Here is a 72,089-nt window from a genome sequence, read left to right as displayed (position 1 = left end):
CCACAAAAGATGTATATGCTGGCTGCCTTGGAGGGGACAGGGAGGAGGCGGGACAAGTGCCGTACACACACAGGAGAATTTCCTGTTTATTGGCGGCCTTTGTAATAAGAAGTCCCGTCTCAGGTGCGGCCATTGCATGACTGTTCTGTCCATCAAAAGAGGCGGGACTTTCTATTAAATAGGCCACCGTGTAAACAGGAGATTCTCCTGTAGGTAATCTTTGGCGCTTGTGAGTTCCTTCCTGGCAATGGTGGGTGCTGCATTCCTGGCAATGGTGGGTCTGCAGATGGGCACTGACCCTTATTTTGCTTCACAGTTCTTTCAAATTAAAAAAAATCCTGAAACTTCGCTTTTGAAGGTGCGTGTTATACGCCAATAAATACAGTATATCCAAATAACACGCCCGAGTTCGTCTCTTTACTCACACACAGCCACAAAGGCAAGATAATTGTTGTTAGGCAGTGTATTAGTGCTCGAACTAACACACTTAGACCGAATTTTAATGGTTCAAAGGATGTCAGGCAAAATGGGCGGCCCTTGCGCATGTTCAGTTTATCAAATCTGGCCCTCTTTGAAAAAAGTTTGGACACCCCTGCCCTAGGGGTACCTTTTCCTTTTTTAAAGTTCAATCAGGGGTGTGCAACACCTTTATATACAGCCGGTATCGCTTTCCCTTTGCAAATGTTTGGTGGGTGTTATGCCTTCCGAAAGAAACAAAGGGTATAATTCCTGCCTTGGCATGTGTGCACCTCTGGCCGTTGCCTCTGCAGCTAAAGGGGGGAGTGGCTGGGGGCAGTAAAAACATGGCTCAACTATGGGGTTTTACAACCCCTCGACCACTAGTGTGAATGAGCCCTAACTGATAAAAATGCAGTACAAGCAGAGAGCACAGGGAGATTAGCACACAAGATTTCCGATACATGTATTTTCTTCAACTTACTAAACTCTTTCAATTTACAGTAATTTATTTAACAGACAAAAGAGACCAAATATGAGAGGTTCGTTGTGAGAGTTTACCTACTCTTTAATACAATTGCCCTGAACATTTTCTTCTACCTCCTGTTCCAATTTTTATCTAAGATCTCTTTCACATTGAGGCGTGGAGCCGCGGTGACGGTATAGCCGCGCTATTTGTAGCGCGGCTATACCGTGGTATTTACCGCAATATTCGGGCGCTAGCGGTGAGGTTTTAACCCCCGTTGCGGGCGGTATTACCGCGCTTTCCCATTGATTTCAATGGGAAGGCGCGGTATAGGAGCGGTGAACACACCGCTCCTATACCGCGGTAAAGATGCGGCTAGCAGGACTTTTGGAGCGCTCCTGCTAGCGCACCGCTTCAATGTGAAAGCCTTCGGGCTTTCACATTGAACACTACAGGGCAGGTTTTTTCATGCGGTATAGCAGCGTTATTTTTAGCGCTGTACCGCATGAAAACCGCCTCAATGTGAAAGGGGCCTAACACACAAACTACTGCACCAACCTAGACAACCTGCATTATTCTCTTTGTATATACAAATTCTCTTTTTCCTCGTCGGGAGTCTCAATTTCCTCGTCGTGTTTCTCGTCGGGCTGGTTTTCGACGAGAAACACGTTTGTGTGTATGCTAAGAAACCCGCGCATGCTCAGAATAAAGTATGAGACAGGAGCGCACCTTCGGTAAAAGTAGCGTTTGTAATGGAGATAGCACATTTGTCATGCTGTAACAGTCTGAAAAGTGCAAATTGTCTCTTACCAAACTTTTACTTAAAGTGGAGGTTCACCCTAAAACAATTATATAACATTACATCCAGCATACTAACGACATTTACATAAGGTTTAATTGCTATTGTCCCCCCGGCTTCCGGGTTATGATTCCCGCGGGAGTGGGCGTTCCTATTGAGAGCTTAGATGATTGACGATGAAGTGCCCCATGAGGAAGCGAGATTTCGCAAAACCGGTCGGGCGTAACGTGTGTCGCATGGGATCACCCCCCGTTGATTGCACTATTCCTACCTATTGGACGGGTTGTTTTGGTTTGCTTCCGGCCGGAGCTCCAAATTGACATGCCTTTTTTACACTGCATACATGTAAGTGTGTTTTTGTCTTCTTTTAAATAAATTTTATCTATGGTTTTTCACTATTGCGGCCCTTATGTGTTTTCCATGGTACTCGGTATCCAAGTTTTCCATCCACTGGTTTGAGACGGGGACAGACATCAGACTCAGCCCATCTACATTCCAACTACCACAGTGTTAACCTACACGCTTTCTGGGGTCCTCTTTTAATTAAGGGACCGCTGGACATCTGGTAAGGAGATACACTAATCTTATGGTGGAGGATCTTTTTCTATTGGATTGTCACCACAATTTATGATCAACACCTGTGGACTGTTTTTTTCTTCTTCTTTCACTGCACTGGTGAATAGGATCTACACTGTTTTTTCAAAGACTTTGTTTATTTATTTATTTATTTTTTCTGATTTCACGTTTTGCAACATTCATGGGCAATCAATTGTGTCATGATCTTTAGGATCTATTTGATTCTTAATTTAGCGCATCTTGTTTTTCTTTTTTAGATGATTGATGTCTGGTGAAAAACTTCCCATGGTGCATAAAGCGCGTCACCAGTTTTCCGTAAATAGCCGACCTGTGAGACGGCGCCTGCGCAGTCAGCTCTACATGGCGGGCGCAGGCGCCGTATAGCGCCGGCTCGCAGGTCGGCTATTTACGGAAAACTGGTGACGCACTTTATGCGCCATGGGAAGATTTTCTCCAGACGTCAATCATCTTAGCTCTCAATAGGAACGCCCAGTCCCGCGGGAATCAGAACCCGGAAGCCGGGGGGAAAATAGCAATTAAACGGTATGTACGGCGAAAAAAAAAAAAATACCAGCATACTGTACATGTCGTTAGTATGCTGGATGTAATGTTATATAATTGTTTTAGGGTGAACCTCCACTTTAACTTAACACGCAGTAACATGAGATTAGCAAAAGCAGCCCCAAGGGTTGTGCCAGTGGAATCGAACTTCCCCTGCCGTTGTACGTGTTGTACGTCACCGCGTTTGAGAACGAGGAGATTTGGTCTTGACAGTGTGTACGCAAAGAAAGCTTGTCAAGTTTCTCCACAAGCCTGACAAGGAACTCGTCGAGGAAAACGATGTTTCATTTTACGACGAGTTCCTCGGTCGTGTGTACGATGCCTCAGAGTTTATAATCCAAAGAAGAACAGGATGAACAATCATATTTTCCATCTCCTTCCCGACTAGCTGTAAATTGGCAAGCTACAAGTACACAGCTCGTCAAACAGCGATGAGGCAAAGCAAATGATTTTAAAAATCTTTATAAAAAAGAAAAAAGAAGAAAGAAAAGCACTAAAGGATAAGAACTGCTCTTGAAAAGGATAAACATAGGAACCACATGCAGTAAATACTGGTAATTCCCCTAGCAGATGTATACTGATACATCGGAAACATGACCATCATCACATCATTTACAATCATGTGAGTCACAGCTAGTGATTTTTACATCGCCCACAGCACCACCTGAAAGAAGATCCCCCCCCTGAGGTGAGGTCATGCTCAGGAAGTCCCCCCAGCTGTGATACCTCCAGACTGTATAGCACCTCATCTGTCTGGAGATGCACAGTCCTCGGTTACTGAAAACCTGCAGAAAATAATTACCGGTGAGCAGGTGACTACGTCCTGATGACGGAAGTACATATAGTAGTACATGTAGATATAATAAAATATATAAAATAAAACAATATTTTGTTTTAACATTTTTAATCAATTTAAACATACCGTACCTTAAATACTGAAGTCTTTGGTCTGGTCATGTGACATCACCGGTCCTCTTCCTCCTTCGGCAAATGGTTGGGTCTTAAATGTGGCAGGGAGTGGTGCAATGCCAGGACCTGGTGCCACTCTCTTCAGCATTATCATGTGAGTACATTAATGGTGGCTTGATTAATTGTCTCTCGAGGGAGGGTCCTTAAAGCGATTATAAAGCTTCAATTATCTATTTTTTTAAATAACAAACATGTCATACTTACCTCTGCTGTGCAGTTTGTTTTGCATGGTGGCCCCGAACACAGACTTCTGGGGTCCCTCGGCAGCTCTCGCGGCTCCTCCCTGCATCAGATAACTCTCTAGGAGAAGCGATCTCCCGAAAATTACCTTGCGGGCGCACTCCCGAATCCAGCATTCAGCGTCCATAGCCGCCGAATGTATGACTCTGCCCTGCATCATCGGATTTGATTGAAAACAGCGGGCGCCAATGGCTGTGCTGCTATCAATCTATCTAATCAGCCGGGCCCCCGTGGAGAGAGGGACAGTCCCTCCTCGTCAAGGGAAATTCAGGACTCAGGTAAGAAAAACTGACTGGTGACTGGCAGGTGTTTTTTCACCTTAATGCATAGGATGCATTAAATGGGTTGTAAAGGAAACATTTTTTTTTCCCTAAATATCTTCCTTTACCTTAGTGCAGTCCTCCTTCACTTACCTCATCCTTCCATTTTGCTTTTAAATGTCCTTATTTCTTCTGAGAAATCCTCACTTCCTGTTCTTCTGTCTGTAACTCAACACCATAATGCAAGGCTTTCTTCCTGGTGTGGAGAAAGCCACTTGAGGGGGGAGGGGGCGAGCAGGCAAGTCAGGACACTCTCTACTTTGCAGATAGAGAAAGAAGCTGTGTGTTAGTGGGCGTCCTGACACTCCTGCTCGCCCCCTCCCCCCTCAAGAGGCTTTCGCCACACCAGGGAGAAAGCCTCGCATTACGGTGTTGAGTTACAGACAGAAGAACAGGAAGTGAGGATTTCTCAGAAGAAATAAGGACATTTAAAAGCAAAATGGAAGGATGAGGTAAGTGAAGGAGGACTGCACTAAGGTAAAGGAAGCCATTTAGGGGAAAAAATGTTTTCCTTTAAGGCCCCTTTAAGGTGAAAAAACACGAGGGTTTACAACCTCTTTAAGGTAGAAATAAAGTTCCATATACTTATAATGCATCCGGAAAGTAATCAAAGAACTTCACTTTTTCCACATGTTGTTATGTTACAGCCTTATTCCAAAATGGATTAAATTCATTATTTTCCTCAAAATTCTACAAACAATACCCTATAATAACAACTAAAAAGAAGTTTGTTTTACAATTTTGCTAATTTATTCAAAATAAAACACGGAAATTTTTTAAATCCCATGTACAAAAATATCCCCAGTTTTTGCTCAATAGTTTGGTGAAGCTCCTTTGGCACCAATTACAGCCTGAAGTCTATTTGAGGATGACGCTACGAACTTGGCACACCTATTTTTGGGCAGTTTCTCCCATTCTTCTTTGCAGGACCTCTCAAGCTCCATCAGGTTGGATGTGGAGCGTCGGTGCACAGCCCTTATCAGATCTTTTCAGAGTTGTTCAATCGGGTTCAAGTCTGGGCTCTGGCTAAAATCCGCCGCTCCATAAGGAAGACTGGAGGGTCTGATCATGTACGCCTGAAAAACTGACCCGATGGTCAGCCTGTGTGAAAGGGTCCTAGGGGTAAATTTAGACATACGTCTAAATCGCCCATGCCTCTGAAGCCTGAGGCTACTGACTCACCACCTGTTCACCGACAAATGCATCACAACTGTGGGTGCATGTCCCTGAACTTACACTGTCTGCGCTTGGATACCGCGGGTCTAAAAAATCAGTAGCACCTTCTTCTTTTTTTAGAGGTCATATACTATCAGAAAATATATGGTTTGTGGGGGTCTTTATCAAAATCTGAAAGCTGTAAGGGAAAAATGAAAACCTTTTTGAGGAAATTGGATATTTACATTTTTGCTTACGTTTCAATTTCACAATTTTGCAAAAATGGCGCAATGTAAAATAAATGCTGCTCTTTTCCAAAAATCCCTCAATACTTCCAGAAGTGCTGATCTCCTGTTTGCCTGCAGTGCTCACTGGCTCACTGTGGTTCCTCCTGATGACCTCCAACACACCTTAACACACCTTTATACCCCCTTTCAACGCTCTCATATTTTGAAGAACAATTGTGCCGTCATGCAACACTGTATCCATATGACGAAATTAGTATCATTTTTTTTTTCACACAAATAGAGCTTTCGTTTGGTTGTATTTACTTACGAACAAGTTAGGTACTTTAGGTTTGTTCTTAAGTCGAAAATATTCGTAAGTCGGAAACCGCATGCGCAGAACGGCAATTACGTAATTTTTCGATGTTCCATCGAATGGCCGCGCATGCACAGAACGGGAGGTATGTAGTTTTCCGATGTTTTCCAATGTTCCCACGAATGTGCCCGCCGTCGAAAATGTCCACGCATGAGCAGAATGGCAGATACGTCCCGTTTGTAAGTAGGAGTTGTTCACCACTGGGTTTTAAATCTTTTGCTAAACAAAAAAAAAAAAAAAAAAGAAACCTAAACATATTTTGTTAAAAAATTTAACAAACAGGTAATTTTTCTCCTTCACTGATGAGCACTGATGAGGTGGCACTAAAATACTGCACAGATAGGCACTGATAAGACGGCACTGATCAGGAGGCACTGATGAGGCTGCAATGATAGGCGGCACAGAGGTGGCACTGATAGGCGGCACGTAAAGGTGGCACTGGTAGGCAGCACTGATAAGGCACCGATTGGCAGCACTGATTATCAGTACTGATGGGCATTGATAGATGACACTGGTGGGCACTGATCAGGAGGCACTGATGAGACTGCACTGATGGGTGGCACTAATAGGTGGCATGGAGAGGTGGCACACTGATAGACACCGGTAGGCAGCACTGATGGTCACTGATTAGCAGTACTGATGGGCATTGATAGATGACACTGGTGGGCACTGATCAGGAGGCACTGACAAGGTTGCACTAATAGGTGGCATGGAGAGTTGGCACACTGATAGACACTGGTAGGCAGCACTGATGGTCACTGATTAGCAGTACTGATGGGCATTGATAGATGACACTGGTGGGCACTGATCAGGAGGCACTGATGAGGTTGCACTGATGAGTGGCACTAATGGGTGGCATGGAGAGTTGGCACACTGATAGACACTGGTAGGCAGCACTGATGGTCACTGATTAGCAGTACTGATGGGCATTGATAGATGACACCAGTGGGCACTGATTAGCAGCAACGAAGGACACTGATTAGCAGCACTGGTGGGCACTAAGGGGGCTGATGTCCCTCTGATAGAGGCTGGTTAACGTCTTTCTTCTTTTCTTCACGCTGACAGCATGAGGGGAAAAAAAATCTGATAACCGGCTTCGGTTTACTTCCGTGATCACAAAGCACGCCGTCTTTTGGCTATAGTGCGGGCGTCAAGTGGTTAACATATGAAAAAAAAAAAACACTTCCTGCTCTATTTTGTAAAACTTAAAGGATAGGTTTATCATATTCAGAGTGTAACATGTTACTGTTTAGGCAGCGCCACACAAACCCCCCTCTCCCGATGTGACAGCCGGCCAGGGATCTTCTCCCCGCACCTGCTGTCACTATTTACGCTAATGAGCCCTCTAGAGTTAATTGATTCTTCCTTTCATTCAGTAACAGCCTACCTGTTTGAGATACGGGCATACAGCTACACTGACAGTCGGCAAGAGCCTGAGATTGCACCCGAAATCTGCTGATCGCGGGTGCAAGGCTCTGCAGGCTTCTAATTAAAAATAAAAACAAAAATGTCACTTTTATTAACCTGCAAAAAGATGTGCATTTTTTTTTTTTACAAAGGTGAACTTAACCTTTAATGCACTTCAAAGCAGTTGTATCTGTGCTTTGTTGTGTGTTATGGATCAGATGCACTGCAGCATGCTGTGCATGTGCTATGGTGTGCAATTAACAATAAATGTCAATGTAACCCAACACACACACACACCCAGCGTGTTGCAGTGCGTTACCATAACTAGCGTTATAAAGCATTGTATGGCGTGTTTAATAATACATGTTGTGATGTGATTGAGCCATAAAGCCTGCGAGATATGTTTGAGCAATAGGATGCAAATGACCACAAACTGCGTCCAGCTGTTGATGAACTGCAGCTGGCAGAACTAGAGATCCCAAAAAAAAAAGAGGAAAAAGAAAATTACATGATACTGTTTATTGTTGGTGTCTGCCCTGTAAAAGTATAATGTAAAATGATTTTTAAGCGAATACAAGAAATGGGTAAGTGAACGCACACCGCGCCAGCGGGCCTCCGCAGATGGCAGTCTTGATAAACAAAGTGTGACGATGTTCTCACCAGAAGGATTTTACACATCGATCCGTTTTTTTTTACAAACCCTGCTCTCCTCACCTCTAAAAATACCCAACGATGTTAGTGGTTCAGATGGCGACCATGTGCTCTGTAATAGCTGCACCTGAATACACACTGCCTGTCCATCTGTCTTCCTGCTGTCAGGGGGGAGATCATTGCTGTTTCTAAGCTGAGGAGGGGTACAAACCAGCAGGGTGCTTCTCACGAGAGAGGCCCTAGGGAGATCTGGTCAGGAGGAAGAGAGACAGACACGAGGGGGTCTGCTTCGCACTGCCCCAATACCCCTACTGCTTATGAGGATTACTAGATAGACATCCATAATCTCGGCTTATGAAGTCTGTTTTCAGAGTAATAAGAGACAGATAACACTAAAAGACAATATATTCTAGAGTATAAATGATATAAAATACACCATCTTAAAAAGAAAAGAAAAGAAAAAAAGAACTACATTGTGTACACATACATTCATGGGCCCGGATTCAGATACAAGATACGACGGCGTATCTACTGATACGCCGTCGTATCTCTGAGTGCGGGCCGTCGTATCTATGCGCCTGATTTAGAGAATCAGTTACGCATAGATTTCCCTAAGATCCGACTGGTGTAAGTGTCTTACACCGTCGTATCTTAGGCTGCATATTCACGGTGGCGCTTCCGTATAGATACGCGAGGAATATGCTAATTAGGTATTTACGCCGATTCAGAAACGTACGTCCCGCCGGTGCATTTTTTTACATCGTTTACGCTAGGCTTTTTTCAGCGTATAATTACCCCTTCTATATGAGGCGTAGCTAATGTTAAGTATGGACGTCGTTCCCGCGCGGAGTTTTGAAAATTTTACGTCGTTTGCGTAAGTCGTTCGCGAATAGGGCTGGACGTCATTTACGTTCACGTCGAATCCAATACGTCCTTGCGGCGTACTTTGGAGCAAAGCACTCTGGGATATTTTATGAACGGCGCATGCGCCGTTCAAAAAAAACGTCAAACACGCGGGGTCATCCTAAATTTAAATAAAACACGCCCCCAACATCCCCATTTAAATTAGGCGGGCTTACGCCGCAACACATACGTTACGCCGCCGTAACTAAGGGCGCAAGTTATTTCTGCATACGGAACTTGCGCCCAAAGTTACAGCGGCATAACGTATCAGAGATACGTTACGCCCACAGAAAGATGCGCGCATCTTTCTGAATCTAGCCCATGGAGTCTATGAAAGAATGACTTATGAATAAGCTGTTGCACTTAGTCATAAGACCTATAACTTATGACTGAGGTCAAAGGTGCGAAACACGTGAAGGCATTTGGTCACCGCTGTATGTGCTATTTGGGATAAAGCCTCCTGGTGCTCTATTTCTTTCATGGGGGTTCGTAAAACAAGGCAATTTAGCTGTGATTTTACCACCCCCAACCGTCCACCTGAACACGGACAATCAGCTACTCAGGGCTGTATGCATGCTGCTGCTGCAATATTCTGTGTAAAAATTTGCCAGCATTAGTCTATAGAGCCCTGCACAGCCGCCGTACAACTGTGTGCAAAGCATGCAATTGCAGTGAGGTGGTGTGGCATTTACAGGGTTAAATAAGATGGAGAGGAAGCAATTGGGGTTGATTTGCTAAAGTCAAATTGACTGTGCACTTTGCAATGTGCAATTGCACTCTGCAAATGCAATTACTCTAGAGCAGGAATATGCAACTATCAGACCTCCAGCTGTTGCAGAACTACAAGTCCCATGAGGCATAGCAAGACTCTGACAGCCACAAGCATGACACCCAGAGGCATGATGGGACTTGTAGTTTTGCAACAGCTGGGTTGCATATCCCTGCTCTAGAAGTTAGTAAATGAGGTAAAGCTTCACTCTGCAAAGAATACCCAATCACACGCAAGGAAAATTAAAAAAATTGCACATGATTGGATGACAGAAGTCAGCAGAGCTTCTGATCATTTTCTAAGCTCTGGAGCAACTGCTCTTGCAAAGTGCACAGTCTATTTGCCTTTAGTAAATCCACAGCCAATGTATGACTTTCTCACCAGTGTTGCTCCAGGGTAGATGGAGACGTCTTTGGACCGCAGCATTGTCAGTCTGGGGAGAAAGTAGTGTTAGATACACTAGCAGATTTTTAATAAACTTGACAAAAAAATTAAAGCCAAACTCCATTGTTTATGTGATTACAGCTACTATATATTTTTTCTTTTAGGATAAAGGTTTTACATAAATTAACAAAAAACTCATCATTGTAAGTACTCCTGTCAGTTAAATGGTTTGTCTCAACCCTCTAAATGCCACTTTTGCTGAATAGTTGGTCTGTTAACCACTTGCTGACCGCTGCACGCCGATATACATCGGCAGAATGTCAGAGGTAGGCAAATGGACGTACCCGTACATCCCCTTTAAGAAGCTGCACTCTCCGTAACCGTGCCCGCCGGTCCCGCAAACTCAATGTTCGCTGTGGCCTGCGAGCGTGTCACGGAGAGGCAGAACGGGGGGTGCCTGTGTAAACAAGGAATCTCCCTGTTTTTGGCAGACCCTCCAAGGAAGTTGGGTCCGTGTCGGCTTCGGTTGCTCGGACCACAGTACCTCAGTCCCCGTCTGGAGCCTAACGCCCCGGGGGATCAGGGTTTGGGTCCTTTTTCACAGGAGGACCACTTGACGTTGCACCCGTCTGCACGTTTTTGTGACCATTCTTTATGTGTGTGCATTAGATAACCCCCTCTGGAAAGCTCTCTCCCAAGGGGGTTACCTTGCAGCCCCACTCCTGAGTCATACACTCGGCATCCATAGACTCGGCCCCCGGCCCCGCGTCATTGGATTTGATTGACAGCAGCATTAGCCAATGTCTGTGCTGCTGGCGAGACATTTGGTCAGACATTTCTTGTAGTTGGCCACCAGGTTTGCACACATCTCATGAGGGATTTTGTCCCACTCCTCTTTACAGATCCTCTCCAAGTCATTAAGGTTTTGAGGCTGACGTTTGGTAACTCCAAATATCAGCTTCCTCCATTTTCTATGGGATTAAGGTTTGGAGACTGGTTAGGCCCCTACAGGACCTTAACGTGCTTCTTCTTGAGCCACTCCTTTGTTGCCTTGGTTGTGTGTTTTAGGTCATTGTCATGCTGGAATACCCATCCATTACCCATTTTCAATGCCTTGGCTGAGGGAGGAGGTTTCTCACGGTACATGGCCCTGCCCATTGTCCCTTTTGATGAGCTGAAGTTGTCCTGTCCCCTTGGTAGAAAAACAGCCCCAAAGCATAATTTTTCCACCTTCATGTTTGACGGTGGGGGATGGTGTTCTTGAGGTCATAGACAGCATTCCTCCTCGTCCAAACACAGTGAGTTGTGTTGATGCCAAAGAGCTTGATTTTGGTCTTATCTGACCACAACACTTTCCCCCAGTTCTCCTCTGAATCATTCAGATGTTCATTAGCAGACTTCAAACTGGCCTGTACATGCGATTTCTTGAGTAGGGGGACCTTGCGGGGGCTGCAGGATTTCAGTCCTTCACGGCATAGTGTGTTCTTGGTGACGATGGTCTCAGCTGCCATGAGATCATTGACGACATTCTCCTGTGTAGTTCTTGGATAATTCCTCACCGTTCTCATGATCATTGAAACTCCACGAGGTGAGATCTTCCATGAAGCCCCAGACCGAGGGAGACTGACAGTTATTTTGTGTTTCTTCCATTTGCAAATAATCGCACTAACTGTTGTCACTAGGGTTGCCACCTCATCCCTTTAAAAAGGAACACATATTAATTACACAGGTTCTGAGGCTAATTAAGGTGGTAATTAGACTCATTTGGTGCCTTACCTGCATTAAATTAACCTCAGAACCTGTGTAATTCATATGTGTTCCTTTTTAAAGGGATGAGGTGGCAACTCTAGTTGTCACCCTCTCACCAAGCTGCTTGGCGATGGTCTTGTAGCCCATTCCAGCCTTGTGTAGCTCATTCCAGCCTTGTCTCTGACATCCTTGGACAGCCCTTTAGTCTTGGCCATGGTGGAGAAATTGGAATCTGATTGATTGGTTCTGTGAACAGGTGTCTTTTATACAGGTAACAAGCTGAGATTACGAGCACTCCCTTTAAGAGAGTGCTCCTAATCTCAGCTCTTTACCTGTATAGAAGACACCTGGGAGACAGAAATCTTGCCGATTGATAGAGGCTCAAATACTTATTTCACTAATTAAAATGCAAATCAATTTATAACTTTTTTGAAATGCGCTTTTCTGGATATTTTTGCTGTTATTCCGTCTCTCACTGTTAAAATAAACCGACCAATACAATTATAGACTGATCGTTTCTTTGTCAGTGGGCAAACGTACAAAATCAGCAGGGGGATCAAATACTTTTTCCCCTCACTGTATGTCACTTCCTTTAATCCTGCATTTAAGGTAAAACCCCAGCCAAGAATGCTGTGCTAGCTATAGAGCCAGGAAGGCCTAAAATTCCTGCCAGCTTTTTGCCGCTGCTTGTGTGCCCATTGGGAGATTTCTTCTACTGTCTCCATAATGATTCAGGAAGTAACATGAAATCTTGCCAGTGGTAAAACTTGGCAGACATTTAAACCTTCCCCACTCAATTTTGCTTTTCTTTTTTTATGCATTAGCCCAAACATTTTTAACTATGCATTTTTTTTCTCTTCTTTCCACAATACCAGTCAGTTCCCATGTTATTTACTGCTCAGTATCTGGAGAATTGAGTACACTTCTGCCCAGGGGCGGACTGACCATTCAAGCACTCGGGCACTGCCCGAGGGACCCATGCCACTAGGGGGCGCCATCAGGGCTGCCAGGCTCAGTAAAACCAGGGACAGTATGTAAAAATCTGTGTTTTTTTACATCTGTCCCTGATATGTCTGATACCGACATGCTTTTGATGTGAAAATCTCGAGATTTTAGCTGCCCCTCCTCTGCACTGCCTCCTGGCGTGGTGGCCATCTGTATGCCCGGGGGCCCCATAATCCATACCTCCCAACATTTCAACTTCATAATGAGGGACAAATGACAAATGAGCATATCCCCCAAACGAAGTTGTTGAGCGGGGGGGGGGGTCAGTTGTTGAACGGGGGGGGGGGGGGTTTCGGCGGATCAAAGTTGTTGTTGAGCGGGGGGGGTCCACGGATCTAAGAGTTGTTGAGCGGGGGGGGTCCACGGATCAGATTTGTTGAGCAGGGGGGGTGACCGCGAATCACGGGAACGCGGGGGGGAGACTTCTCGAGACAATAGCACTGCTCGCGGGAACGCGGGATTTTCCACGAAGCGAGGGACATTCCCGCGCAATCCGGGACGGTTGGGAGGTATGCATAATCTTCTATTGCCCGGGGGCCAGATGAGTTGTCAGTCCGCCATCTTCTTCTGCGCCAGCTTCTGCAGCAACTCATTCTGCTTTAAAGGCAGGACTGAGCCGAGTTCCATACAAGGATACTACAACGTGAAAGTAACACTCTCCTGACATAATGCAGCACTTTGCAGAGAAAATAAGCTGAAAATAAAATGTTCAGAAAAGGGAAGAAGTTGTAAATATTGACCCCCACTAAGAACACACTTTGCCTGACACATGAAAGGCATATCCCCCATAATTGCCAGAACTCATAAATAACACACTGGCATTAAATGCTGAAGGCGGCAGCTGTTTCCATTCGTTACCAGCTCAGCCTACAGATCACTAGTATGCAGGCGGGCTCTGCAAGGGAGAACACAAAGGGGTTGATTTACTTAAAGTAGAACTAAAGGCAAAACTTATTTTTTCATGCTGGAAGGGTTATAAACCCCTGTAAGGTTTCATTTTGCTATCTTTCTCCCATTGGAGAGATTTACCTGTACTTTCTCTCCCTTCGTCAAAACAGGAAGTGAGAGGAAATCCCTGTAAATTAGGGAATCTCTTGAGGACCCCCAGTCACCAGAACTAATGTCCCCATTGGAAGACTTCACTTTTATTACTTTTCTGGGGACAAATTTGGGATTTTCTTTTACTGGTAATGGTAAATAGTAAACAAGACAAATAGAGGGGATGAATCTCCCTAAAAGGGGCACAGACACGAATAAAAACTGACAGGGGTTCTATGAAGAAGAATAAAAACTTCCTGTTCTTCTGTCTGTAACTCCACACAGTAATGCAAGGCTTTCTTCCTGGTGTGGAGAAAGCCTCTTGAGGGGGGAGGGGGCAAGCAGAAGAGTCAGGACGCCCACTAACACACAGCTCCTTTCTCTATCTGCAAAGTAGAGAGTGTCCTGACTCTCCTGCTCGCCCCCTTCCCCCTCAAGTGGCTTTCTCCACACCAGGGAGAAAGCCTTGCATTACTGTGTGGAGTTACAGACAGAAGAACAGGAAGTGAGGATTTCTCTGAAGAAATAAGGACATTTAAAAGCAAAATGGAAGGATGAGGTAAGTGTAGGAGGACTGCACTAAGGTAAAAAAAGCTATTTAGGGAAAAAATGTTTTACCTTTACAAACCCTTTAAGTAGCACCAGCAGAGAAACCAGCAAGATGTCTGCAAACAGTTTTATGTAACAAAATGGTAAAACTATGAATTGTGGGTTCTTTTGGTTGTTGTTGCACTAGGGGGGATACACTAGCACACTGCATTCATCAGATGAGTTAACCTCCCTGGCGGTAATCCCGAGTCTGGCTCGGGGTGGAAATCCAGTACCATTAGCGGTATCCCTGAGCCAGATTTGGGATTGCATTGCAGTATCCAGGCGGAGTTTACTTACCTTGTCCCCTGGATCCTGCGATGTCTCCCCGCTGTGTGATCGAGCTGTCTCCTTGCTCGATTCACACAGTGCCCGTGTGCCGCCGAGCTCCGTTCCCTGTGACGTTACGACGCACGGGGGCGGAGATCGGCACCAAATTCAAAAAATAAAAACAGTACACATACAGTATACTGTAATCTTACAGATCACAGTACTGTATAAAATAATTACACACCCCCTTTGTCCATAGTGGTCTGCCCAGTGACCTGCATGCACTGGGACTGTTCTTTCTGCCTGGAAACTGTAGATTGTCCATAGCAACCAAAAAGTGTCCCTTTATGTCAAAAGTGGTTTTAGAAAAGCTAGAAAACAGCGATAATAAATTAGAATCACTTGCAGAATTGAGCGACAGTGATTTGTGGGGAAATTCGTGATCAAACACTGAAAGTAATAATTTTTATTATTATTATTTGTTATAATTATTTATAGTTATTTATTATATTATAATTTATGATTTTGTGTTTCAAACTTTCTCATACCCGGGTTGTCTGTTTGGACAGATTTAAGTGAGTTATTCCTAAGAATTACAGGCCTACAATATAAAACGCCAAATTTCCATACAAAACAATTGTACCGCTTTTAGCACCAAAAATCTGAAATACCGCCAGGGAGGGTAATACAGACCCTTTGGGGGCGATTTACAAAAAACTGGTGCAGCTGTGCATAGAAACCAATCAGCTTCCAGGTTTTATTGTCAGAGCTTAGTAGAACAAGCTGAAGTTAGAATCTGATTGGTTACCATAGGCGTGCGCACAGGGTGTGCCAGGTGTGCCCAGGCACACCCTAATCACTCTGTGTAGCATAGATTCCCCCTACTGCCCTAGTAACCCTTCCACCCGCACTGCTTCTGGCTTCCCTCCTCTCCCGGGGGCTGATGCTGCAGGATGTTTTAGGATGAATGGGGGGAAGGGGCCAGTAAATATGTAATTTACTGGCCCCTTCCCTTTCTGAATGAACACAGTGTGTGTTTGAGCTTTGGGGTGCACACCCTAATGCAATAGGCTGCGCACACCTATGTTGGTTACTATGCACAGCTGCACCAGATTCTCTGTGCATCAGTTTTAGTAAATCTCTCCTCTTTGCATTCTTTAGGGGAATTGAGTGTTGTAGTAGGAAAAAGGCTGGGTCCAGCGAAGACTGATATTCCCTAAATATTTGAGCATGTGATTTCTAATCTTTAAGATTACAAGACATGCTGAGAATTTGAGTTATCATGATTAGCCCACAAAAATAGGGATTTTTTTTTCCAGTTTAGTCATTTTAGCATTTGCTTACAAGAAATTTCTGAGTCACTGCAGACAAATAAAATTATGTAAAGCCCAAAGAGCGATGTATGAAACCGTGTTCTGTCCTTTTGACCTGCAAACAGAAAATAAAAAAAATCATACATATGACTGTACTGGCAGAAAGTGTTGCTGTGCTAGTCAGGGACAAAGGACAAAGCCTGGAAAGTGTTTCTGCCATATGGCAGGGTAAGCCAGGCACTTACCCCATCTAGGTAGCGGATGGGGGCGGGCAGGCAGCGTGTCTTACGTGCAGCTCCAGCGTGTCCTAGCGTGATTCTCCTCCCTCCTCCTAGGCGTCCAATAGGATCATCTGTCCTTTCGGCCAATCGGAAAAACAAGTCTCACACCCGCTTCTGATTGGCTGGTTTGAGGATCAGAGTTTCAACAGCGAATATGCATTCGTTGGAGGATGGATACGCACAGGGTTTTTTAAGAAAAAAAATATCCCATAGTTTGTAGACATTATAACTTTTTCACAAACCAATCAATATACGCTTATTGGGATTTTATTTCTTTTTTTACCAAAATATGTAGCAGAATACATATTGGCCTAAATTGATGAAGAAATTTGATTTTTTTTACATTATTTTATTGGATATGTTTTATAGCAGAAAGTAAAAAATATTGTTTGCACCAAATAAAGACTGCAGAGGTGATCAAGACCACCAAAAGAAAGCTCTATTTGTGGGGGAAAAAAGGACATACGCTTTGTTTAAAGCAGGGATCCACCAGTGATTTATTTTATTTTTTTAAAAGGACACTTACCTGTCCTAGGCGTCCGCGATGTCCGCCCCCCGAGACCGATCCCTCGTTTGTGGCAGGTCCCGGCGTGAATCCTCAAAACAAGATACGACGGCATCTGGGTTAGATCCGACAGGCGTACGTCTTCGTACGCCTTCGGATCTAAGATGCAATTCTTCGGCGTCCGCTGGGTGGCGTTCTCTTCGTTTTCCGCTTCGAGTATGCAAATTAGCTATTTCCGACGATCCACGAACGTACGAGCGGCCGGCGCATTCCTTTGCGTCGTCTCTAGTCGGCTTTTTTCGGTGTATAGTTAAAGCTGCTATTCGTGGCGTACTCAATGTTAAGTATGGCTGTCGTTCCCGCGTATCATTTTAATTTTTTTTGCGTAAGTCGTTCGTGAATCGGGATGGACGTAATTTACGTCCAGGTCAAAACCAATGACGTCCTTGCGACGTCATTTAGCGCAATGCACGGCGGGAAATTTAGGGACGGCGCATGCGCAGTTCTTTCGGCGCGGGGACGCGCTTCATTTAAATGAAACACGCCCCCCCACTCGCCGATTTGAATTAGGCGCCATTACGCCGCGAGAGATACACTACGCCACCGTAACTTACGGCGCAAATTCTTTCTGGATTCGAAGCATCAAAAAGTAAGTTACAGTGGCGTAGCGTATCTCCCATACGCTGCGCCCATGCAATTCTACGTGGATCTGCCCCTAAAAGTTTATGAAATTGTATATATTTGCCTTTATAAACACATCACAAGAAAGTTTCTTATAGGATCCTCCAGCAGGATGTAGCCCTGACTGTAACCAGCCTGGAAAAAATAAGTCTTCCACTAATAAGCTTTCAGCACAAACACTCTGGGATTTCAGCTACAATTGCAAACAATAAAACAGCACAATTTAAATCAGCAAATTCTTGTCTATTAATTTAGATTGGATGGAATTTGGGTGGGTGGAGGGATATCTTTGCACATCCTTCAGAGGATGAAGTCCCATAGCTCAGTACAGCTGTTGTGTCTAATATGCTGGTGAATAACATGGGATGATTAATACCGCATTTCTGGACATGCGAGCAAATCCTCTGCTGTCTGGGTGCGCCTCCCCCCCCAATTTTGATGACCATACAGCCACTTCCGTATATCCTGACCCTGGCAGAGTGCACACTGTAGCTGAATGTATGGTTATATAAACCGACAAAATGAAATGCTCATTGAAGCCAAGCCAGATATTATCCTCCATAGAACGTTAGGCATCTGTAATCTGCAGCAGTCATTTGAATAGAAATGATGCAGAAACTGTATTGGGTTTAGGCGATAAGCAATTGTTAGATTGCAGTAACTCCTGACCAATCAGAATTTATTTTCTTATTGTTTTGTCTGCATTACATTGAAGATGTGAAATCTGATTGGTTGCCATGATTTATAGCTTCTGATGCCGCCTAATTTCCCAATGGAGGTCCTCATTAAATAAGATATTCAAGAGTTCTTCAAAAAGTTTCCATGCTTTTTTTTAACTCTATTAAAAATAAAAAAAGTATGGAAACTTTTTTAAGAACTCTTGAATGTCTCATTTAATGAGGACCTCCATTGAGAAATTAGGCGGCATCAGAAGCTATAACCCATGGTAACCAATCAGATTTCACATCTTCAATGTAATGCAGACAAAACAATAAGAAAATAAATTCTGATTGGTCAGGAGTTACTGCAATCTAACAATTGCTTATCGCCTAAACCCAATACAGTTTCTGCATCATTTCTATTCAAATGACTGCTGCAGATTACAGATGCCTAACGTTCTATGGAGGATAATATCTGGCTTGGCTTCAATGAGCATTTCATTTTGTCGGGTTATATAGTATACCGCACACTTTTTTGCCCTGAAAATCAGGGCAAAATCGTGGGTGCGCGGTATACGCCGATACCCGCTTTCCCTCGCCGAGTTTTGAATACTGCCCCGACATATACCGAGCGCAGTACACTCGGGTATAGTTGGGCAGTCTCGGCTCCTTCCGCGCTCACGTCCTGGACGTACAGGACGTCAGCGCCGAGTTGCCGAGCATTGCCGACAATACACGGGTGTACTGCGCTCTGTATATGTCGGCGCAGTATTCAAACTCGCCGCGCAGGAAACGAGCGGGGAGGACGCGAGGACGCTGCAGAAGGACGCCGGACCAGACGAAGAGGACACCCGAAGCCCCAGAAGGACGCCGGACCCGACGAAGAGGACACCCGAAGCCCCAGAAGGACGCCGGACCCGACGAAGAGGACACCCGAAGCCCCAGAAGGACGCCGGACCCGACGAAGAGGACACCTGAAGCCCCAGAAGGACGCCGGACCCGACGAAGAGGACACCCGAAGCCGCAGACGAACGCCGGACCCGACGAGGCCGCCGATGGACGCCGCGCAAGGCACCAAAACTGTAAGTACAAAAAAAACCTTTTTTCCTCAGGATTGGGGGCAACTTTAGGGGTGCGCGGTATACGCGGGAGCGCGTTATACCGCGATAAATACAGTAACCATACATGCAGCTACAGTGTGCACTCTGCCAGGGTCAGGATATACGGAAGTGGCTTTATGGTCATTAAAATGGGGGGGGGGGGAGGCGCACCCAGACAGCAGAGGATTTGCTCGCATGTCCAATCAGCGGGTGGGACATACTCGATGCCAGTCGCCAACCAGCGATTGTTCTCAGCAGCAGGGGTGGACTGACAACTCATGGGGCCCCCGGGCAATAGAAGATTATGGGGTCCCCGGGCTTACAGATGGCCACCAAGCCAGGAGGCAGTGCAGAGGCGGGGCAGATAAAATCTCTGGATTTTCACATCAAAAGCATGTCAGTTTCGGACATATCAGGGACAGATGTAAAAAAAACAGGTACATACTGTACCTGGTTCTACTGAACCTGGCAACCCTGATGGGTCCCCCTAGTGGCATGGGGCCCTCGGGCAGTGTCCGAGTGACTTAATGGTCAGTCCGCCCCTGCCCCGCAGTGACAGAACGGGGCTCTGCCTGTGTAAACAAGGTAGATTTCTGTTCTGTTGGGGGATGACACACAGATCCTGTCTTTCTGCTATGCAGGAAGAAGGATCTGTGTTTCCCCAGGCAGCCCATCCCCCATACAGTGAATCCCTGTACACACAGGCCAGAATCTCATCAGGAAAAAAACGTTGTTTTTCCTGACGAGATTCTTGGCAAGAATCTCTTGCCGCCCGAGTGTACAGACACTCCATTTAAAAGAACCGCGGAAACTGTCGAGAAACTCAACGAGCCAAAAAGAGAGCAAGTTCTCTTTTTCCTCGACGGGAATGGAGAGACTTGCCTTGTCGAGTTCCTTGACGGACTGGTTTCCGACGAGAAACTCGAGCGTGTGTATGCTAAGAAACCCGCGCTTGCTCAGAATAAAGTATGAGACGGGAGTAAAAGTAGCATTTGTAATGGAGATAACACATTTTTCAAGCTGTAACAGACTGAAAAGTGCAAATCGTCTCTTACCAAACTTTTATTTAACACGCAAACACATGAGATTAGCAAAAGCAGCCCCAAGAGTTTAGCCAGTGGAATCAAACTTTCCCAGCCGTTGTATGTGTTGTATGTCACCGCGTTTGAGAACGAGGAGATTTGGTCTTGACCGTGTGTACGCAAAGCAAGCTTGTCAAGTTCCTCGACAAGCCTAACAAGGAACTCGACGAGGAAAACGATGTGTTTCGCCCATCGAGTTCCTCGGTCAGGTGTACGAGGCCTGAGTCTCAGGAGTCATTAAAAGCCCTCTTAGTAGAGTTCTGCCAAAAAAAAAAAAAATAATAATACAAAAAGAGTAGCTGCTGACTTTTAATATTTAGACATTCACCTGTCCCACAGTTCAGTGGTGTGGGCATACGATGCCCCGCTCCTCTCCCCCTCCTCTGCACGGCTTAGGCATTCTTACTGGGGGCGCCCGGTTTTGGCTTCTCAGCCAGTAATGCACTGCGCCTGGGTGAGCCGCGATGCGTGCTGTGAATGGCCGGGCAATCTTTTGGGACCTGTGACGTGTCCCAGAAGATTGCAGGGAGGGAGAAGGGAGATGTGAACTTCCTTCCGGAACCGCTGAGCCCTGGGAGGAAGAGGGAGCTGAATACCTCTAAAAAGAGGGTATCCGCAACCCCCCCACCAAAATATTTTTTTTAGGTGGAACTTCTCTTTAAAGCGGAGGTTCACCCAAAAAATACATTTATAACATTACATTCAGCCGAGTTGTCCTAATGACAATCGGCTGTTTTTTTTCCGTACATACCGTATTTTCACTGCCACTTCCGGGTATGTCTTCTGCGGGACTGGGCGTTCCTATATGATTAACAGGCTTCCGACCGTCGCATGCGAACGTCAGTGCGCAGGCGCCGTATAGAGCCGCACCGACGTTCGGCTTCTTTCGGCAACTTGCGACGGTCGGAAGCCTGTCAATCAGATAGGAACGCCCAGTCCCGCAGAAGACATACCCGGAAGCGGTGGTGAAAAATACGGTATGTACGGAACAAAAAAAAAAACAAAAAAACAGCCGATTGTCATTAGGACAACTCGGCTGAATGTAATGTTAAAAATTTATTTTTGGGTGAACTCCCGCTTTAAGAACCACCAAAACCATCTTCTTTTTCGCTTTTTCGCATTTTGCCAAAATGGTAACATTTGCAGATTTTTTTTTACAATTTTGGGGGAAAAAAAACTCTTGATTTTGCTGACCCAGTCACCGCTGATTACAATGAGCTGCTTCTGAAAAGTATGGAAAAAAAATATTGATTTATTGTAGAAGACTTTGGCGTGCTGCTCAGACACAAATGTTTCCAGACACTGTGAGCTCAGATGCAAGACCCTTCCCTGTTTCCCCAACCCTGGGGGTTAAGTTGTTTGGATAGATAACAAGTGAACTGTGCTAAAGAATTCACACCTGCAGCTCCCACAAACAACCCTCTCGATGGGTGGGGAGCAATCTGTGCCACTGAAATACAACAGCCCACATCTCCAGGCGGAACTTGGGTGTGACCAGAGCCATAAAACTGTCATGGCGCTCAGCTTGTGGATGAAAGGAAGCTGTGCTGTTGGCTGGATCGTAAAACATATCTAAACATTTATTTATTTTGGATTCGGATAAATTATGTATTTTAATGAGTGAGTCTGTGAGTTTGCATACACAAAATGACTTAAAGATCCACTACACTATTAGAAAAAAGGTTAAAAAAAAAAACCTCGGAGCAATGTATGTCAATACCTGTAATGATAATTCTTTTTTTTTTATATTCTTTAATCACTTACCCCCCGGACCATATTGCTGCCCAAAGACCAGAGTACTTTTTGCGATTCGGGACTGCGTCGCTTTAACAGACAATTGCGCGGTCGTGCGACATGGCTCCCAAACAAAATTGGCGTCCTTTTTTTCCCACAAATAGAGCTTTCTTTTGGTGGTATTTGATCACCTCTGCGGTTTTTAGTTTTTGCGCTATAAACAAAAATAGAGAGCCAATTTTGAAAAAAATGAATATTTTTTACATTTTGCTATAATAAATATCCCCCAAAAATATATAAAAAAACATTTTTTTTCCTCAGTTTAGGCCGATACGTTTTCTTCTACATATTTTTCGTAAAAAAAATCGCAATAAGCGTTTATTGATTTGTTTGCGCAAAAGTTATAGCGTTTACAAAATAGGGGGTATTTTTATGTCATTTTTATTATATATTTTTTACTAGTAATGGCGGCGATCATCGATTTTTTTTTTCGGTATTGCAACATTATGGCGGACACTTCGGACACTTTTGACACATTTTTGGGACCATTGGCATTTTCATAGCGATCAGTGCTATAAAAATGCATTGGATTACTATAAAAATGCCACTGGCAGTGAAGGGGTTAACACTAGGGGGCGGGGAAGGGGTTAAGTATGCCTGGGTGTGTTCTTACTGTGGGGGGGGGGGGGTGGCCTCTAGTGGCGGCTGGGAGAGAGGACGTCATACTACGTGCTCTCGCCCAGCCGAGCCAACTTGCCGACGTATAACGGCGGTGGGCGGTCGGCTAGTGGTTAACATGGCTTTATTTATATTTTTCTCTATATTTTTATTCAGGGCAAGATGTTATTAACTGAAGTGACAGAGATTGGGACAACCTACGAGGTGTGTATATAAAGTTTGGTGAATGGTCCGATATCTCAACAGCAACATGGGCCAAGTGCTTGGGTATGGCTACACAGAGACACGTCGAGAAGCGCCACCTAGCGTGAAGTACACATGGCCTTCAGGTGTAAACCCACTGTGGGCAGTGGAACATAGGGCCTGATTCACCAAGCACTTGCGATGAAAACCCACGCCCGCGGCCTCCGGCGCAAGGCGGGCCAATTCAAATGGGCGTGTGCCATTGAAATTAGGCGCGCTCCCGCGCCGGACCTACTGCGCATGCTCCGTTTCCTAACTCCCGCCGTGCTTTGCGCGCCGTGACGTCATTTTTTTGAACGGCGACGCGCGTAGCGTACTTCCGTATTCCCGGACGGCTTACGCAAACGACGTTGATTTTTAAATTTCGACGCGGGAACGACGGCCATACTTTAGACAGCAATACACTTGCTGACTAAAGTTAAGGCACCAAAAAAAAAGTGTTACTATGCGACGGGAAAATATACTAGCGGCGACGTAGCGAACGCGAAAAACCGTCGTGGATCGGCCGTAACTCCTAATTTGCATACCCGACGCTGGTTTACGACGCGAACTTCCCCCAGCGGCGGCCGCGGTACTGCATCCTAAGATCCGACAGTGTAAAACAATTACACCTGTCGGATCTTCTGGCTATCTATGCGTAACTGATTCTATGAATCAGTCGCATAGATAGAAACAGAGATACGACGGCGTATCAGGAGAAACGCCGTCGTATCTCATTTGTGAATCTGGCCCTCAGTCAGTGTGAGATATAGGGTTTGCATCGCACACGGATCAAACTTGCACAGGACCCTTTTTTAACGCAGTTTAGATTCGCACCGCACTGATGTGAACTGCACTAATGGAAAACAATGTTATTTTAATGACTTGCGAATTTGGGAAATCACAACGACTCAAATTCGCAATAGAATTTGCAGCAGTGTGAACCGGGCCTAAAGCATAAATCTCTGCTTTTTACAGAGATACACACTGCAATAAAGCTACTGGTAATTGAATCAGCTGCTGATTATTAATAATATCAGTATAATTATGCTTAAGCGTTTTCATTAACTAAATGTTAAAAATTTCAACTATTTATGATTATTTTTTTTTCATAAAAAAAATAAATAAATTACAACTATTTTTAAGTACCGAACTGAAGAACATTTGAAATAACTTTTTCCTTACTCCCGAGCCACATTTGTTTTTAAATCGATTTTGAGCCCTGCTTAGGTAATCACATTCCACACACTACAGATACAAAGTTTCCACTGCAGACAGTGCAGGGGGGAAGCGGGGAGAACAGTAAAAAGCCATTATATGTCTTTGCTATGAGTTACAAAGTTAGAGGTGATCCTTCACTTTCCTGTAAGGTTTCCATTATCCTCTCCCTGTGCACATTTGGTCTGGGGGTGGGGGGGGGGGGGGCTCCCATTTCAGGGGACGTGTCTACATGTGCAGTGTTTTGGGATTATTTACAGGGTTATGGCAGACAAATGGAAAAGGTGAATTGCCCCCTTGTGATCTCCCCCACTAGACTTATTTCCGTTCTATATGGAAGACTAAATCTTAACCCTCCTCTAGCTGAATCGTGTGCGCTACCACAAACATGAAGCAAAAAATGTAAATATATCTATGTATTTATGATATAAAAATAAAGGGAAACAATAAAAATAAAAGGGAAACAATTAAGCAGGTGATTAAAATAAACCACAAGCAATAGCGTGTCAAGCTATGATTTTTGAAGAACAACAAATGTTATCAATAGAAAGTCAAGAGTTAAATGACAGAATTGTAACCAAGACAAGATATGAGGCAGACAAACAGTAAGAAGATCTCTTTAGTTAGAAAAGATCAAAAATAGAGAAGGGGTTATTTAAACACGAAGGCCCGGATTCAGATAGGAGTTATGACAGCGTATCTCCGTAATTCCGCGGGCTTACGCCGGACCACATACGCTACGCCGTCTTAACTTAGGGCGCAAGTTCTTTCTGAATACGGAACTTGCGCCCTAAGTTACGGCGGCGTAACGTATCTGAGATACAGTACGCCCGCCGATAGATACACAATTGTATCTGAATCCGGGCCGATATTATCTCGCAGCTATGGTTTGCAGTGTGATGTTTCTAGACCCCCCCCCCTTGTCTCCAGAAGGTGTTACCCCTTCATGATTGTTTGCTATTCAGCACTGCGCTACTTTAACCACTTGCTTACTGGGCACTTTTACCCCCTTCCTACCCAAGCCAAGTTTCAGCTGTCAGCGCTGTCACTCTTTGAATAACAATTGCGCGGTCATGCAACACTGTACCTATATGAAATGTTTATGATTTTTTTCACACCAATCGTTTTTTTTGTGGTATTTAATCACTACTGGGGTTTTTATTTTTTTGCTAAACAAATAGTTTGTTTTCATAGTTTGTTATAAACTATTTGCTAAACAAATATAAAAAAAAAGACCAACATTTTTGAAAGAAAAAACAAAAAAAAAACTGTTTTCATAGTTTGATATAAAATTTAGCAAACAGGTAATTTTTCTCCTTCATTGGTGTGCACTGATGAGGCTGCACTGATAGGGACTGATAAGGTTCCACTGATCAGGAAGCACTGATGAGGCTGCATTGATAGGTGGCACTGAAGGGCACTGATAGGCAGCACTGAACTGCACTGATAGGCAGCACTGAAAGGGCACTGATAGGCGGCATGGCATTGATGGGTACTAATAGGCAGCACTGAAGGGCACTGATATGCAACACTGAAGGGCACTGTTAGGCAGCACTGAAGGGCCCTGGTAGGTGGCACTGAAGGGCACTGGTAGGTGGCACTGATAAGTGTCACTAATAGGCAGCACTGAAGGGCACTGATAGGCTCTGGTAGGTTACAGTGATAGGCAGCACTGATAAGTAGCACTGATGATGAGGCACTGATAGGTGGCACTGGTGGGCATTGATAGGTGGCACTGCTTAGCAGTACTGATATGCACTAGTAGGTGGCACCAGTGGGCACTGATAGGTGGCACTGTTGGGCACTGCTTAGCAGCAGTGGATGCGGAGTGTGCAGGACCAATGTCCCGTTTACACGGAATCGGCCCATTGCTCCGATCTGTGATCAGGTGAGTCTCATGGAGATCAAGGCATGGATTTGCCTCGGTCTCACTGCAATCTCTCTCCCCTGGTCGGCAGCTGTTTTCCCAGACACCCGTAATAGCGGGAGCATCCGGGAACCACGGAAGGAGGTTGACCCTGTCAGGTCTCTAAATATACAGGTGCATCTCGAAAACATTGATTATCATCAAAAAGTTAATTTTCTTTTCAGTATTTCAATTCAAAAAGTGAAACTCACATTTTATATAGATTCATTACACAGAGTGATATGTTTCAAGAATTTCTTTCTTTTAATTTTGATGATTATTGCTTGAAGATAGTGAAAACCCAAAATTCAGTATCACGGAACATTAGAATATTACATAAGACCAATACAAAAAGGATTTTTAATACAGAAATGTTGGCTCACAGAAAAGTCTGTCCATGTACAGTGTAGTATACACTCAATACTTGGTCGGGGCTCCTTTTGCATGAATTACGGCATCAATGCGGCGTGGCATGGAGGTGATCAGCCTGTGGCACTGCTGAGGTCTTATGGAAGCCCAGGTTGCATTGATAATGGCCTTCAGCTTGTCTGCATTGTTCGGTCTGGTGTCACTCATCTTCCTCAGATTCTCTATGGGATTTGGGTCAGGTGAGTTTGCTGGCCAATCAAGCACAGTGATACCATGGATCATTAAACCAGGTATTGGTACTTTTGGCAGGGTGGGCAGGTGCCAAGTCCTGCTGGAAAATGAAATCAGCATCTCCATAAGCTGGTCAGCAGAGGGAAGGATGAAGTCCTCTAGAATCTCCTGATGGAGGGCTGGGCCGACTTTGGACTTTATACAACACATTGGGCCAACACCAGCAGATGACATGGCTCCCCAAATCATCACTGACTGTGGAAACTTCACACTGGACCTCATGCAACTTGGAATATGTCTCTCTCCACTTTTCCTCCAGACTCTTGATTTCCAAATGATATGCAAATGTACTTTCATCCAAAAAGAGAAACAGTCCAGTCCTTTTTCTCCTTAGCCCAGGTAAGACACTTCTGACGTTGTCTCCGGACTGGCTTAACACAAGGAATGTGAAAGTTGTAGAGCAAGGGTCTCAAACTGGTGGCCCTCCAGCTGTTGTAAAACTACAAGTCCCATCATGCCTCTGCCTGTGGGAGTCATGCTGGTAACTGTCATTCTTGCAATGCCTCATTGGACTTGTAGTTTTGCAACAGCTGGAGGGCCGCCAGTTTGAGACGCCTGTTGTAGAGTATGTCCTGGATACGTCTGTATGTGGTGGATCTTCAAGCACTGACACCAGCCATAGTCCACTCCTTGTAATTCTCCCCCAAATTCTTGAATGGCCTTTGCTTCACAATCCTCTCAAGGCTGCGGTTATCTCTGCTTGTCGCAGTACAACTAAAAATCGCAGATTACCCCCATTACTAATAAAAAAAATTATAATAATAAAAATGCCATAAATCTTTCCCATAGTTTGTAGACGTTATAACTTTTGCGCAAACAAAACAATAAACGCTTATTGTGATTTTTTTTACCAAAAATATGTAGAAGAATATATATTGGCTGAAAATTAGGGAGACATTTATTTTTTTAAAAGATTTTGGGGATATTTATTATAGCAACAAGTAAAAAATATATATTTTTTTTCAAAATTGCAGCTCTTTTTTTGTTTAAAGGGCAAAAAATAAAAACCGCAGAGGTGATCAAATACCACCAAAAGAAAGCTCTATTTGTGGGGAAAAAAGGACGTCAACTTTATTTGGGTACAGCATCGCACGACCGCGCAATTGGTCATTAAGCAGCCAAATCTTCCGGTCTGTAAGTGATTAACCAATATCTAGAGCGATTATACAAATTTTACCCATCCGTATTCCTCCAATTATTAGTCCAGTAAACACTTTATTCAACAATATCAAGCCCTGAGAAACGAGCACCCCTTGAATCCCCTAATATGTGGTGGAATTTTCGCAGAATGTAAATTGAATTGAATCTGGACTTTATTTGGACACCTTCCTTCTTGCCCAGTCCCAGTCCCTACTCCAGCAAACAATTGACTGTTGGCTACAACTCAATAATTCACCTCAAAGGAAAACCCTGGAATACAAAGTTTATAGGACTTTCCAGGTGGATACCCTCTCAAAAAACAATAGGGAAGCCAAATAGATACAAAAATTGCCTTTTTTTCCCCATCCATGCTTGCGGCCATAAGGCCCTACCTTTTTGAGGCTGGGTTCACACCTGTGCGAATTGGAGGTGGATTTATCAGCATCCAATTCGCATGACAGGAGAATGTGACCAGTTCACATATCTCCGGGGTGGCTGCTGTGCATCTTTGGCTCCATTTCAGGGCTGTATTCAGGCAAAATTCGGCCTTGATTGGTCCCTGAAATGGGGAACAGGGACGCCAATTATCGGCTTTACATAACGTGATATGGGGCAGAGATTGGCCCCTTACTCCAATCTGTGATCAGCCGAGTCTATTTGACTCCCTGATCACAGGGCATGCTTCCTTTGCCCCGCAGGGGGCGCACAGGCAGCTCATGCACGGGAGGATGTACATGGACGCCGTCCTGGCAATTTAGGCCTGCGCTGTAGTGGTTTTTCGGCTATAGCGTGGGCAGGAAGAGGTTAAAGTATATGCTCTCATATAGCCAACAGTGTTTGGATAACTTTAATATTCCAAGCATAAGAGCACATGGTATGCCTTGTTAAATTTGTAGGTTTAGTTCCGCTGTAAGACCTCACTGAGAACACCTACTGCTTTAAGAGTTCCTGCACTCCACGCCTTTCTTCTACTTCCAGCAATAAAAATCTTCGATGTAGGGTGGGGGCTTGAAAGTGACCTTTGAAGCCAAATTTCCTGACCTTTGAAGCAAAGCTTCCTGACCTTTGTCCTTCAAGAGAAAGAGACGGTGTCTCTGAAGTTACATCCAGTTCATGGACACCTATCCTTCCGATCCATACGCCACAGCCAGACTCCAACAGGATTATTATCCCACACCTTCCAACATTTTCAGATGGGAGTGAGGGATACCTACTAACAAGCGTAGGGACACACCCCCTGTCACACCCCCTTAAAGGAGAGTTAACCAAAAAAAGATTAATTAAATCCAGAAGTTTTTTTTTTTTTTTACCACTACTATTCCTTTATATTGGCTTTTATATGCAGCAATTTAGAAATCAGATGAAAGGTTTAGCGCTGGGAAACACTTTTTGAAAGATAAAAAGTGCATTTTATATACAACTATATGGATTAGACAAAAATGAGGGACAAATGAGGGGGAAAGAGGGACAGAGGGACATTGCTCCAAATCAGGGAAAGTCCCTCGAAATCAGGGACAGTTGGGAGCTATGATTCTCCAATAGTTTCCAACAGTAGCCCTGAGGAAGGGGGAGTCCTTGTTCTCCCAAACGCATCTTTTTTTTTATCATTGTTATTCTAAATATTTTTTTTTTAAACCTACATCTACTAGTGCTCCTTTACTGCCACCTTTCTCAATTACATGCGGAATCGACTACTAGGCTGTACCCCGAGGCAGCAGCCCAGGCCCCAATAGGGCCCACCACCTTCCTCTCAAGTTGGGCACTAATCTTTGGAAGTAAATCCTTCCCACCTGCCCACACTTCTTCACATCTATAAGCCACGACTGAGTGAGTCAGACCAGCGCAATCTCCACCCCCAAAGAGCAATACAAATCTGACAGAGGTTCTAACAGCACACCACTGTATCGAAACTGGAAGAAAAAAATTGGTCCTTTTATTACATTATATTCTGAAGCCTCGTACACACGACCGAGAAACTCGACGGGCAAAACACATCGTTTTCCTCGTCGAGTTCCTTGTTAGGCTGTCGTGGAACTCGACAAGCCAATTTTCTCCATTCCCGTCAAGGAAATAGAGAACTTGCTCTCTTTTTGGCTCGTCGAGTTTCTCAACAGTTTCCTCAACGAAAATGTACACTCGACCGGTTTCCTCTGCAAAAAAAATTCTCCCAGCAAGTTTCTTGCTGGATTTTGCAGAGAAACTCGGTCGTGTGTACGAGGCCTAAGGCTCACTCTAAGCTGCTGAAAGCTGTGTTCCAATTTGTTGCCAAGGGGAACTGCACAAGAAAGTCCCAAACGCCTGATCAGACAGTATTATTGAATGATTTCATCTCTTTTTTTTTTACGGACATCCACACACACCACATGGGTTTACGGATTACTGCTCAGACATCTGTACGGTCGCTAGGTAGCATACAAGCATGCAAGATTTCCTTCACATATTTGCGTAAAATAAAGGACGGCTTCATTAAAGGAGCTTCCTTGGCTGACGGATGCCAGGAAACGGGGAAATGGTTGGATCACAGCAGAGAAAGGGGAGCTAAGAAAATATTTCTACTAAACAGAAGCAGATGATAGAGGAAGTCTCCCAATAATATTTCATTTCTTCAGGAAGCTGCAGATAAGATAAACATAAGCTGCCTGAATACTTGGGCACTGCAATGTGTTCACTCTTCAGACCCTCATCAAGCTCTGTGCTTTTTTTTTTAATTTTAAGCAAAACACCTCTGGAGCGCCATAGAAGATAAATCTCCTAAAAAGAGGAATGCGGGATAATGATAAAGTTCTAGAGAGAAATCTGAGATGATCCATAAACAGTTTGGGGTAGATTCACGTAGAATGGCGTTTCTTTGTGCGGGCGTAACGTATCCTATTTACGTTAAGCCTCCGCAACTTTTACAGGCAAGTGCCGTATTCTTAAAAGAAAATTGCGGCGGCGTAGCGTAAATAGGCTGGCGTAAGCCCGCCTAATTCAAATTGTGAAGAGGTGGGCGTGTGTTATGTAAATCAACCCTGACTCGACGTGATTGACGTTTTTCACGAACGGCGCGCCGTCCGTGGAATTTCCCAGTGTGCATTGCTCCAAAGTACGCCGCAAGGACGTCATTGGTTTCGACGTGAACGTTAATGACGTCCAGCCCCATTCACGGACGACTTACGCAAACAACGTAACTTTTTCAAATTTAGTCGCGGGAACGACGGCCATACTTAACATTGGTATGCCGCATATACGCCTCATATAGCAGGGGTAACTTTACGCCGGGAAAAGCCTAACGTAAACGGCGTAACTGTACTGCGTCGGCCGGGCGTACGTTCGTGAATTCGCGTATCTAGCGGATTTACATATTCTAGGCGTAAATCAGCGTACACGCCCCTAGCGGCCAGCGTAAATATGCAGTTAAGATCCGACGGCGTAAGAGACTTACGCCGGTCGGATGTAATAGAAATCTATGCGTAACTGATTCTATGAATCAGACGCATAGATACGACCGGCCAGACTCAGAGATACGACGGCGTATCTGGAGAATCTGGCCCTTTATGTATTAAAACTCCATGCAATCATATATATATATATATATATATATATATATATATTTTTTTTTTTTTTCTAATGTTTCCTAAGCACAAGGGGGGTTTTGGATTGCCCTAGAGTGCTTCTTAAACTACAAAGCACTACATGGAACTTGGGTAGCGAGTTGATGTACTCAGGCTGAGATAATAACATGGGTCAGGTTAGAACAAGAGTTATCTCCGGTCCCACTGTCTTGTACTCCTTGGCTTCCGTCGTCCATCCTTCATTGCACATCCGACTATAAGAGCAACAGTCAAGGTGGTAGCGTCCACTTTCTCTTCCCCAGAGATCTCTCCACCCTTGATCCCTATCCTAACCGACCCAGAGTTTGTATTGGGTAACATGAACAAAAATGTTGATTGCCTCTTGGACTTAAATCTTGATTTCTAAATGTTTTACATCCTCTTGGAATCCTTGGCTGATGGCCATTCAACACTTACTAGACCCTCCTATTGATTTTTGGTCAGCTCTTTTATTTTTTGAGAACTACTATTGCTCAAACAGGGCCCCACCATATTTTTTTTTTTTTTAAAATACTTTTTATTGATTTTGCATAAAAAAAAAAAAAAAACAAAACCAAAAGTTACATATTACAGCCTCTGGGCATACCCCGGCTGAGGTAACAACCATTAAAACAATCCTATACATTTATCACATCTAAATAACTACTACAACCTAACTACTCGTGTCGTCAAGAATAAGAGGATAGGGAGAGGATAGTGTGTCATGTATTTCAGGTGACCACATCGGGAGGAGCTGCTGAGGTTGAGGATAGCGCATTTAGGAGAACCGTCAGATATCGGCAAAACTAGGGCCTCACTCCTACAAAACTGCTAGCTGAGATAGACTGTCAATGGGAACAACACCTAATTTGCTGCGATCGTGATGTCTGAATCAACCCATACGCTCCAAATTTTGTCAAACTTAGCTGGGCAGCATCTGGCGAGATAGGCCTCTTTGTACAGTGGCACCGCTTAGTTGATCAGCGATTTCTATGTATTCAAAGAAGGTACCTCCGTTTGTTTCCATTTAATGAGTAGAGCCTTCCTAGCATAAAACAAAAGAAGTCCTATTAGCGCTCTGGTTGCTCGGCGGTGGGCCAAGGAGCTCACCAGACCAAGCACACAGATCGATACATTCAGAGGAACATGAATCAAGATCAAGGTTTCAATGAAGGTCGTGACCTCCGCCCAGAAGAGCTGGATTCTGGGACAGGACCACAAGATATGGTTAAAGTCGGCATTTGCCATATCACACTTCCAACAGTTGGAGGAGGAATTCGGGGAAATTTTGGATAATCTTTGGGGTGACAAATAGACTCTATGAAGCAGTTTAAATTGTATCAACCAATCTCTAACAGAGATGAGCTGTAAGAAAGGATATTCCCAGACATCCTCCCAGTCCTCTGAATCCAAATCCACATTGCATATTACTTGCCAAATATGCTGCAGAAATTTCCATCCACTGAGTCTGGCTACATCCATTTTAACTGTGGGCAGCTGAAGCTGCTGCCTGTTCACTTCCTGGATTTACACAGACACACAGAGGCACACCTCCAGCTCTGCAACTCTCATTGCCCCTCTTATGACTCATCCCCCCTCCATTCCTGGCAAACACTCACAGAGTGAGAGAGAGAGAGAGCTGTGCATGATGTCATAAGCCTAGGCTTTTTACCAGACAAAAAACAGGAAGAGGGCAGTATAAGGTATTTACTGGCAGAAAAAAAAATGTTTTACTATCCAAAGTTAAAACAACAACAAGGGCAGAAGATTTAATAGATGGAAAGTTGAAAAAATGACTGAAGTTCTGCTTTAAAGCGGGAGTTCACCCATAAAAAAATTTTTACCCTTAGATTGATGCTCATTTTGTCTAGGGGAATCGGCTAGTTGTTTTAAAATCGAAGCAGTACTTACCGCTTTAGAGAGAGATCTTCTCCGTCGCTTCCGGGTATGGGACTTCGGGAGCGGGCGTTCCTATTTTGATTGACAGGCTTCCAACCGAAAGAAGCCGAACGTCGTTGCGGCTCTATACTGCGCCTGCGCACAGACGTTCGGCTATTTTCGTAAAATCGTGACGCGATGTATGCGACCGTCGGAAGCCTGTCGGAAGACTGTCAATCAAAATAGGAACGCCCAGTCCCGCAGCCCATACCCGGAAGCGTCGGAGAAGATCGCTCTCTAAAACGGTAAGTACTGCTTCGATTTAAAAAAAACTACCCGATTCCCCTAGACAAAATGAGCCTCAATCTAATGTTAAAAATTGTTATTTCCGGGTGAACCTCCACTTTAAGCAAATAATTGGGAAATATTGCCCCTAGTGGTTAGACTGTCATAAAAGGCTTGAAATTGGTTGTGAAATTAGACCTGTGTATCTTAAATACATTTTGAGTAAATATAAGGATATGTATGCAAGAATATTATTGCTGCAGTTTTGAAGATTCTGGTACAATTCATCACCTTATACCTCCCTAGAATTGTCATGTACTGCTTATGTAAAGAACTCTGCACTAAGATAAAAGTCAGGTCTGAGGCATCGGCTTCAGCAAAAAAGTAATTTGCTTCTAAAGGGATGCAGACCCTACATCTCTTCTAATCAGAACCCTGAAAGTGCATCAGCTACTTTTAATGAATTAGTCACTCCCATTCATAATCAGTCCTGCACAAGACAGTCTAACAAAGCTATTCCTTCGGGCTCGGCTCACAGTGGTGCGAAGTGGGAACCCTGCGAATCCACTGAGGGTTCCTGCATCGCACCTGACTCGCAGGCAGTTCACACTGCCCTATGCGAACTACTGGGAGTGTCAATACAAAGTTAATGGCACACCCAGATCGGTTCGCAGATCGCAGTGCGAACTGTCAATTCGGACAGGAATCGGATCGCATGAGTGTGAACAACCATGCGATCCGATTCTGTTGCAGACCCAAGAAAGGGTCTTAATGCGATGCAAATTCAACCATACAATCTGTGCAGCATTGCGGTGTGAATCACATGCGATGTCTGACATTGCACCGATGTGAACCCAGCCACAGAGCAGAAACAGGTAGGGATCTAAAACGTTTGTTCAAATCCTTGATCACCAGGATGTTTTTTTCTCTACAAAAATCGAATTACTCTATAACTGTATCCCCCCTGCTAAGTGTAAAGTGTGTGTCCCTCCAATTTTTTATTTTATATTTTTATAATGTGGGGAAGTGTTAGAACCCCTGTTTTTTTATGCTATGTAGGGCTCCATTAGGGAGTATTCTCCTCATTTACTGCCTTCTGAACATTAACAGGAGGTAGGTCACTCCTCCGATCATTCAGCTGTTAACAATCAGCATGAGACATTGAATTCTACAGCCTATCCTTTCCCCTATTTAAAGGGACATGAACGGCCATCTGCCCTTTTAGGTCAAAGTGACAGAGGCTGCTCCCCAGTGGCGTAACCAGAGTTATGGGCGCCCGGGGCAGAATTTTGTTTCCGCCCCCTTGCGACTGGGCCTGGCGATTGTCCGCTGTCACAAGTGGGAGGCCAGACGTTTCCCCACACTGGCTGCCTCGCTCCATTAATGCAGTAAAAGGACGGCCCTGACAGAGTGGGTAGACTGTTACAGCACGGTCGGATAACTCTGATTGGGCGTACTATACTAGACGTCCTCCCAGAATCACGCCCCCGTGAATGTCCGTGACCTTCGGGTCCTCCGGACCCAGAGCATCACGGAACGGGGTAAAGGGCCAATGACAACGGCCCTTTACCACGTGATCGCTCCGTCCAAAACAACTTAAAAAAACTCACTATGCCTCTTACTAAATACCTTGGACTTTCCAAACAGGGGTCATTTGGGGGGTATTTGTACTGTCCTGGCATGTTAGTGTCTCAAGAAATTAGATGGGCCGTCAGTACATCAGGTATAAACAGGTGTGATCAATTTTCAGAGATAGGCACCTTAGATTGTAGACTCTATAACTTTCACAAAGACCAAATAATATACACTGATTTTAGTTATCACACTGGGGCGGTGCGCTTGCAGGATGGGAAAAAATGTCCTACAAGCAGAATCTTTGGGGCGGTGCGCTTCCAAAACGCACTGCTCATTAGATTGCTTTAAGAAAGGCCTGGATACTTTCCTAAATGTACATAAAATAACTGAGTACTAAGATTTGTAGGTAAAGTTGATCCAGGGTAAATCCGATTGCCTCTCGGGGGATCAGGAAGGAATTGTTTCCCCTGCTGTAGCAAATTGGATCTCATGCTCTGCTGGGGTTTTTTGCCTTCCTCTGGATCAACTGTGGGTATGAAGTTGGGTGTATGGGATTGTACTGTGTTTTTTATTTTGTTTGTTTTTTGTTTGTTTATTTTTTGTGGTTGAACTGGATGGACTTGTGTCTTTTTTCAACCTGACTAACTATGTAACTATGTAACTATGTAAATGAACAGGCAGCGCGGCCAAAGCGCCAGCAAAGCACTTCGGCAGCGCCGCGACACGGGCGGTTTTAGCCCTTTCTTTGGCCGCTAACGGGGGTTTAAAAGCGGGCGAAAAGCAACGCTATAACAGCGGTAAAGCGTCGATAAAACTAGCGCTGCTTTACAGCTAACGCTGCCACTGCCCCAGTGTGAAGGTAGCCTTATTTTCAAAGAATCACATATTTTCCCTTTTTTCAAACATTTACAAATCAGTATACATACATTTCACCCTTTGCTTTTAGCAATTATTTTTTTCCACTTTCTGTCTGATGAAACATAATCTTCCAGGGTCAAAAACAATGACTGTTGATTTCAGTTAAAACAAGTAAAACAAACACTCCTGCAGGTAGAGAGGAAGTCCACAAATTCACATTTGCAACTGACTACAAATAATAAAACCCCAAATGTCATTTCAGAAACACAGCAAGCATTTCTGCAATTCCATCTAGTGGCCAAAATGCAGTATATTTTTCTGGAAAACCTTAACCGAAATATATACTGCATTTTGACCAATAGAAGGAGCCAACAGTCATAGGAAGGTATATAGTACTAGAGAGAATCAAGGGAAAAACTGTGCATCCTGAATGAATGTTTGTGACACTTGTCCAATTAATGTTTTTCGAAATATACCCATTACTGTTCCCATACCTCTAAGGCTGCATTCACACTTCAGCGTTTTGAATCGCGGGCAGATTTTCCCGTGAATCTGCCCGCTATTTCGAAACGCCCATGTGTGAATGACAAATTGCAGGACTCGCATTTGAGATGCTATTCATTTGAATGACGTCCCAAATTAAAATTGTCATTCACACATCAGCGCTTTCAAATCACGGGCAGATTCGCGGCAAATCTGCACGCGATTCAAAACGCTAAAGCGTGAATGCAGCTTTAAAGGGGTTGTTTTTTCACCTTAATGCATCCTATGATTTTTCGGCCACTAGCAGTAGTTAAAAGCGCCCCCCGCTAGCGGCCGAATACCTCCGCAAACGGACGGTAAAGCGCCGCTAAAAATAGCGGCGCTTTGCCGCTGATGCATAGGTGTGAAAGCACCCTAAGTGATATGTGGAAACCGTGGGACATCAAAACCCCGACCGTATCCATGCAAGCCATGCTAATGGCTTGGAGACATCTCACCTCTACACCATTGTGCTAGTGCTATGTCCCCCATTCAGATCTCATTCCCCCATTCAGATTTTAGAGGCCCTAATTCCCTCACTGGTCAGTCACAGCACTACAACCCCATGGTATCTATGATGTAAATGCCCTCTTTTCAGGTGGTGCTTCACTCTCACTGAAAGAGCTAATTGACACCTATGATATTCCCGCAAAGCATCAATTTACATATATGATTACCATGCAGTTTATAGCCAAATATCTCCTTCCTACGCTCTTCTATTCTCCCCAATACCTGGGATTTCTTTACCCACCGTTCACGTAGACTTAGGCCCCTTTCACACGGGGCGGATCATTACTGATCTGCCCCGTGAATCTCCGCTTGCTCAGCGGGGATCGCTCTGTTGATCCCCGCTGACCTGGTGGATGACAGGGCGGTCTCCGCACACTGTGCAGGGACCGCCCTGTCTTTTCTCCGCTCTCCCCTATGGGGGGATCAGATGAACACGGACCGTCTGTCCGTGTTCACCCGATCCGATCTGCCAGACGGATGGAAAAGTAGGTTTTTCCTCCGTCACACTTTGGCGGATCGGAGTGGGTCAGATGTCAGCGGGCATGTCACCACTGACATCCGCGGCTCCATAGAGGAGCACGGAGCGCCCGTTCAGGTCCGCAAAAAAAACTCGCCCCCTCCCTTGGACTACAGGAGAGGGGGTCAACTCCAACTATACTTTTGAGCGTCTTATAGCATTTAATGGCCTTAAAAAGGGGTTGTAAACCTTCGTGTTTTTTCACCTTAAAGCGGAGCTCCACCCTATTTTAACACTTGAGCTTAATTACATTGCAGCCTCGAATGAAGGCAGAAACGTTCCTGCGCATGTGCAGTCTTTACAGGGAGCAGGGACATAGAGCAGATAACTTGCAGCAAGCCTCCGCAATGACTCCTGGGAGCAATGACAAAAGCTCCCAGGAGACAGTGGGGTTAAGGGGAATGACGCACTACCCGCAGACTATGCTATGACTAAGCACTAGTTTCAGTGCGAAACGCGTCAGCAGTCAGGTTTTATTTTATTTTGCTGTGACTTGTAGTGCTGTCCTTCTTTTAATAAAAGACTACAATTTGTTCAGAGTGCAGCTGTCTAGAGACAATTTTTGTTCCTACCCGCAGTTAACACAGACGGGAAGGAAAGTGACAAATGAAGATAAGACAGGTACTGTCACTAAAAAAGGCTGCAATGTAATTGAGCTCAAGTGTTAAAATAGGGTGGAGCTCCGCTTTAATGCATCCTAGGCATTAAGGTGAAAAGAACACCTTGCTGTGGCAGCCCCCCCCTTGGTTTACTAACCTGAGCCCCGTCCTTCTCTTCATGGAGTCTCGGCTTTGATTGGATAGATTGATAGCAGCGCAACCATTGGCTCCCGCTGCTGTCAATCAAATGCAACGATGCAGGCGTCGGGGGGGGTGGGGTCGAGTCATACACTCGGCGTCTATGGACGCCGAGTGTATGACCCAGAAGCGCGCCCGCAAGGTAACCCCCTCGGGAGAGAGCTTCTCTTAGGGGGTTATCTAAAGCAGGGAGGAGCCCGACAGCCGCCGAGGGCCCCCCAGAAAAGGAGGATCGGAGCCACTCTGTGCAAAACGAGCTGCACAGTGGAGGTAAGTATGACTTGTATCTTATTTAATTTTTTAAATAAAGCTTTAGTATCCCTTTAAATACTCAGAATTCTCCAAATCATGGAGTATATGGGTCAGCAAACAACCTTCTCACCCTGTATAACTGTCTGCAGTGCCCATATTCTGTTCTCTGTATACTATAACGCTGTTTATTCACTATTTCAAGCTATGTGTTTCGTACTGTAATCACGTTTTATGCTGTTGCTTATTCTTAAAAATTCTATAAAAACTTGATAAAAAAAAAAAAAAAACTAGCTTTAATCATACTGTAGGGATTGCCTTTACTTTGCTGTCATCATGATATAGAGCAGGGGGTGAGTATAGTCACAACATTTGTTCAGGGTGTCAGACACTGGACAGTTATTAACTGTTCCTTCGTTGCAACTCAAATAGTTTATGATTTCATTTACCGTTTGTTTTTTCTTTCTTTGAACAGCTCCCCATTTTAAAACAAAATTCCCGATTTTAAACAAAGATTACCACAAAAGACAAACATTGGTTGTCATTGTGCCTATACCGCGCTTATCTACGTGAAACAGAACCAGGTGTTTTTTATTATATGTCAAAACATATATCTCTAAAATAGCGGAATTGTATTTCTGCTGCTGTAAAGGTAATGCGGGGTCTGTTTAATGTTCCAGTCAAATAAGTCAATCAGTCAAATATGTAACGCTCCACTCACACTTTTGTGGTAAAACGTGGGACGCGTCTGGGATGCCATTACTTCCAATAGCACCCCAATCGCGTGTGCGATTTTGTCACAGTTGTTGCGGAAAATTACAAAACTCGCCGCTTTTGCCCAAAAGATGCTCCTGCCTCTTTTTGAGTGACACGCTCCTTGCATTGCGATTTTGAAGCGATTGTAGCGCAATTTATCACGTGACACGCACGTCAAAATCGCACCGCGATTGGTGGAGCCATTAAAAATAACGGCATCGCAAACACATCCCGTTTTGCCGCGATTCTGGAATCGCGGGCAGAATCCCCCTGAGATTCCAGAACGCTCAGATGTGAATGGAGCCTAAAAGAAAGCTAGCTTTATTTAAATACTTGAGGACCGCCGCACGACGATATACGTAGACAAAATGGCACGACTGGGCACAAGGGTGTACATGTACCTCCCCTTTAAGAGCCCAGCCGTGTCGCGCGCTCGCGACCCGGTCCTCTCCTCCGTGACCGTCCCCGCGGTAACAGCGGACCCGATCGCTGCCGGTGTCCCGCAATCGGGTTACAGAGATGAAGAACGGGGAGAGGTAAGTGTAAACAAACCTCTCCCCGTGCTTCCTAGTGTGGCTGTCACTGATCGTCTGTTCCCTGTGTTAGGGAACAATGATCAGTGACGTCACGCGCACAGCCAGCGCTGGCCTTAGGTGTTCAGGCGCCCTGTGCGAGCTATTCCTGTGGCGCCCCACCATCTTCACCCCTCGCCCCCAAGACATTGTGAATTTGCCGCCCCCCTGAAAGTGCCGCCTGGTACATTGGTACCATCGGGTCCCATGTGATCATGTGAGCAACTGACTGCGACTTACATTCTGCAAGCTGTGATGGCCGCACGGCGCCCGCACAGCTCGCACACCCCAAAGGTCGGCCCTGCGCACAGCCACGCCCCCCCACAGTAAGAACACTCCCTTAGTGCACACTTAACCCCTACAGCGCCCCTTCCTGGTTAACCCCTTCACTGCCAGTGTCGTTTTCACAGTAAACAGTGCATTTTTATACCACTTTTCGCTGTGAAAATTACAATGGTCCCAAAATAGTGTCAAAAGTGTCCGATGTGTCCGCCATAAAGTCGCAGTCATTAAAAAAATTGCTGATCGCCGCCATTACTAGAAAACTCTTTTTTTTAAAGCACAAAAAAAAAAAACGGAAGATGTGATCAAATACCACCAAAAGAAAGCTCTATTTGTGAGGATTTATTTATTTTTTTGGGGTACAGCGTTGTACGTAAATGTGTCGTGAGCACAAGGAGTCACAGCAGCGCTGTCAGTTTGGGGCAAGGGGTGTGTTTAATGTATTAGCAGATTTAAATACACTAACAAATTGAAGCCACACTCCAGCTCACATTTTATAATCAGTCACAGCAAACATTTCTTGTTCCTTTTGGGACAAAGGTCTTACATGAATAAATAAAAGCTGATCATTATAAGCACCCTTGCCAGTGTTAATTGTTTTTCTCAACCCTGCAAACGGCTACATTTGTGGGATAGCTCATTATGTTGAAAAACAACAGATACTAGCCACATCACCTGGTGAAAATTAAATAACGAAAGCCTTAAAAAGGAAAGGTAATGCAGCCATCACATCTAAAAATTGGTAACCTGCAATATAATAAGGGGTAGATCCACAGAGAGAGTACGCCGGCTTATCTACTTATACGCCGGCGTACTTTCAAATTTCCGCGTCGTATCTTTGTTTTGAATCCTCAAAACAAGATACAACGGCATCTGGGTTAGATCCGACAGGCGTACGTCTTCGGATCTAAAATGCAATACTTCGGCGTCTGCTGGGTGGCGTTCCCGTCGTTTTCCGCGTCGAGGAAGGAACTTAGCTATTTCCGACGATCCACGAACGTATGAGCGGCCGTCGCATTTTTTTACATTGTCTCTAGTCGCCTTTTTTCGGCATATAGTTAAAGCTGTTATTTCGTGGCGTACTCAATGTTAAGTATGGCCGTCATTCCCGCGTATAATTTAAAATTTATTTTTTTCGTTTGCGTAAGTCGTTCGTGAATCGGGCTGGACGTAATTTACGTCCACGTCACAAAAAATTACGTCCTTGCGACGTCATTTAGCGCAATGCACGACGGGAAATTTAGGAACAGAGCATGCGCAGTTCGTTCGGCGCGGGGACACGCTTCATTTAAATGAAACATGCCCCCTACTCGCCGCATTTGAATTCCGCGCCGTTACGCCGCTTGAGATACACTACGCCGCCGTAACTTACGGCGCAAAATCTTTATGGATTCGAACCAAAGCCAGGTAAGGTACAGCGGCGTAGCATATCTCAGATGCGATGCGCCGGGGCAGATCTTTGTGGATCTGCCCCTAAATGTTTGCTTTTGGGTTAAATGATACTTTACCCACTTGCCTACCATGCTATAGCTACAGAGCAGTCTTCCGGTTCTAGGAGGGCTCCTATTGACTTCCTCCCACAAACGAGAGCCCGCTGCAGCGTGCACCCAGCATGCTCTGTGATTGCTGTATCCTCCGGACACAGCTGATCACAGATCAGGGTAAAGGGCCAATCACAACGGCCCTTTACCACTTGATCAGGTGTGTCCAATGAAAGCTGATCACAATGTAAACACACATGGGATAGGTTTTTGGAGGGGGAATAACTGCATACGAATACAAGTACCATTGAGTTGTAATAATATGATGGAGGGCTCTGAATAATGATTGAAATATAGTCGGGTGAGCACAGATATGGAAAAATAAATAAAACATGTAGGTGTTGTTGTTGGGTGGGGATATGTGATGGTAATGTTTTGTGTGTTTTTTAGTTTTTTTTTGTATAATGAAAAAAATTACAATAAAAAATAATTTGACTTAAAAAAAAAAACACTTTCCAGTTATCGGAATTCCTTTCCTCACACTGTCACAGCGTGAGGAGAGACGGTAACTGGCAAGTGTGAAAGGGGACAACTACACTCATAATCAGGGCACTGATCATACGTGTCATGATTATCAGTGCAACCCTGACAGTGCCCATCAGTGCCTCCTCATTAGTGCTACCTATTAATGCCCATCAGTGCCGTAAATCAGTGCGTCCTCCTCATCATTGCCCACCAGTGCCACCTCAGCAGTGCCCATCAGTGCCACCTCTCAGTGCCCATAAATGCCACCTATCAGTGCCCATCAGTGCTGCCTATCAATGCATCCTCATCAGTGCTGCCTATCAGTGCCTCCTCATCAGTAAAGCCTATCAGTGTCTCCTCATCAGTGCTGCCTATCAGTGCCTCCTCATCAGTGCTGCCTATCAGTGCCTCCTTATCAATGTTGCCTATCAGTGCCCATCAATGCCATCTATCAGTGCCCATCAGTACCACCTATCATGAATGAATGAATGAATGATTGACTTGTATAGCGCTACACATGCGAACTGAATCACCTCTAGGCGCTTTTTCCAGCCAGTGTCTGCTTGGCTGGTGCAGTCATTTTACCCCGTAGGATCTCAACACGCTTGGTACACACAGTCATACATATAAATACTGGGCCAATTTGGACAAGATCCAATTTACCTACCAGCATGTCTTTGGAGTGTGGGAGGAAACCGGAGTACCCGGAGGAAACCCACGCAGGCACAGGGAGAACATGCAAACTCCAGGCAGATGGTGTCGCGGTCGGGATTCAAACCAGCGACCCTTGTGCTGCTAGGCGAAAGTGCTACTCACTACACCACTGTGCTGCCCCAATCAGTGCCCTTCAGTGCTGTCTATTAGTGCCCATCAGTGGCACATATCAGTGCATCCTCCTCATAATTGCCCACCAGCGCCACCTCAGCAGTGCCCATCAGTGGCGCATATCAGTGCCGCCTCATAAGTGCACATCAGTGAAGGAGAAAAATTACCTGTATACAAAATTCTATAACAGAAACTTAGAAAAAAAAATGTTTTCAAAATTGTCAGTCTTTTTTTTTTATTTGTTAAGCAAAAAATAAAGAACCCAGTAGTGATTAAATACCACCAAAAGAAAGCTCTATTTCTTGGAAAAAATATGATAAAAATGTCCATATGGGTACAGTGCTGCATGACCACGAAATTGTCATTTAAAGAGGAGTTCCACCTAAAAATAGAACTTCCGCTTAACCCACTCCTCGCCCCCTTACATGCCACATTTGGCGTGTAATTTTTTTTTGGGGGGGGGGGGGGGGTGGGGGCTTCAGGAGAAGGGGACTTCCTGTCCCACTTCCTCCTTCCGCCGAGGGGCTGGAAAGGCGATTAGCTTAATCGCCTTTTCACAGCCCCTCCCTGTAGGCGAGCGCCTGTCCAATCGGACGGCGCCGCTCGCACATGCGCAGTGGGTGCCCGGCCGTGAAGCCGAAAGCTGTCACTGCCGGGTGCCCACACTAGGAATGAAGACGTTTATTAAAAGTCAGCAGCTACAAAAAGTGTAGCTGCTGGCTTTTAATAAACAGACACTTACCTGCTCCACGGGTCCAGCGACGCGCCGGCCGGGGCTCCGCTCCTCGCCCCCCCTCGCCGGCCGGCGCATCGCTGGAGCCGTGGAGCAGGTAAGTGTCTGTTTATTAAAAGCCAGCAGCTACACTTTTTATAGCTGCTGACTTTTAATAAACTTAAAAAAAGGCCTGGAGCACCCCTTTAAAATGTGAGAACGCTGAAAGCTGAAAATTGGCCTGGGCGGGAAGGGGGTCAACGTGCCGAGTAGGCAAGTGGTTAAACAATATAAACATTTTCTACACAGCCTCCGTCTTGTGTGCAATGCTATAATTGCACGTCACATGTGACAGCTCGACTTTTAAATGTGTCCACCTAATGTCACATAATAGCAGATCGCAGCTTTGTCCCAGCCAGGCTGTTCATTTTAACCCATGAACTGCTGGAGAAAAAAAAAAAAGAAGAGAAAAAACCTCTAGATCTGATCTTTCAAACAAAACAGAGAAAAAAAAAGCGCAACATTTATACAGGATAAACCCCCCTACAAGCTTCACAAACAGAAGCTGTGTGCACCTAGTGATGCCATTTGCCAGAAGTGCTTCTAGTAGCCCCTCCCATCTATTATATATATATATAAAGATTCCTAAGGAGGCAGCCCAGCTTAGTGCAACTCCTCCTTTCTTACTGCTGGGAAGGAAACTACATGAACAGCTGTGAAGACATCAGGAGAATTAAATTCACAGTCACGGGCATTGCGAGCCATCAGGCCTTCTTATGAGCGATAATAGGGAGGAAGAGCAATTACCGGGGAAGGGAATTAAGGACACAATCTGGAGCAGGAGCAGCGGGGGCGACTGCTGAAGATTTTTTTTCGAGTATCGTCTTTTTTTTACGGAGCTTCAGGTAAACGAGAGACAGAATCTGCGGTAAGACAAAGCATGGCTTTCACCATGCTCCGATCATTGCCCACGCACGTCGTGTACCCGGACTTTTCTATGATGTCTGAGGACGAGGAGAATAGGAGCGAGAGCGACAATTCCGACCAGTCGTTTGAATGCTACGACTCAGAAAAGAGGATGAAGGTGTCTCGGAAAACCGGGCAGGTGGTGGTGGTGAAGCAGAGGCAAGCGGCCAATGCCAGGGAAAGGGATCGGACACAAAGTGTTAACAGCGCCTTCACTGCCCTTCGCACGCTGATACCCACAGAGCCGGTGGACAGGAAGCTCTCCAAGATAGAGACTCTACGCTTGGCATCTAGCTACATCTCCCACCTGGCTAACGTGCTGCTGACAGGGGAGGGCTGCGAAGATGGGCAGCCGTGTTTCAGTACGGTATACAGACCCCGGGACGAGTCGGAGGGAAGACTGCCACGCAGCATTTGCACGTTCTGTCTTAGCAACCAAAGGAAAGGGGTAAGTGTAGAGGTACAAATCAAATGATACATTGCTGGCCAGCATTTATAATCTATTTATCTCTCTCTCTATATCTATCTATCTATCTCTCTATCTATCTCTCTATTGCTCTCTGTCTCTATCGCTCTCTCTATCTATGTATCCATCTATCTCTCTATCTATCTATTTCTATATCTCTCTCCATATCTATCTATCTATCTATCTATTGCTCCATGTCTCTCTCTTTCTCTCTCTCTATCTATGTATCTATCTATCTCTCTATCTATTTCTCTATCTCTCTCCATATCTCTCTCTCTATCTATCTATCTATTGCTCTCTGTCTCTCTCTCTATCTATCTATCTCTCTATCTATCTATTTCTCTATCTTTCTCCACATCTCTCTCTCTCTCTCTCTATCTATATATCTCTCTCTCTCTCTCTCTCTCTCTATCTATCTCTCTATCTATCTATTTCTCTATCTCTATCTATCTATCTATCTATCTATCTATCTATCTATCTCTCTATCTATCTCTCTATTGCTCTCTGTCTCTCTCTATCTATTTCTCTCTCCCTCTATCTCTCTCCATATATCTATCCATCTATTTCTCTATTGCTCTCTGTCTCTCTCTATCTATTTCTCTCTCTCTCTCTCTCTCTCGATCCCTCTCCCAATCTCTCTCTATCTATCTATCTATCTATCTATCTATCTATCTATCTATCTATCTATCTATCTATCTCTCTATTGCTCTCTGTCTGTCTCTCTCTCTCTATCTATCTATTTCTCTCTCCCTCTATTTCTCTCCATATCTCTCTCTCTATCTATCCATCCATCTATTTCTCTATTGCTCTCTGTCTCTCTCTCTATCTATATCTCTCTCTCTCTCTCTCTCTCTCGATCCCTCTCCCAATCTCTCTCTCTCTCTCTCTCTCTCTCTCTCTCTCTCTCTCTCTCAAAATATAGGGGGCAAGAATTTAGGTAACTAAGTTACAGTAATAGAAGTGTAATTTTAAACTGCAATGCTGAACCTCCTAAAGCAATTGAGGAAAGACTAGCCCACCTCTGAAATGCTGATTAAAAACAGAAAAGCAAGGTAATGTTGCAACCATGGTGGTTCCAGGTTTGAAGTTCACCAAACACCACAAGTAGTGAGTTACAATATAATATAAATAAGATAATATGCAGTAAGGTCTATGTTCTCAGTCAATTAATGCCGAATTCAGCAGCCAGCTATTTCAGTTACAGCAGACCTTGCAAGGGATGCTGTGTTTTTATTATCAATACGAAAAAAACAGTTAGGCATCAGTTTGAGTTAGAATTGATGCCGTCCACAGAGATCCCAGGACTAGTCTATTACATACAGATACCAGGACTAGTCCATTACAGATCCCAGGACTAGTCTATTACATACAGATCCTAGGACTAGTCTATTACATACAGATCCTAGGACTAGTCTATTACAGATCCCAGGACTAGTCAATTACAGATACCAGGACTTGTCCATTACAGATCCCAGGACTAGTCCATTACAGATCCCAGGACTAGTCTATTACATACAGATCCCAGGACTAGTCTATTACATACAGATCCTAGGACTAGTCTATTACATACAGATCCTAGGACTAGTCTATTACATACAGATCCTAGGACTAGTCCATTACAGATCCCAGGACTAGTCTATTACATACAGATCCTAGGACTAGTCTATTACAGATCCCAGGACTTGTCCATTACAGATCCCAGGACTAGTCCATTACAGATCCCAGGACTAGTCCATTACAGATCCCAGGACTAGTCTATTACATACAGATCCTAGGACTAGTCTATTACATACAGATCCCAGGACTAGTCTATTACAGATCCCAGGGCTAGTCTATTACATACAGAACCCAGAACTAGTCCATTACAGATCCCAGGACTAGTCCATTACAGATCCCAGGACTAGTTTATTACAGATCCTAGGAATAGTCTATTACAGATCCCAGGACTAGTCTATTACAGATCCCAGGACTAGTCTATTACAGATCCCAGGACTAGTATATTACAGATCCCAGGACTAATCTAGTAAAGATCCAGGGTACTGATTCTAAGATGCTATCCAGGGCACTGGAAAGACAATGGGGTTAATTTACAAAAAAAAAAAACAACAATAAAAAAAACTAAAATAATAATACAGATAGTAAATGTTAAACTAGTAAATAATATTCCAACATTTAAGAGCTATTAGTGTTTATTTACTAAAACGGGAGAGTGCAAAATCTGGAGCAGATATGCATGGCATCCAATCAGCTTCTAACTTCAGCTTGTTCAATTATGATTTGACAAAAGAGAAACTGGAAGCTGATTGGTTTCTATGCAGAGCTGCACCAGATTTTGCACGCTCCACTTTTAGTAAATAATCCCCAACAGCTCCTAAACTAGTAAATAATATTCCAACATTTAACAATTAGGATCTGTAATATTATTATTATACAGCATTGATTTAGTTTGTGCAGTGAAATAAAATATTTTTATTATTCTATTTTTATTATTGCTGTTATAATTTGTAATGTATAAGAAGGAACAGGGTAAAAATAAAAAGGAACAATATATTTCTAAGAAAACGTATAAATGCAGAACCTCTGAATGAGGCCACACTGGACAATAGCCCAGCATTGGTATCGTAAAGATCTCATGTTATTAATTAAACTAATTTATTGTTACGTAAACTTAGGAATACAAAAACGGAAGCAGGTGTGATAGAAATAGTTGATACATACACAAAGAATCGTAATATCTTGCGTTGGCACTAAAGCTGAAATCCCATTTTTATAATTACAAGAAACTAATAAAAATGGAATATTGTCATTCTGTTTCATTTAAAAGATCTCCAAAATATCCTTCCAAAATGATAAATCTAGTCTAACTGGATTTAAGTGCACATGCTGCTAAAATGTGTCAAACTTCCAATGTATTCTTTGTAATTTTAGTGTACAATAATAAAAAAAAGAAAAGCTCAGAGGTGTAATGTATTGTGCAGAGCCTGCTGGTGCTGCACAGTAACAAAAGGCAGCAAAGCAGCACTCTGGGGTAATCTTTACATTTTGGCTGGAGGGATAAGCAAAGCGCTTTGCAGGGGCCTCAGACATATGAGCTGTGGTGATACCTTTTTCTTAAATTAAATCCAATGCCATTGTTATCATTTCCACACTGGATTTTTGAATACCGCCGCCTTTATTTGCTAGAAGACTGAGGTTTTCCTGTGAATGAGGGGTGCAGCTATTTTTGGCTGTGGAGTTTCTCCTCTCTATATAAATAAACTCCCTCTCCATATAAATGTTTCATTGCAACATTGTATAGATATACTTCCCTATCCCAAGTGGCAGCCATGACATAGGAGTTATACAGCACAACTGTCCACAACTGTCCACAACAAAGGCGGAGGCTTGTTAGTGTTTGTGTTGCGTTAACATATTGATCAGGCCTACCCTCATTAGGACAAAGTGTGGCACTTGTTAAATAGTGGATATGTCAATTAGGTTTTCTTTTTATCCAGCAGTGTCAGTGCAACAACAACAAAGGGGCCGTTTAATAGGCTATTCCTCTATTGTGTCAGCGGGCTGATAAAAGTCATTCTGCACAGAGGTGGCTTTTGTAATCGGTGGAGTTGATTTACTAAAAGTGGAGAGTGCAAAATCTGGTGCAGCTCTGCATGGAAAGAAACCAATCAGCTTCTACCTTCAGCTTCTTCAATTAAGTTTGACAATAAAACCTGGAAGCTGATTGGTTTCTATGCAGAGCTGCATCAGATTTTGCACTCTCCAATGTTAGTAAATCAACCCCAGTGTGTCTTTGCAATGCACAGGAGTACGGCTACTTTCATACTTAGACCACCCAAGCTTTAGCGGTAAAGCGCAGCAAATTTCAGCGGCGCTGTGCGGGCGGGAGCGGGGTGCTTTAAACTCCAAAGAAGTGGTTAAAATCGCCCGAAACGCGCCGCTGCCCAAGCTCTTTGGCAGCGCTGCCCGTTGATTTCAATGCAGGAGCGGTGTATACAGCGCTCCCGCACCACCCCAAAGATGCTGCTTGCAGGACTTTTTTTTTCCATCCTGCAAGCGCACCGCCCCAGTGTGGATGCCCTCAGGCTTTCACACTGGGAAGGCTTGAGAGGTGTATTTCTGGCACTATTTTTACCGCTAAAACGCCTGAAAAGCGCCTTCAGTGTGAAAAGGCTCTAAGAGATAGCACTATATTTACAAATATATTTTGTGTTTGAGATATAAAATACATCTGATCGAGTACATTCACCACGCAGAGATGGGTTAACCTGGGTCTGTGCAGCTACAACAAAATATCCCCTGTAGACTGTCACTATCACTTGCTAATTGGCCAATAACAACGTCCTTTACTGCATATTATGATGAATCACTAAGAGTCTAATTTACATACAGGTCTGGTAAATGAGAGATACATTGGTGGGGGGGGGGGGGGGGGGGCTGAATTACTAAAACTGTAGCTTCAGCTTCCAGATTTTATTTTCAGTTTAATTGAAGAAGCTGAAGTTAGAATCTGATTGGCTGCGGTGCACAGCAGCTCCAGGTTCTGATTGCTCCAGTTTTAGCAAATCAACCCCCATTATTGTCTACCAATAAAATATACGAAAATATTGTTTTGTTGCAAACTGTTACTTTGCCACTATTGCTACTTTATATATTACCTAAAGGGGTTGTAAACCCTCATGTTTTTTCACCTTAATGCAGCCTATGCATTAAGGTGAAAAAACACCTGTCAGTTACCGCCCCCCCGTTTTACTTACCTGAGCCCTGGAATTTCCCACAGCTGAGACGCGACCTTCCTCTTGACTCCTGATTGGATAGATTGATAGCAGCGCAGCCATTGGCTTCTGCTGCTGTCAATCAAATACAATGACACGGTGCCAGGATGGCAGGGCCAAGTCCAGCATTCTGCGTCTATGGACGCAAATGCTGGATTCGGGAGCGCGCCCGCATGGTAACCCCCTGGGAGAGCACTTCTCCTAGAGGGTTATACGATGTGAGGAGGACCTACCAGCGCCCACAGGGGAACCCAGAAGAGGAGGAACAGGGCCACTCTGTGCAAAACGAACTGCACAGTGGAGGGCCGCCAAGGGACCCCAGAAGAGGAGGATCGGGGCCACTCTGTGCAAAACGAACTGCACAGTGGAGGTAAGTATGACATATTAAAAAAAAAATTACTTGAAGCTTTACAATCACTTTAAAATATCAAAGTGTGATATTCAGTAGCTCATTTCAAGATTATAAGTAATTATGATAAACGCTTACTAACTGTAAACCTATTTTACAAAGCTCCAAGATACATATTGGTTACAGCTCAGTCCCACTAGTGGTTTGTTGGTTGCTAGTCATTAAAGGCCTATGGGATTGATTTACTAAAACTGGAGGGTGCAGCTCTGCATATAAACCAATCAGCTTCCAGGTTTTATTGTTAAAGCTTAATTGAACAGCTGAAGTTAGAAGCTGATTGGCTGCCATGCACAGCTGCACCAGATTTTGCACTCTCCAGATTTAGTAAATCATCCCCTGTGTTTGTGAAGAAACTCAATAGGCCGGCCACCCAGGCTGATGCTTTACCAAGGATGAGGCGTGGTGACGCACCAGCACAAATGCTTCTTGGTTCAACCAGGTGCTGCCAGCGCACATGCGCTAAATGGTCAGTCCTCTTTGTCTATATGGAGGGGATTTATTTGCTTTTAAAAAAGAGTATTGTGCGATAATAAAGTTCCCTGAAGCACCTGTTACAACACTTCTGCATGCCCCAAAATATTCAGGAGGCTTGTGCATCTCAAAACGTACAAAGGTTATGTATGGCCTGCTTAACTTTTGGGTTATAAAAAATAATCCTGCTGGCTCATGTATTGGGACAGACTGGCTCTTGTATTGGGGCAGACTGGCCCCTGAATTCCATATTCATATGTCCAACCTTACCTTAAGGCTACTTTCACACTGAAGCGCTGGCGGTAAAATGACAATATTTTTTGCGGCGTTTTACGGCTTTGTTTGCCGCGATTTCCGGTTTTAACCGCCGCTAGCGGCCCGAAAAAGGGTTAAACCCGCCCGCAAAAACGCCTCTTTGCACATTTTGCAGGTGGGTTGGAGGCACTACCCCATTGTTTTCAATGGGCAGGGGCGCTATAGGAGTGGTATTTTTACCGCTCCTACAGGGCCTTAAAGATGCGGCTGGCAGGACTTTTTTAAGCGTCCCACCAGCGCAACACTCCAGTGTGCAAGCCCTGTGCGAGTCCTGCTGCTGCGTCCATTGACACAGACAGGGTGACTCGGCCCCAGCCTCCTCGCTCCCGTGTCATAGCTTTTGAATAACAGCAGTGGGAGCCAATGGCTCCTGCTGCTATCAATCCATCCAATCAGAAGAGCGACAGCAGTTGGAGATGCTGCACTCGTGTACATTGCTTGGCTCGGATCGGGCTGCAGCATAGAAGGTTTTTCACCTTAATGCATTCTAAAAAACAGCTTTACAACCACTTTAACCCATTCATTCCGCATTCTTGCAAATGTTTAAAACTACAAATGCGTTCAGCCTTGAATGTTATGGGAAGTAGATGTGAAAAGTACAGTAGCCCATAGCAAACCATCTCAATTTCATAGTCAAAATAAGCTAAAAATGACTGAGAAAGGGTTACTCCACAGACTAGCCCTATGAAAAGTAAAACAAACAAGAGGTCCTGTCACTCTTGGCTGATCCGCAATACTCAAGGAGGTTTTTTTTTTCCCCCTTTTCCATTATATTTTTTTTCACAAAGAGTTTCCATTATATTAATGAATACATTGATTTTTAGCATATGACTGAATTTTGTTTCATGTGAGCACTGATAGAGGATATAGGTGTAGACATCTGTAACTGTTCTTTATTGTGTTATAGTTTGCTAAGACCGTTCATTATCGTTACAGGCCTCTAGGAGGGATCACGCCGGGGGCTGCCTTAAGGTTCGAGGACTGAACACAATACGGATTCCACAAAGATGATCGTTGCTTTTCCCCAGGACTAAAAGGAGGAAAAGAAGCAATACAAGGCCCGATAATTTAATTTTCTACTAAAGACAGAAAAATAAAAATTAGAAGGACCAACAAGGTGGCCGAGAGCCGCGGCTAAACCAGAGCAGAGCTGGTCACGTTATCTCTGAATGTTGCTATATGTGGGAGAACCTGAGCGAGTTGGGGTACAGCTGTCTTGAAACTGGGGGAGGGGAAAACACATCACGATAAAGGTCTGGAACTTTTATATCACATTTGGGACAAAAGATTTCTGGGTCACCAACCCCTGGAAGACTATGTGAAATAGAAAATATTTGTACATAAGTTCACCAAATTTATAGATTTTTTTAATTAAAATAACATTATTAAAATGTGTTTTTTGTTCTTTTTTATTTTATTTTTTTAAGAGGTTTACAATTGTGTATTATCTTTCAGCATTACTGAATTATTTATCATTTACTATCAAGTGCTGACTGGCAACTGCACTTTAACAGATTGTGCTGCTTATATTTAACAAAGTTCAATCAAAAAATCAAAGCGGTATTAAACCCAAAACCAAAAGTGTAATATCTCAACCCTCTAACTGCTACATATGCTTGCTCTTTTGAAAAAGAACAGACTTACTGGCCAGATCACCAGCTGGAAATAAAATAAAGAAAACCTAATAAAGAAAACCGAATGCAGCTACCACATCTAAGAATTGATAAGCTGCAATATAATAAATGTTTAATACCGCTTTACCCACTTGATTACTGGGCACTTATACCCCCTTCCTGCCCAGGTCAATTTCCAGGTTTCATCGCTCTCACACTTTGAATGACAATTTTTTCACACAAATAGAGCTTTCTTTTGGTGGTATTTAATCACCACTGGGGTTTTTATTTATTTTTTGCAAAACAAACAAATAATAAATAAAAATAAAAAATTTGAAAACCAAAACATGTTTTATATTTTGTTATAAAATTTAGCAAACAGGTAACTTTTCTCCTTCACTGATGAGGAGGCACTGATAGGTGGCACTTATGTGCACTGATTGGTGGCATGGAGGGGTGGTACTGATGGACACTGATAGGTGGGGCTGGTGGGCACTGATAGGCGACATTGGTGGGCACTGATAGGTGGCACTGCTGGGCACTGATTAGCAGTTCTGATGGGCACTGAGAGATGGCACTGGTGGGCATGAATTTTCAGCACAGGAAGGCAGTGATTAGCAGCACTGGTGGGCACTTAGGGGACCGATGTCCCTCTAACACAGTGGTTCTCAACCTGGGGGTCGGGACCCCCTTGGGGGTCAGATGACAATTTGCCAGGGGTCACCAAATCCTGGGCTGTTCCTGAATCCCGCACCGCTCTCCCAGCCCTTTCATGGCTGCCCAGCAGGGCTGTTTCTGGAGCCCACAGCCGCCCACTCAGCCTCTTTGCAGCCGCCCATTCAGTTCATGGGGGGGGGGGGGGGCAAAGACTAGGTGTCAGCTGGCTGGTGAGGAATGTGAAGTGGGAGGGGCTATCTCCTGATTTGGGCATAGGTGTCACTGCTGCGGGACACCACAAAGTCGGAGACACAGTGAAGCCGGAGACACAGTGAGTTACACTACCTGTGATTATAGTTGCTATTAAAAGTCCCCACTACAGTTCTCAGATGACCTTCATCAAGAGTGCCTAATTTGGCTGATCAGAACTCCCCCCAGCACTGCACAGCACTCATCCCAGCCCCCCACCAGCACTGCCACTGATCCCACCCCCCATCCTCACCCACACCAAGGAGTAAGAGAATGAGTAAAAATAGAGAATACATCCTTCTGTTAAAAAAAAATAAAAAAAATAGAGACCACATGGGAGAGGAAAAAAGAAGGAGGAACAAAAAAGGGAGAGAAAGAATAGGAGAAAGAACAAGAGACGGCTAGAGCGAGGGATGGGGAAAAAAAACAAGAAATTGAGATAGAGAGAATAAAAGGGAAAGAAAGGAGAACAAAGAGAAAAAGTGGTAAATCCTAAAATGTACCATAAGGGGTTTTAATACTGTACAAGTGGAAGGGACTCACGGAGCGCTAAATGTCCGTGGGTTAGGGGCGCAAATTACTTGTCTTGCCTTGGGTGCTGACAGCCCATGCTACAAAAATAATTTTACTGTTAGGGGTCCCCACAACTTGGGAAATTTTATCAAGGGGTCACGGCACTAGTAGGTTGAGAACCACTGCTCTAACAGAAGCTGGTTACCAGCCTTATTCTTTTCTTCACGCTGACAGCGTAAAGAAAAAAAAAAAGCTTCTGTTTACTTCCGTGGCTGACAGCTGATCACGTGGTAAAGGGCCCGCTGTGATTGGCCGTTTACCCTGCTCTGTGATCAGTCAAGTCCAAAAAACTTGGCAATCACAGAGCGCAACACGCGGGCAGTGTACATTTGCATTTGTGCTGTGGCCATCTTTTGGCTATAGCGCAAACATTAAGTGGTTAAATAAGCTGTTATATCTACGATGACACATAGGTTGGCGTTGCCTTCAATGGCTGGTAAAGTATGTACAGACAGCAGCATCCTTTTAACTTACATACCTGTATATCAAATTATTTAATTCGACAAGCAATGGTAATTTCCAACCTACTTATCTATCTGCTGTCTATAAATTCCTCCAGACAGACATGCACCAAATCTTTTCTTTAAATAAATGGCCAACGAAACTTTTTTTTTTTTGTTATGGATAGAGTGTAAAGGATTAGAACTCCGTCAGATTTACCTTTACTTCCTGTCCTGCTGATGTTTTACCAGATAGGAAGTGAGGGGAACTCTTCAACAGCAACACAAACAGAAAAAGTGGATTTTTGGCTTTACATACATATTAAAGAGGTAAACATTTCTAGGAGGAAATGAACTCTGGAAGATGTACCCCAAAAAAGGCAAGCAGAGGGTAAAGGAGTAGTCACCAAAATTACTGTGCTCTCCCTGTAGCTGATCTTTCCCTACTACTGACTAACCAGTAGTTATATATAAGCATGCTTACACAATATTTTACAAAGGATCTTTCTGTCAACAAGATCCAGAGTATAAACATCAGTAAATTTGTATGTCTGTGTGCAATTGGCCTTAACCACTTGCTGCCTGCTTGCAATGTACTGTGGACGAGCGGCCTCTGTCAAGGGCAAAGCGACATACCCTGCATACTGCCTAAGTCACTGCTTACTTCCGGGTTTAGGGCGCACGCAGGCACCCATTGTAATTGTGCACAGTGGGAGCCTGTCAGCAAGACCTGCTGATTGGCTGTATACAATGACAGCCCAGAACTCTGTGCTGATAAACAACACAGTGCTCTGTACAGAGGGAGCAATCTGTCTAAGCAGGGATGAGACACTGCAAGATCTAATATTAAAAGCAGCACACTTCACACACATTACACATAGTTAGGCACAAATGTAACCCTTTGATCACTCTAGATGTGAACCCCTTCTCAGCCAGTGTCATTAGTACAGTAACAGTGTGTACTGTGTAGTATTACAGTATCAATGTCACTGATGATGTCAGTGGCAGTTAGTTCCCCCCAGCGTCAGTTAGTGTCAGATTTCCCACTGCATTATCGCAGTCGCCATTAGTAGTATAAAAAAATTAATTAATTAGAGGTCCACCAAAATTTCGGCCGCCAAAACATATACCGTATATACTCGAGTATAAGCCGACCCAAATATAAGCCGAGGCACCTAATTTTAGAACAAAAAACTGGGACAACGTATTGACTTGAGTATAAGCCTAGGGTGTCCATCTTTAACCTTATAAAATTGTTTTAAACTATTACACCCAGAGGCGCCTCTTCCCTTGTTGTTGTTCATCTGCATGCCTCACTGTGCCTCACTTTGTCCGTGTGCATGCCTCACTGTGTCCATGCCTCACTGTGTCCATGTGCATGCCTCACTGTGTCCATGCCTCACTGTGTCCATGCCTCACTGTGTCCATGCCTTACTGTGCCCATGCCTCACTGTGTCCATGACTAGACCAAATTTTAACATGGGAGTCTATGGAATGGGTGCCCGGGTTTGAAAAATCGATGCTCCCCAGCTGTAGGTCCCCCAGACGACAAACTTTGCACACTTATAAAGAAGAAATTGGGCTTCATGTGTGCCAAGTTCCGGGTCCAGGGGACCTACGGCCGGCTGGTACCGGGTCCCCAAATCACTGGAGAATTTACCGTTTAACACAGGAGTCTATAGAAGGGGTGCCTGGGTTTGAAAAATCGGTGCTCCCCGGGCGTATGTCCCCCGGACAACAAACTTTGCACACTTGTAGAGGAAGAGAGTGGCTACATGTCTGCCTACCGGATGGTAACGGGTCCCCAAAGTCCGGGAGATCAGGTACAAAAAGCTGACTCGAGTATAAGCAGAGGGAGGCATTTTCAGCACAAAAAAATGTGCTAAAAATCTCGGCTTATACTCGAGTATATACGGTAGTCCGAAATTTGTGTTTTCGGCATTCAGCCGAAAGAAGAAAAGGTAACGAAAACAGGGCGGTCCGCCCTGGGTAGAGCACATTGCAGGGGTGTTTAAGTAAGAGATTGCAGACATGATACAAGAGATGGTCAGAGACTTCAGAAATGCGATTTTCTTGAGCTTTTCTTGCACTAAAGGTGCCAATAATGGCCAACAATAAACACATATTAATTTAAATTGATGATATTAATGAAAAAGTTGTATGTTATAATACAATTATATATAAAATATAAAAGTATACATATTTATACAGGCGGTCCCCAGGTTACAAACATCAAACTTAGGCCTCATACACACAACCGAGGAACTCGTCGTAATTGAAACATCGTTTTCCTCGACGAGTTCCTTGTTAGGCTTGTCGAGAAACTTGACAAGCTTGCTTTGCGTACACACTGTCAAGACCAAATCTCCTTGTTCTCAAATGCGGTGACGTACAACACGTACGACGGCAGGGGAAGTTTGATTCCACTGGCACAACCCTTGGGGCTCCTTTTGCTAAAGCCACCGAGTGTATGACTCGGCCCCGTCCCCCGGCAGCCGCGTCATTGGATTTGAATGACAGCAGCGGGAGCCAATGGCTGCGCTGCTATCAATCTATCCAATGAAGAGCCGAGAAGCAGGGAAATTTGGGGGTTAAGGAATGTAAAGCGGGGGGGGGGCTGGGAGGCCGGACACAGCAAGGTGTTTTTTCACCTTAATGCATAGGATGACAAAACATAAAGGTTTACAACCCCTTTAAGAACAAATCTGTACACCCTATCTTGTTTGTAACCCGGGGACTGCCTATATATATATATATGTATATATATATATATATATATATATATATATATATATATATATATATATATATACCATAGTTTGTAGGTGCTATAACTTTCACGCAAACCAGTCAATATACACTTCTTGGGAATAGTTTTTTTTTTTTAATCAAAGACGTAGTAGAAAAAGTTTTGGCCAAAATATATGAAGACATTTTTTTTTTTTTTTTTTTTTTATTGAATATGTTTTATAGCAGAAAGTACAAAATACGTTTTTTTTTTCAACATTTTCGGTCTTTTTTAATTTATATCACAAAAAATTAAAAACCCCAGTGGTGATCAAATAGCACCAAAAGAAAGCTCTATTTGTGTAAAATAAAAAAACACATCAATTTTGTTTGGGTACAGTGTTGCATGACCGTGCAATTACCAGTTAAAATAGCGCAGTGCCGAATATCAAAAAATGGCCTGGTCATGAAGGGGGGAAAATCTCCTAGAGTGGTTAAGTGGTTAAGCTGGCCAACAGACCTTCCAGTGATACTGTTGATATTGAATGGAACCACAAGCAAACTAAACATACTGTAAGCAATGTATTCATCTTTCTAATGTTGGTCATCTTAAAGACTAATGATCTCATGTTATAGGTATGAAAGACTTGCAGGGAGTTTGGCTAAAGGAAAACAATATACACTACAGCTCAGCAGGAAGGACGGTAAAGGCCAAAGGTCTGTGTTTCTGAATTCATAAACCCAAAGCTGATAAAACACAGAGCCAATATTTTCTATATATATAATATTCATTACAATAGGACAAAAAAAATAAAACTGACCTGAGAAGTCTTAGAGGAAGCTGATATTGTCAGAGTACCAGGCAGCATACTAGTATTGGGACAGTAATGCCATTGGATTCTCAGTATGGCAGCTTCTATACAAGGTTTCCCAAACACGCATTTTCCAAATGAAATATGTACATCAAAGGGAATACAGTTGTGCAAATTTATAACATTACCACCAATTCGTTTATCTACTGTTGACAGCGCAGTTTTAAGAGGGCCATAAATGATTTAAATGATCTACTGTAAGGGTAGGCTGATTGTACCCATTGATTGGGTACAACCAGCAAGTCAGATTTTTTACATGCAATTACTGCCAGTGGCCAGTGTTCTCCTGGCAGGGACGACTTCCCATGCACACCTCCCCTGTGAAAATCACAGTAGCTCAATTGGGAGCCTAGCCATGCCTACAGATTGAACCCAATAGGGGTAGGCTGGTACAGGCTACCAAATACTGTATTGTTATAAGAACAATCTTATGAACCAAGGTAACTCGGTTGGTTACTTAGGATTAATGTGACAATTTTAATCTGTACTGTTAAGTAAATACTTTCAATAAAAATCTATTGTTAAAATCACAGTAGCTCTGTGGGAGGCATTCCTCCATCAATGCTGACTGTGTTGATGAGGGAATCAAGCGATTTTCTTTCCTGCAACCCTTGCAAGAAAGAAAAATCGCATCATCTATGGCATTCCTACAGGGTCATTTTAAATGGCCCAGGCATTGTTTTCCTGGATATGTCAAACACAAGTCAGCAAATTGCCATTGCCTTTAATGAAGCAGTACATGAGGGTTCAGAGGCTGTTTGATCTGCCTTATGTTGCACTGCGTTTTCTTGGATGTAGCAAGTCTTATTAGGCCTCAAGCACACAGGGCATCTGCCCAGCTCTTCTGGACTCCTTTCCTCCTGGCAGCTGCGTTTTGGCAAAAAAAAAAAAACACTCGACGCTTGCAAATGCACATTTAGGGGTAGATTCACAGACAAGATACGACGCCGTATCTCCAGATACGCCGTCGTATCTCTGAGTCCGGCTGGTTGTATCTATGCGCCTGATTCATAGAATCAGTTACGCATAGATTTCTATTAGATCCGACCGGCGTAAGTCTCTTACGTCGTCGGATCGTAACTGCATTTTTCCGCTGACCGCTAGGGGCTTGTATGCTGATTTACGCGTCGAAATATGTAAATCAGCAAGATACGCAAATTCACGAACATACGCCTGGCTGACGCAGTACATTTCCGGGGTGGCCGCGGTCCGCATTTGGAAACGGTCCTGTGCGTTTTTGGTTCTGATTCAGGTGTGAATCCAGGCAAAAATTCGGACCCGAGTCGCACCTGAATTGGCCTCGACCGCAGCATGTGTGAACCCAGCCTTAACTTTAGTAACCTCTCCATGATTTTCAAATCGGGTGTACGGGCCAAAAAAAAAAAGCTCAACAAACCAAGAGCAGCAGAATTGCAAAGCTACATCTATATTCAGTAACTGTATAAAAAATAGGATTTTATATTAAATCTATAAAACAGCACTGATAAGAAATACTTATTAAGCTTGAGTGTAATAAATCTTATCACCTTTGATCTGACGTGACTTGACTTGAGTAGGTGATGCTCCACTGACATGGAAGGGATGAGGGCTGTGAAAATGAAGAAAAACAGTTCCTGGAAATGGAAATAAATTATATTCTGTAAAGATTAAAACCAAACATACCAATATAAAATTTACCAAAATTGTGTATATTTATTTTAATATACCGGTAATCCACAGAAAATTCTCTCTAAAATATGGGGCTTCCCCTTTCTACTAATGCTGACCATAGACATATACCCTATGGGCCAGATTCAGAGAGAACTTACGCTGACGTATCTGTTGATACGCCGTGTAAGTTCTAGGATGCGCCGTCGTATCTATGCGCTGTATTCTTGAAACCAGATACGCCTGAATTCTGGCTCCATCCGACCAACGTAAGTCTCCTACGCCGTTGTATCTTGGGTGCATATTTACGCTGGCCGCTAGGGGCGCTTCCGTTGATTTACGCGTCGAATATGTAAATGACCTAGATACGGCGATTCACGAACGTACTTGCACCCGTCGCAGTAAGCTATGCCGTTTACGTAAGGCGTACGTCCGACGTAAGTTTACCCCTCATAAAGCAGGCATAAGTCATGTTAAGGTATGGGCGCGGGAACAGCATCGTATTTTACGTTGTTTACGTAAGTCGTACGTGAATGGGGCTGGGCGTAAGTTACGTTCACGTCATACGCATTGAGCCGTCGTATCTTAGGGAGTATATGCGACGTGATTCTGAGCATGCGCGCGCATGCGCCGTTCGATCGGCCATTCATTTACATGGGGTCACGGTTCATTTCAATACATCACGCCCACTACGGGAAATGCGCCCGGCGTAAACATGCGCCCACGATACGACGGCGTAGGCAAGTTACGTCGGTCGTAGGAAGCCTATTTTTATTCTCAGATTGTGGGCACGGCGTACAGATACGACGGCGCATAGTTACACTTACGCAGCGTATCTCGAGATACGTCGGCGTAAGTGCTTTGTGAATCCGGGTCAAAGAGTCCAGTATTCAGAAGCGATAATAAAAATCAGGGGTGTTGCTATTGCCCATGGGGCAGAATTGCTCCCTTTTGTCAATCTCATAAAAGGGGCAGCAGCAATATTATTTTTTTCCACCTGAGACAAATGGTGTATTTTCACCAAGCAAAGCAATACACCCCCTTGCTGCTGGCATACTTTGTTTACAATGGTGGGTCTTGCGGGCTTGTAGTTTCAGCTGCAGATGTCAAGCTGTGCGACAGCTGAAAATACATTTCCCACCAACCCAAGTGCCTCCCCTTTTAAATCTGAGATTGTCCCTCCTGCACCTAGCATTTTGTTCAAAAACCTAATGGGACCTAATCAATATATGAGAGCTAATAGCAATGGCGATTAGCAAAGAGTTGCAACCGGACGGATTTTAGTTTTCTCCAGTGTACTTGTGAAAACATTACCATCTCCGTGCTTCTTTAGGCTGCAACACTGATCACTTTTTCTTTAATTTTTACCTTACCAGAAGCGGAAGAAAAATTCACGACAATTAAATCTTATGGACCTCTTTACACTGGTCAGTTGCGGGTCAGCTGCGTTTTTAAAAGTCCTGCATGCTGCATTTTTTTTTTATTATTGAACAGTTTATGAGTTATAAATACAAAACAGCCTGATATTTCTCAAATAAAAATCATACAAAAAAACGGTACACATTAAACAAAAATCTTTTCTTTTTCTTTTTTATTTGGTGGGTCAGAATCGGTTGTCAAAAGTTGTGTACACACTAGCGAAGATGAAACGATCTGTTCCGTATATGAAATTGTTTTCTTATAGTGTGTACCCCACTTTAAGGTTGGGAAAGTCACATGTCTGGCCCCTGAACAAGACACACATCCAGTATGTATGAAATTGTATGTATCAGTGGCGGCTGGTGCTCAAAATTTTGGGGGGGGGGGGGGGGGGCGCAAACGGAAAAAAAAATTGCAGCCACTGTGCCCATCAAATGCAGCCACTGTGCCATCAATTGTCACCACTGTGCCATGCCATCAAACGCAGCCACTGTGCCATCAATTGTCACCACTGTGCCATGCCATCAAACGCAGCCACTGTGCCATGCCATCAAACGCAGCCACTGTGCCATCAATTGTCACCACTGTGCCATGCCATCAATTGCAGCCACTGTGCCATCAATTGTCACCACTGTGCCATGCCATCAAACGCAGCCACTGTGCCATGCCATCAAACGCAGCCACTGTGCCATCAATTGTCACCACTGTGCCATACCATCAAACGTGGCCACTGTGCCTTGCCATCAAACACAGCCACTGTGCCATCAATTGTCACAACTGTGCCCTTTAATTGTCACCACTGTGCCCTTTAATTGTCAGCGCTATTGTTTTCTGACGGTAGTGAGCCTTTCCTGCTGGCAGAACACAATGATTACTGCCAGCAGCTATAGCCACCTGCAATCACATGCAAAAAAATCCTACAGGATGGATTCAGTGAAGTCGATGGATCAATCGACTTAATTACAACCAGTCTGCCTATACATGGGTTTGAATCTCTGCCAGTCCCTGCTGAGATCCGATCCATCTATGGTCGGCTTAAAGCAGAGCTCCACCCTAAAGTGGAACTCCCGCTGATCGGAACCCTCCCCCCTCCTGTGTCACATTTGACACCGTTCAGAGGGGAGGGGGGTGCAGATTTGCACCCACTTCCGGCCACAGTCTGCGGGGAGGACGTCACCTCCCGTCCCCCTGTTGTGTTCTGGGAACACTCGGCTCCCAGAGCACAGCGGGAGCCAGTCAGCGCGGTGCAGCGCGACTCGCGCATGCGCTGTAGGGAACCGGGCAGTGAAGCCGGAGCGCTTCACTTCCTGGTTCCCTCACCGAGGATGGCGGGGGGGGGGCAGCAGAGTGACGAGCGATCGCTCGTCCTCTGCTGCGGACGGCGCTGCACTCCAGGACAGGTAAGTGTCCTAATATTAAAAGTCAGCAGCTGCAGTATTTGTACCTGATGGCTTTTAATATTTTTTTTTTCAGCGGAGCTCCGCTTTAATGAGCAGCTCAAGTGCGTTTGGATCCTAGTCCAAACCCGAGTGAGCGAGCCAGCTAGGAAGCCGTCACCTGTACTGGGCCAATCATGTGCAGCAAGGGCATTCCCTGTGTAGCAGCCGCATGTATACAAGGGGCACGCCAGTGCTCATCCCTAGTGACAACCAGCCAGTGACAGGATCGCTACTAAAAAAACACTCACCTGTATCTACATAATTTCTGCCAGTGGGAGAATAAAGCCTCCCTATTCTGACCAGCAAATTAGTGACTCCTTAGAAATAGATGAGTGGGGATTTTTTTTTTGCAACCTCTCGTGATCCTGTCGCTTGCGAGCTGTTGCTAGTGTCCTGATTGATCGCCATCAATCACATTAAAGGCCTATTCACACATGCATGAAAATGCATTTTAAAGTAGATATCCAATTCCTTGGTATGTGGCTGGTTCACATCTGTGCACTGCAGTTTAGTGTGTTTATAAAGGGAACCTATAATAGGTTCATTTACACCTACACACGTTTGGCAAGATGTGTGCTGCAATGTTCGCACATAGGTGTGAAAAGGCCCTAACTGTTATATTATTATTTAAAGTGACCATGTGCTATCCACATGCTGAACTCCCAAGAATGACAACACATAACTCCCATCCCTTAGCATACCAATTATCTATGTCAAAAAAAGCCGGTCACCTCTTCGTCATATTAGTCTGTCAGCTACCCCTGAAAAAAATGAGTAATGCCGCGTACACACCATCACTTTATGTGATGAAAAAAAACGACGTTTTTAAAAACGTCACTTTAAATGACCGTGTGTGGGGGAAAACGTTGTTTTATGTCTTGTGAAAAACGACAAAAAAAAATGAAGCATGCTTCAATTTTATGTGCCGTTTTTCAAAACGTCGTTTTTTACTTCACAGAAATTAACCGTGTGTAGCAAAAAACGACGTTTAAAACAACGTTTTTACACCCGCGCATGCCCAGAAGCTAGTTATGAAGCGAGCTTCAATGGAAAAACGTGGTGAACGTAACCTCACTTTGCTAGAGCATTGTGAAAAAAACGATGGTGCGTAGGCACCATCGTTTTTGACTTCACAGAAAATGACGTTTTTTTCCATCACATAAAGTGATGGTGTGTACGCGGCATAAGTCACAATCCCACACTCACAGGAACTCCCTCTCCAAATGTTATAGCTACTTACTCGGTGTCAGGAGAATTTATGGCTTTAGGAAAAGCTGTTTGAGGATTTTCCAATTCATTCACAAGCCCGGAGGAGGGGGGGGGGGGGTGCGCTGGGATATTTTTAGTCTTGCATATACATAGAAAGCTGGTCTTGATGTCTCCAGGTGTCAGCCTGGTGTACAGGACAATACCACATAACACTGCTATGGCCTAATCGCACAGCGTTTCCTATATCAAAGTGTCTCAAATTCCTAGCTGCAAACGCTCGGTTTCAAAATTGCAACGGAAAAATGACAGCTGGATAATATAGAAAACCTGTTAGTGACATAAAGGTACAGGCTAGAAAGAAACATACATTACCCTTGCTCAACCCCAAAATACAACTTTTTGTAGTCAGGCCAGTGCTCTGGTAAAGTGGTTGTAAACCATACTAGCTCATTATGAAATACTTACCTTAGAACAAAGCTGTTGCAGCGCCCCACGCACACCGCTGTGACGAGCGGCGTGTCTCCCAGATTTTATTTTTGGCTTCGCAGGCTCCGGCGCTGTGATCGGCTGGAGCTGTGATGACAGCACTCCCGCTCATGTTTTCATGGCACGGCTGCGGAAGAAACGGTGCGCATGCGCCAATGACGTTGACGCAAGCGTACATGGTAAATATCTCCTAAAAAGTGCAGGTTTAGGAGATATTTACATTACCTACAGGTAAAGCCTTATTATAGGCTTACCTGTAGGTACAAATGGTGTAACAGGGTTTACAACCACTTCAAGGTATCTTCACACTCAGTCAACAGGATTAATAGGTACCGTATATACTCGAGTATAAGCCGACCCGAATATAAGCCGAGGCACCTAATTTTACCACAAAAAAAATGGGAAAACGTATTGACTCGAGTATAAGCCTAGGGTGTCCATCTGCATGCCTTACTGTGTCCATGTGCATGCCTCACTGTGTCCATGCCTCACTGTGCCCATGCCTTACTGTGTCCATGCCTCACTGTGTCTATGCCTCACTGTGCCCATGCATCACTGTGTCCATGCCTCACTCTGCCCATGCCTCACTGTGCCCATGCCTCACTGTCTCCAAACCCCGGCCCGCGGACCACATCCGGCAAGCTTGTCTGTTTTATTCGGCCCGCAGTGTAAACACTGCGGGCCGCTGTTTTTTTTTTTTAAAACAAGAAGCCGTGCCGTTTTTTTAACAGTGGCTGCTGCCTTGGATCGCCGAGGCGCGGCACCTCCCCTCTTCCCGCCTGCTGTTTGAAGTTACGATCCTTCCACGAGTGATGTCACAGGCGCGGCACCTCCCCTCTCCCCGCCCGCTGCTACACTCGTGGAAGGATCGTTAATTCAAACAGCTGGCGGAAAGAGGGGAGGTGCCGCACCAGTGACGTCACTTGTAGAAGAATCGTAACTTCAAACAGCGGGCGGAAAGAGGGGAGGTGCCGCACCAGTGACGTCACTTGTAGAAGAATCGTAACTTCAAACAGCGGGCGGGAAGAGGGGAGGTGCCGCGCACCGCTGATGGGGACATGGGGTCACTGCTGATGGAGACACCGCTGATGGGGACATGGGGACGCTGCTGATGGGGACGCTGTCGATGAGGACACTGCTGATGGGGACACCGCTGATGGGGACATGGGGTCACTGCTGATGGGGTCACTGCTGATGGGGACAATGCTGATGGGGTCACCGCTGATGGGGACACTGCTGATGGAGACATGGGGTCACTACTGATGAGGACACCGCTGATGGGGACACTGCTGATGGGGACATGGGGTCACTGCTGATGGGGACACTGATGAGGACACTGCTGATGGGGACACTGCTGATGGGGACATGGGGTCACTGCTGATGGGGACACTGATGAGGACACTGCTGATGGGGACACTGCTGATGGGGACACTGCTGATGGGGACACTGCTGATGGGGACACCGCTGATGGGGACACTGCTGATGGGGACATGGGGTCACTGCTGATGGGAACACTGATGAGGACACCGCTGATGGGGACACTGCTGATGGGGACATGGGGACACTGCTGATGGGGACACTGATGAGGACACCGCTGATGGGGACACCGCTGATGGGGACATGGGGTCACTGCTGATGGGGACACTGATGAGGACACCGCTGATGGGGACACTGCTGATGGGGACATGGGGTCACTGCTGATGGGGACACTGCTGATGAGGACACCGCTAATGGGGACACTGCTGATGGGGACACTGCTGAAGGGGACATGGGGACACTGCTGATGGGGACACTGATGAGGACACCGCTGATGGGGACACCGCTGATGGGGAAATGGGGTCACTGCTGATGGGGACACTGCTGATGGGGGTACCGTTGATGGGGACATGGGGTAACTGCTGATGGGGACACTGATAAGGACACAGCTGATGGGGACACTGCTGATGGAGACACCAGTGTCCCCATGAGCATTGTCCCAATCAGCGGTGTCCCCATCAGCAGTGTCCCCATCAATCGGCGTGCACATCAGATACATAACTGATTTATTTTTTCGGCCCCCGAATACTTGTAAAATCTACAATGTGGCCCTCGTGTTGAAAAGTTTGGAGACCCCTGCTCTAAAGTGACACAACTTTGGTGAAGAAACACTTCATGTACTTTAGCTTGAACACAGCTTTCCAGATCTGATCACACTTGGCACAGTGCCCTTGTGTCCATCATACAAGAATAACTTACTGCTCTATTCCCACTAGATGGCTTTTCACTCGTATCCCACTCTCCGTCCACAGTGACGTCTAATGTCATTATTTTTACCCTCCTCTTGAGAATGCTGCAATGCTAGTGGGGATAGAAAGCGACTGGAAATAGAAATGATTTATTACCAGATAAATGTCCAGCAGAGAGTTTGTCCCAGGGTGACAGAGCAAAAGGACAAGGCTGCTGTTTCTGTCCAGTCCACAAGAGGTCAGCTCCCTGCAGACGGTGTCTATGAATGGAAACAGAATATTTACCAATCCGAAATTTCCCAAGTGCTGTATAATTTTAAACTGAATTCAGCTCAATTCTGACCCGAGTGTAATGCTTATCTACAGCTTTCGAAAGTGGGAAAGAATATACGAACGTGCCTGCACTCTTATACCTTTTATTTTTTTTGCAGAATCTTCTTAAAAGTGAGCCTGTTGCAGATTTATAATATTTAACCACTTAAGACCCGGACATTTAGGCAGGTAAAGGACCAGGCCACTTTTTGCGATTCGGCACTGCGTCGCTTTAACTGACATTTGCGCGGTCGTGGCGACGTGGCTCCCAAACAAAATTGGCGTCCTTCTTTTCCCCACAAATAGAGCTTTCTTTTGGTGGTATTTGATCACCTCTGCGGTTTTTATTTTTTGCGCCATAAACAAAAATAAAGCGACAATTTTGAAAAAAAAAACAATATTTTTTACTTTTTTCTATAATAAATATCCCCCAAAAATATATATAAAATTGTTTTTTTTTTCCCTCAGTTTAGGCCGATACGTATTCTTCTACCTATTTTCGGTAAAAAAAATCGCAATAAGCGTTTATCGGTTGGTTTGCGCAAAATTTATAGCGTTTACAAAATAGGGCATAGTTTTATTGCATTTTTATAAAAAAAAATTTTTTTTACTACTAATGGCGGCGATCAGCGATTTTTTTCGTGACTGCGACATTATGGCGGACACTTCGGACAATTTTGACACATTTTTGGGACCATTGTCATTTTCACAGCAAAAAATGCATTTAAAATGCATTGTTTACTGTGAAAATGACAATTGCAGTTTGGGAGTTAACCACTAGGGGGCGCTGCAGGGGTTATGTGTGACCTCATATGTTTTTCTAACTGTAGGGGGGTGTGGCTGTAGGTGTGACATCATTGATTGTGATTCCCTATAAAGGGGAATACACGATCGATGACGGCGCCACAGTGAAGAATGGGGAAGCTGTGTTTACACACAGCTCTCCCCGTTCTTCAGCTCCAGGGACCGATCGCGGGACTCCAGCGGCGATCGGGTCCGCGAGTCCCGCGGTCCCGGAGCTTCGGACCGGGTCGCGGGCGCACGCCTGGGCACTAACAGAGGACGTACCTGTACGTGCTTGTGGCCAGCTGTGCCATTCTGCCGACGTAAATATGCAGGAGGCGGTCCTTAAGCGGTTAACCACTTCAGCCCCAGAAGAATTTGCCCCATTAATGACCGGGCCATTTTTTTGTGCTTCGGCACTGCGCCGCTTTAACTGACAATTGCGCGGTCGTGCGACGTTGTACCCAAACAAAATTTACAGCAAGTCCTTTTTTCCCCACAAATAGAGCTTTCCTTTGGTGGTATTTGATCACCGATCAAATTTTAATTTCTTGCGCTATAAACAAAAAAAGAGCGACAATTTTGAAAAAACAATTTTTTTTTTTTTACCTTTTGCTATATTACATATCCAAAAATAATAAAATGTATATATCAGTTTAGGCCGATACATATTCTTATACATATTTTTGGTAAAAAAAAAATTGTAATGGCGTTTATTGATTGGTTTGCGCAAAAGTTATCACGTCTACAAAATAGGGAATAGATTTGGGGACTTTGGGCCAGATTCATGTACATTTGCGGCGGCGTAACGTATTGCATTTACGTTACACCGCCGCAAGTTTTACGGGCAAGTGCTTGATTCACAAAGCACTTGCCTGTAAAGTTGCGGCGGCGTAGCGTAAATCCCTCCGGCGCAAGCCCCCCTAATTCAAATGGGGCGTGGATCATTTAAATTAGGCGCGTTCCCGCGCCGAACCGACTGCGCATGCTCCGTTTTGAAATTTCCCGCCGTGCTTTGCGCGAAATGACGTCGCACCGACGTGATTTTTTGAACGTCGACGTGAGTTACGTTCTTTCCTATTAACGGACGACTTACGCAAAAAAAATAAAAAATTTAAATTCGACGCGGGAACGACGGCCATACTTTAACATGGTAAGTCTAAAGATAGGCCACAAAGTAGCAGCACTAACTATACGCCGGGAAAAGCCGACTAGCGACGACGTAAGAGAATGCGACGGCCGCGCGTACCTTCGTGAATCGCCGTAAACAGCTAATTAGCATACCCGATGCGGAAAACGACGCAAACTCCACCCAGCGGGCGCCGAAGTATTGCACCTACGATCCGAAGGCGTACGAAGCCGTACGCCTGTCGGATCGAAGCCGTCGTATCTTGGTTTGAGGATTCAAACTAAAGATACGACGCGGCAAATTTGAAAATACTCCGGAGTATCAGTAGATACTCCGGCGTATTTCTTCTGTGAATCTGGCCCCTTTTTTTTACTACTAATGGCGGCGATCTACGATATTGCGGCGAACAAATCTGACCCAAAATTACGCTTTTTGGGGACCAGTGACATTATTACATTGATCAGTGCTATAAAAGTGCACTGATCAATGTAAAAATGACACTGGCAGGGAAGGGGCTAACACTAGGGGGGGGGGCGATGAAGGGGTTAAGTCTGTTCTAACTGTACGGGGGGGGATGGGCTACCAGTAGGGTTGTCCCGATACCACTTTTTTAGGACCGAGTACAAGTACCGATACTTTTTTTCAAGTAGTCGCCGATACCGAATACCGATACTTTTTTTTTTTGTCCCCAAATGCAGCCATGTCCCCCCCATATGCAGCCATGTCCCCCACATATGCAGCCATGTCCCTCTAGCCATGTCCCTCACATATGCAGCCATGTCCCCCACATATGCAGCCATGTCCCTCTAGCCATGTCCCTCACATATGCAGCCATGTCCCTCTAGCCATGTCCCTCACATATGCAGCAATGTCCCTCTAGCCATGTCCCTCACATATGCAGCCATGTCCCTCTAGCCATGTCCCTCACATATGCAGCCATGTCCCTCTAGCCATGTCCCTCACATATGCAGCCATGTCCCCCACATATGCAGCCATGTCCCTCTAGCCATGTCCCTCACATATGCAGCCATGTCCCTCTAGCCATGTCCCTCACATATGCAGCAATGTCCCTCTAGCCATGTCCCTCACATATGCAGCCATGTCCCTCTAGCCATGTCCCTCACATATGCAGCCATGTCCCTCACATATGCAGCAATGTCCCTCTAGCCATGTCCCTCACATATGCAGCAATGTCCCTCTAGCCATGTCCCTCGATGCGGAGGCGCGATGCGGCGGCAGCGGCAGGGGGGAAAGTATTCTATTTAGGTATCGGGGGTATTTGCGCGAGTACGAGTACTCCCGCAAATACTCGGTATCGGTCCCGATACTGGTATCGGTATCTGGACAACCCTAGCTACCAGTGACATGATAGAGATCACTGTTCCCGATCACTGGGAACAATAGATCTCTGACATGTCACTAGGCACGTTCTGCCTGTGTACAAGATGATCGTGGGTCACCGGCGGAGATCGAGTCCGCCCGATACACGGGTACGCTCTCCGCAGCCGGCACGCTATCCGCAGCAGCGCCTGCGCGAACCGCTGTACATTTACAGCGATTCACGCAAGAGTGCCATATTGTCGCTGTATAACAAGGGCGGGCAGGAAGAGGTTAAACTGATAGCTGTACTTTAAACGATTGGAAAGGCTAGACATTTTTTTTTTATTAATTGGTTTTGCACAGAGCGGCCGAGCTTCCTCTTCTGGGGTCATCCGCTGGTGCTCCAGGCTCCTCCTCCTCTATGTGTGCCCCCATAGCAAGCTACTTGCTCTTCCTCTTCTCTGTGTGCGGGGGGGGGCTGTGTAATGTAAAGGGGTCCAGAGGTGCAGGGGCTATGTAATACAAAAAGGTCCAGAGGTGCGGGGCTGTGTAATATAAAGGGGTCCAGAGCTGCGGGGCTTTGTAATGTAAAGGGGTCCAGAGCTGCAGGGCTGTGTAATGTAAAGAGGTGCGGGGGCTGTGTAATATAAAGAGGTCCAGAGGTGCGGGGCTGTGTAATGTAAAGGGGTCCAGAGGTGTGGGGGCTGTGTAATGTAAAGGGATCTAGAGGTGCGGGGGCTGTGTAATGTAAAGGGATCCAGAGGTTCGGGGGCTGTGTAATATAAAGAGGTCCAGAGGTGTGGGGGCTGTGTAATATAAAGAGGTCCAGAGGTGTGGGGGCTGTGTAATATAAAGAGGTCCAGAGGTGTGGGGTCTGTGTAATATAAAGAGGTCCAGAGGCGTGGGGGGCGGTGTAATATAAAGAGGTCCAGAGGTGCGGGGGGCTGTGTAATGTAAAGAGGTCCAGAGGTGTGGGGGTCTGTGTAATATAAAGAGGTCCAGAGGTGTGGGGGGCTGTGTAATATAAAGAGGTCCAGAGGTGTGGGGGGCTGTGTAATATGAAGAGGTCCAGAGGTGGGGGGGCTGTGTAATATAAAGAGGTCCAGAGGTGTGGGGGACTGTGTAATATAAAGAGGTCCAGAGGTGTGGGGGGCTGTGTAATATGAAGAGGTCCAGAGGTGGGGGGGCTGTGTAATATAAAGAGGTCCAGAGGTGTGGGGGGCTGTGTAATATAAAGAGGTCCAGAGGTGTGGGGGGCTGTGTAATGTAAATAGGTCCAGAGGTGTGGGGGGCTGTGTAATGTAAAGAGGTCCAGAGGTGTGGGGGCTGTGTAATGTAAAGGGGTCCAGAGGTGTGGGGGCTGTGTAATGTAAAGAGGTCCAGAGGTGCGGGGGCTGTGTAATGTAAAGGGGTCCAGAGGTGTGGGGGCTGTGTAATGTAAAGGGGTCCAGAGGTGCGGGGGCTGTGTAATATAAAGAGGTCCAGAGGTGCGGGGGGCTGTGTAATATAAAGAGGTCCAGAGGTGCAGGGGGCTGTGTAATGTAAAGGGGTCCAGGGGGCTATGTAATGTAAAGGGGTCCAGAGGTGCG

General features: G+C 44.9%; 1 protein-coding gene across 1 annotated transcript; it reads left to right on the top strand.

Moving 5' to 3' along the window:
* Positions 1 to 44,663: 44,663 nt before the first annotated feature.
* TCF15 (transcription factor 15) lies at positions 44,664 to 52,795 on the top strand. The gene is made up of 2 exons (XM_040330725.1): positions 44,664 to 45,415; positions 52,337 to 52,795. The coding sequence occupies exons 1-2, from the start codon at positions 44,942 to 44,944 to the stop codon at positions 52,409 to 52,411; spliced, it is 549 nt and encodes a 182-aa protein (XP_040186659.1). The 5' UTR covers positions 44,664 to 44,941; the 3' UTR covers positions 52,412 to 52,795.
* The last annotated feature ends 19,294 nt before the right edge of the window (positions 52,796 to 72,089 follow it).

This window comes from Rana temporaria, chromosome 12 (genome assembly GCF_905171775.1).
Source record: "Rana temporaria chromosome 12, aRanTem1.1, whole genome shotgun sequence".
Lineage (NCBI taxonomy): Eukaryota > Metazoa > Chordata > Amphibia > Anura > Ranidae > Rana > Rana temporaria.
Note: the sequence above shows the minus strand (reverse complement) of the source record. Positions and strands in the feature narration are given on the sequence as shown.

What these genes read in the sequence shown, in the direction of transcription:
- TCF15 (XM_040330725.1), top strand. Translation starts at nt 44,942, where the DNA reads ATGGCTTTCACCATGCTCCGATCATTGCCCACGCACGTCGTGTACCCG. An exon ending in TTAGCAACCAAAGGAAAGGG is followed by an intron (nt 45,416 to 52,336) that starts GTAAGTGTAGAG and finishes TTATCGTTACAG; the next exon opens with GCCTCTAGGAGGGATCACGC.